Source organism: Mustela nivalis, assembly GCF_964662115.1.
Source record: "Mustela nivalis genome assembly, chromosome: 17".
Classification (NCBI taxonomy): Eukaryota; Metazoa; Chordata; class Mammalia; order Carnivora; family Mustelidae; genus Mustela; species Mustela nivalis.
Window position 1 is genome coordinate 31,731,567 of NC_139036.1, and position 71,078 is coordinate 31,802,644.

Sequence of the window (71,078 nt, forward strand, 5' to 3'; positions counted from 1 at the left end):
TCATCTGGTGGGCTTCCCATGTCCAGTCAGCCACAAGGGGGTGAATGATTACACGGTCCTTTGGTAGGGTCTTCGATTGGGAGCACTTCCCAGGGAATGGGGTGTGAGACACACATAGGTGTGCTGTTTGCCTGGGCTGCCCTAGGGTTGTGCCCTAGCAACTTCATTTGTTTGAAGACGATGCTGGGAATTGGAGGCTGAGAGTAATGTCTTCTTGTAGGGTAAGTGTTCTAGAACACATAGAACAGAATCTTCACAAGAGTTGTGCATATACTCGTTTATTTGAACGCAGAGATGAACAAGGTAAGCTCTCTGCCCTCAAGGGTTCTGAGCATACACAGCTTTCTCAGACTAATTAATGCTGTTTCTATTTCCTAGTTCCAAAACCCTACCCCCCCCCCCAAATTCAATTCTTATGGCCAATGTGTAATGCTTTCATCTCATCAAAATCTTGAAACTCCTACAAGTAATTAATCTTTAATATGCATGTGACCAATTTCCTTGTGTGGGGAGCCCCTTTGGGGGCTTAACCCTAGCATTCCCAGTGCCCAGCTCATGATGTGCCTGTTCACACCTCACATTGCTTTCTGTATGGTACACTGGTGGTGGTGGTGGGGGGGTTGTCCACGGTAAGAAAGCACTGCGGATGAGGACCTGGCATCATCTAGCTCTGAGTTACCAATCTGTAATATGGACTGCTTAAGGTTTACTCACAGCACTGCAGATTATAATGAGATGAAAGTAAGTAGAAACATCTAGCAGAACCAAAGGGCCAATAAATGTGTTAAAACTGCTAAGAAGTCCAAACATGGGCCTGTCTGGGGCTCTTTGGTTAGCAGAGTCTTCCTCGTGAACATGAGTGGGTGTGACTGCCAAGCGGGGTAATTCATGTTTAAACTGATCAAGAAAGGTATGCTAGGTTTGGCAGTGTCTGTTTAAAATAAAAAGTAGGCAAGTGAACAGTGGATTTGAAGTTATTTCAAAAAATTAGTAAAAATGGACATTTCGGTAAATATGACAATGAATGAATGTGCGTTCGGGTTCGTATACTCTGCCCCAGGCTACCAAAACCATGCGGTAGGAATCTTCTATTCTTTCTGTCCACAAGCACCTGACCCAGAGCTTTCCACACACTCTGTTGCTGTAGACCAAGGTCTATCATCTGTGAAACTAACCCAAAGCTGCTTATTTTCTCACGGTTGTGTCAAAAAACAATACAGGATCATGGTTTTTGGAGTGCTGTACTTTAAATTTTATTGAAAAACAAGCAAAATGTTTCCAATGTATCAAATGCCTTAATTCACATTTCTCTGTAGGCATCAGCCACGATACAGAGCGAACACAACGAAGCGGGGAACACAGGGTACTTAAGCGGTAGGTACCCGGCACTGTGGGCAGGAGTGGGGGTGGGTGTGTGAAGGCCAGCTGGGGCATAGTGTGGGCTCAGAGAGCCAGCTCAGCCAGCTCACCTGCCGAGTGATCAGGGCTGAGGATCCAGGCTGCTCTAAACGTGAATTAGATAGAACTACAAATCAGAGTGCCCATTGTCTGTGGGGCTCATTCAAGTAGACCACATTCCAGAGAAAGACTGCTGCCAGAGCCCAGAACCAGAGGAATGAGATCCAATGTTCTGATGAGCCACTGTCCTGGACTACAGTTTGGCTACCCTTCCGGCAGGAACGTTCTCTGGTGGCACAGTCTGTGAGTGTTGCCTGGACAGTGGGAGGGGAACAAGGGTGGCGACCTCACCTCCAGCTCTCCTTTCCAGCTTTCCACATTGGTCACCGAAAAGCATCACACAGTGGAAACTTCCTGTGGGTTATCTTGTGCAGTGTGTTCTGCATGGACGCTTCCCTTCGGGGGTGAGGCAGCCCAGGAAGTGAGCAGCAAAGACTGGGGAAGCGTCTAGGATCAGCAACATGTGTTCATCTGCAGCTTCTAGGGGACTTTCTTCAGATGTTTCTGCAGGTGAATAAGTTCAGTCATTATGTTTTGTTAACTTCTGTATGAGGGACATTTTTGGATTCTTTCTCCAGGTCCTTAGAATGTACCTTTTTGTTATCTGCAAGCCTCATGCACCAACTACAGTCAGGGCCGGGGAGGGTGTGGGGTAAATGTGTATGTGTGTGCGCGCGCGTGTGCATTTACAAAACTAAAATAATCAGGACCATTTCTACATTAAAATTAGAAACAGGAGGAACAGAGGTTAAGCCAGTGCTTTACTATTCAAGAAAATGGCTTTAAGCCTTGAGAAATAGCCAAATGGTCATATTTCAAGCAGCAACAGAGACCTCCGAAGTATTTTTCACCAAAACCCATGAAGTTTCTGAATACGTACAAATCAGCAGAAAATGAACCAGGTGACGAGTCATTAAAAGAGTGGCTTCCAAACCCTTAAAAAAAAAATAGCAGAATCCTTCCCCCCCCCGCCCAAAAGAGGAAGAATTTGATCTACTGCGATCTTGTCTGCAACAGCGTCCAAAGTGAGAAAGCAGGAGCCCCTGGGGGTCCACTCCACTGGCCCCCTGCACTGCTTGTTCTAAGACTCCATGAATCACAGTCCAAAAGCTATTTCCACGGAAGGAACGGAAGCTACCAATTTTTATGTAATTGAGTCTAGATGAACCCAGGAATTTGGAGAAGATAGGGAACGAACTGTTCACAGAATTCCTTCAGAAGAATGATTTGGGGGTTAGAAAGCAGTGAGTGGAGTGAAGGAGAAACCATTTTAAGAACCTCCAGTTCATTCCATTTTTCTGCAAGGTATCCATCCAGGAAAAGCCCTGAGTGAGCACATGAGGTGCGGACCAGCTGCTTGAGAAATGTCGTGTGTCGGGACGCCTGGGTGGCTCAGTTGGTTGGGCAGCTGCCTTTGGCTCAGGTCATGATCCCATCGTCCTGGGATCGAGTCCCACATCGGGCTCCTTGCTCAGCAGGGAGCCTGCTTCTCCCTCTGCCTCTGCCTGCCATTCTGTCTGCCTGTGCTCGCTCTCTCCCCCTCTCTCTCTCTGATAAATAAATAAAATCTTAAAAAAAAAAAAAAAAAAAGAAATGTCGTGTGTCGCGCAAGCACCCAAGGTGCCTGTGAGTAAAACTGCAGTCTCCCTTGGTCCCACTGCCAGAGACACTGATGCCTCAGGTCAGAGCCCTCACGCCCGGCGGTACTTCTGGTGCTGCAGACAATGTGTGGATCACACTTTGAGAAACAGGAGACAGGATTTAAAGGGAAAATCTGAGAAAGGCAGGGACATATTTTCAAAGCCAAAGCAAAACCAAAACCGCCGCTTCCGTCTTATCGCTGAGAACATACCTTCATTCACTCACACTGGGACAGAGTAACATTATTCTTTCCTCTTTCTAAATTCCTAGGTACTTCTAAAAATAAATCTACCTATATTCTATTGTTCCAAATTAGGAAGAATTAAAAAGAATTCTGAATAGAAAGTGCTGGTTCTTGCTTCAATATTATCATATCAGGGAAAAAAAACACACAAAACTATCACCTATTCTACTGACCCTTTTGGCCGAACAAGTAAAAATTATGTATTCGGATCCACATGAATCTGTAAATTAACATAACCTTTAAAGTTTCCTAGTTAGTGCAAATTTAAAATTCCGTAATATATAGTAAATACAATTTTGCTTTATATTACAAACGCAAACCATTTTTCTTTTGACATGCTGGTAGTATTCATTTTTACAACACAAAGGACTTGACAATTTGAGTCACAGAATACTTTACAACTCTAGGCAAACATATTGCAAAAAGCAAATACTACATGTTTTGACACACCCTACAAAAATAAAAATAATTCTGACTATAAAATTTTTATAAACATTAGCTACATTAAGGGTTCACAGCTGTTGCAGAAAACCTAAAAGTCCTTTAGGATCTTGTAATCTCACTATCAGACAACCTGCATTTTAAAACCCAAGCCGGTCTGATTTCTAATGAACATAACAAAGCACTGAACTTATCACCACCTACTTATGGGATCCATACACGCTGCCGGGTACTCAGTGTTTAGGCTGCTAAGCTTAAGGAGTTAGGAATGCACCCGGACAGCAAAGGATAGAACGAATCTAAAGACAGACATGGAGATAGGCTTTACTTCATATATTTCTTCCTGAGAATGTAGAATTTGTTATTATGCTTAAGTCTAAACGACTTAAAATGGAACAGGAAAATATTATGGCAAATTATCTTTGCAAAGTACAGAATGCCCGGTGCAGCTGACATTGCTACTCTAATGTATAATTTGCAAATGTGAGCCTTGTAAACTGACCTTATTTAAAACAAGACCTATGCCTAATGGTTTATTTAAAATGCTGGGTACATGTGCCTAAAAAGTAAATGGACTTTGCTAAAACGGTGTTTTATGATATGGCATTCAGAAATAACTTTCCTAAATGGAAGTGAAGCCTGAATGACTGAATAAGGCAACAGAAGAAACTTCGTGAAGAGTGAATGGGGGGAAAAAACCTCACTGGATTATGAAAATTAAAAAAACAATTTGTTTAAATACACGAGGGTGTTATCTAGACCTGTTCTAAATCCAATGTAACATTATGGTTAGGTTTTAACAAAAAAACCTAATCATTTTAATGCTGATATCCCAAACCATCTACTTTGATTCTACAATTAGCACTATGGAATTATATTACAGATAAATTACAGCCTAAAGCAAAGTGAATTTAACAGTATATTTATAAAATGTGACATCTGTAACAATGCTGACCATGAGTTAAGAAATCAAATTCATTATACTTAAAACATGATCAGTCCATAAATGAAAATCTGTAAGACTCTCCCTTCATCAACCTTGATGAAGGTGTATGAAAAAGGTGAAACAGATTTGTTTACAAAATCTTTCAATACTAGAATTCAGCATCTCCTCTTAGGAAACGGAAGAGGTTAATTTAAGCAGAAAAAAAAGTATTTTATATATATAAAATGCACTGACTACTGTATCACTACTAAGTTTTTCCTTCAAAACATGGCCTCAGCCTGACGAATGAAATTTAAGTTAATGGATCTGTCATCCCTGAATTGCCATAAACAGATCCTTCAAGGAAGCTAATGTTGTTTTGGAGGATGCATTCTATTCTTTCAGAGACTAACGTCATGAAAGACCACGAAGCCCACAAAATGCGCCATTTGTTAGGAAAACACCAGGCTGGAGGCCCAGTGCGGGAGCAGGCCAACAGACACCAGAAGGGCGCCCTCTAGTGGGGGAAATCATGAAACTAGCCCTTCAGTAAGTTCCTGGCAGAGAGGGTCAGTCAGATAAAGAATGAAATGAAACTTTCAGTTATGCAAAAGTTGTTGTTTGCCAGTGCTTTCATTTCCCTCTTTTTAAAAAATCTTGAGTAATATTTCTGAAGAAGGAAAACATCTAGATTATATATATGTCAGAATTAAATTATGGGTTTTAATTAGTCAATAGGCTACATTTCTGATTTTGACTAGCTGAATTTATGTGATAAACTTATTAAATAAAGCCATATATTGTAAACACTAAACACAAGTATACCACAATGAAGAAAATAAATAAATAAAAAAATATCTCTCTCATTTTAAAATAAATATGATAAAAGCATTTTAGCACAGGATTCTGTCTGTGATTCTTAACAGAATCCATGGATTCTTTTTTATTTTTTGAATCCATGGATTCTGTTAAGTACTTTGGATATAAAAGACTTCAAAATACTACAAGACCACTGAACTTTTAGAAGTTTTTGAGCAATTACTATGACTAATAAATTTTCTGCAGTACTTTTTTTGAATTGTTGATACTGTCTTCTTTTCAGGAGAAACACGTCAACCATCCAGCTTGAAAACCCTAACTTTCAATCCAAAGTGTTCTCAATGTTAACCTTCACCAATTCACCTATGTGGTTGTCTTCTGTCTACACGGGATCATAAACAAGATGCTGAATTCGAGTTCAACGTGGTCATTAATAGGGTTAAGCAAGCAACATTTGTGGGTCTGAAAATGCTCTCAAGATAAAAATTACAACAAAAATTTAAGTATTGTCTTTCTTTAACATTTCTCCTTGTAGGTTTTCTGGAAATAGATCCGCAGGGATCTGCTCTGCTGGGCTGCAGAAAGCTGTCAGAGGCAAGCTGCAGGAGGAAGGCCCGCATTACCCGAGCTGGCTGGACACATCATCTCCTCTCAAAAAAGCAGGTTCATTTTTAAAATGTTATTGTGTTACCCCTTAAGAATTAAGATGGCAATGATTTTTCCACCTACATCTTGCTGGACGTGTAATGGGCCCATCAATGTGTATTTGAGAATAAGGAATGAGGGGGGCAGGGCTCAGAGCGAGTCCCACTCTCAAACAAGAAGCCCTGAAAAACACCTCACCTTCGAGTAATTAATGTTCTGTGACTTTTTAAAGTTAGTACAATATGACTGGGGTGTTTTCCTGAAAAAGGAACAGGCATCTGTAAACAACCGGAAATTTGGCTGTTTCTGGAATGCTATTTACATAAATGTATCCCCATCATACTACTGGTGAAATTCAGACTAAACAGCTGATAAGGAATTTCTAACTTCTGGACGACCACGTATCTGCTTGCGTGTGGATTTTACTCTAAACTTGCATTTCCTCATCCGTCAACTCGGTTTCCTTTACGTCCTCTTGATCTGAAGTACTGGAGATGTCCTCATCCGTCTGGTCTCCAGAGAAATACAACATGAGTGCGTGCGTCTTGTGAGTTATGGTGACCGTGCAGGGCCCCTGGGCCCACGGCTCCCCATCCACCTGCATTGGCATCATGGAGCACTTCAAAATCAACTGGTTTTAGGGAACAAATAATTAGAACAAAGTCAATCCCCCAAAGTTTGGAAAGGTCTTCCTAAGTATTATTATCCACAGTCCTTTAATGCTAGTTCTTGAACCTATTCAGATTCCTCAGCAATTGTTTAAGAGATTGTTTCTTCCACAGCTCCAGCCTCTCCATCCCCACCCCCCAACGCCCCCTGGTCACTCCCAGGCCTTAGTGGAGGCTGAGCCACAGGGCGGTCTATCTATAAAGCACTGTTCAAGGGAAGCCATAGCGGGCAGATCGATCTTCTACAGATCAGTGGCTTAGAAACGGGACTTGGGGGGCGCCTGGGTGGCTCAGTGGGTTAAGCCGCTGCCTTGGGCTCAGGTCATGATCTCAGGGTCCTGGGATCGAGTCCCGCGTCGGGCTCTCTGCTCAGCAGGGAGCCTGCTTCCTCCTCTCTCTCTCTCTCTGCCTGCCTGTCTACTGTGATCTCTCTCTGTCAAATAAATAAATAAAATCTTAAAAAAAAAAAAAAAGAAACGGACTTAGACAAGTAGTCTCTGTACATATGAACCACAGAGCAACATCTCACCTACCCGCACTGTATGCGCCTGCCCTATTCGAAAAGGGTTTGCCAGCTTCACTTGGATCTGAGCACAGTGGAAAGAGCCATACACACCAACGACCTCCAGCAAACCATCGTCGTGTCTACAGGCGGGAAAAGGAAACATGGACTACATGAGGAAATGAAGGAAATCAGCCCGTGAGGACGACTACGTTTTCACCGAGGCAGACAATCAACTGGTTAAATATTCGTATTAATGAGCTATGCAAAAGAGAAAACGGTGAAGAGAAAATATGAACGGTCTACAGAGAAGAAGGGACAGGCTGCTTTAAAGGAAACATGACATGCCACAAGTGACCACAAGCGTACCTACCTGGCTAGAGGGTAAGTCTCGTCTCCCATCCCTTCCCACAGTCTGCAGCCACCGCCCCAGTAGCCGATGTTCAGAACTATAATACCTTCCAGGTTGGGCAGTTCGACTCGCTCGCCGTCCAGCTCTAGCTTTAAAGAAATCCGAGCAGTTAGTTACCACGAGGCATGTGATTTCCAGACAGAGCCACTCAGGATTCACGCCCACATCCGTCCACGCAGGATGGGAGATGCCCGTGTAAGAGACTACTGCCCACCCACTGACCCCAAGGAATCTGCCTTCCTGTTCAGTGACTATAATATGTTAATTATAGCTTTGGCCTCCGCTCTCACCACTTTCTGTCCCGCAAGCGATCCTCCAGCTTGAACTCACACAAATACACCGTGTTCTCTCTTACTTCTGGGTTGCTGCACATGCTCTTCTCAGCCGAGAACAATTCTCGATTCTCTTTTTTTGGGATGGGGCAGCAAAGCAACGTTTGCTGAGTGACAGTTAAGTTTATTGAATGATAGAGTAAAAGAATTCCCAAAGAGGGTGGGGACCCAAGAGGGTCACCCAGCCTAGAACAATTTTCACCTCCTTTCGCACTTAGCTATTTCTTATTGAATTTTCAGATTCTCCCTTGTCGTGTCTTCCAGAGAGACTGGTGACAGTCACTTTCCCTAGACAGTTTCCCCAGCCCTTGGGTTATGCATTGCTCTTACTTACTCTCCTAAGACCGAATACCTTCCTTACCATGTCGCCCCTCACACTGTACTGCAATGTGGCTTCAGCATCTTCTCACTGAGTTCACGGCACAGTGAACAGAGAACAGAGCGAGGGGTTTATCACGGCATTTCCAGCGCCTAAGATGGTGCCTGGCATTTGGTAGGTGGCTTCACAAATAATTTTTATATAAATAAAATATCAGACACACACAAAAATAAAGGGTTACACCATCTTTGCCTCACTCTACCAATGCTATCAGAGCCCAGGACAAAGGAAATATGATAAAGCGGAAGGGAACTGTTTTTATGGCAAACTGTGCTGTTCATCCCATGCCTCGGCTGCAGAGTCTGTGAGTTTGGTATTCGCCTGCAGGCCACGGCCCTCCCTGGCCTACGTATCCTCGCCTACGTATCCTCAAGCTCCTCACACTGCTTGCTCATTGTTCTCTCTTTTCCCAAGCTATCTGCCTGGCTCTTCCCCTCTGACTTAATTTACCAGTTCTAGGCTTCTCAGTATTGATATCTTTGTCAGTGCGGTCACTGTTATAGATTCTTTCTGGAAGCAAGCAAGGACTACACGCAAGACTCTGCCATCTCGGATACTGCAGCATGAGCACTTGTTAGTATCCTACTTTTACTGCTCCTGCATCTTCACTCTGTTTTAGTACGTAAGACAGACACACCTCACAGCCATAACAGAAATTACACTCTGTGTTTAAACCTCCTCTAGAGTTCCTGAAGAGTCAGGCCCTGTGTGAGACTGCTTCGAGTGTGCCATCAAGTATGAAAGGAAGCTGTTCAGCATTAAACAGACTGGAGGTGGATGAACTTGGGATCAAGTCCCGGTTATATGTAAATCTGGGCCAATTATCTAATTCCACGATTTTCTCCTCTGCAGGATGGGAATGTAACAGTACCTGCCTTACAGGGTAGTGGTGACGATTTAGGGAGGCAATGTGTAGAAAGCACTTAATAAACTGCCTGGCACACAATAAATACTCCATGTATGTCAACAAAATATGTTAACAGAAAATTCAGCATTTTTGTTAAAAAAAAGTTGACAATCCAGAGATCACCTAAAACTTTAAAAGCTTACCTCAACTTTTTTATTCAAATCTTTACATTCTTGCACCAAACAGTCTTTGGTTCCATAGAATAAGTAAACAGCCTATGAGAAATAGACAGAAAAGGGGATATTAAAGCAACCTAAGCAGCTCTGGCAGCAACACAAAGATACTGTTAGCAAAGTTTCCCGACATGACCGTTGAGCCACATTTCCTTAGAGTGGACCAGATTCTCATGGGAAGAACAGGCACTATTACTTTTGAGCTGAATTAGCCCATTTTTCAGGGGGAATGTGAGATAGGAGTGGTTCATGCCAAAATGGTATATTCTCCCAGTTTATCCAAAAAGTTGCATTTTATAAAGAAATATACTAAACTTAAAGTCTACTTTTTCCTAATAATTGGGATTACTTACTGAATACAGATCAATCTAGTGAACATTTTATAATTACTTTTGAGTACAGAAAGGTTGATGGAAGCACTGAGATGCTAATTACTAATCATACAAATAGCAATACTTCCTGCCTTAGTAGTAACTATATTAATAAGAGGGGACTCTGTTAATTTAAAATATCTGTAAAATAAGGGGCGCCTGGGTGGCTTAGTTGGTTAAGTGTCTGCCTTCAGCTCAGGTCATGATCCCAGGGTCCTGGGACTGAGCCCTGCATTGGGCTCCCTGGGAGCCTGCTTCACCCTCTCCTACTCCCTCCTGCTTGTGTTCCCTGACTGTGTCTCTGTCAAATAAGTAAATAAAACCTTAAAAAAAACCCTCTCTCTTTCTCTCTCTCTCTATATCCATTCATCCATCCATGAAATAAAACCAGGAGAAAAACTTTTGCATTTAATTTTCATATCCTGTTGCTCAATTATCAAAAGTCATTTAAAAAAAATCCCAGGGATGTCTGGGTGGCTCAGATGGTTAAGCATCTGCCTTTGGCTTAGGTCAGGATCCTAGGATCCTGGGATTGAGTCCCGGGTTGGGCTTCCTGCTCAGCCAGGAGTCTGTTCCTCCCTCTCTCTCTGCCTCTCCCACTGCTTGTGCTCTCTCTCTCAAATGATACAAGATCTTTGAAAAAAAAAAAAAAAATTCAAAATCAAACTTCCACCAAAGGAAATCACCTGTACTAGAAATCAGAGTCATGAACATAGTTAAAAGCCATGGTAAACAAACTGCTCCTTCTCTTACTTCATCTGCATTTTGAAGTTTTTTTGAAGGCAAAGGAATCTTTTTTTTCCACTAATGACTTCAACAAAACTTTCTCCTGCCTAAATCCTTCTAGTTTTAGTTGCTATTTAAGTAAGATAAGCACTGCCACCTAAACAAAATATGCTGTTAAATATTCTCTGAATTATAAAAAGTTTGTCAGAGTTCTAAAATACTCTGAGAAAATATATTTCAGGATCTAATTTGACAGTCTTATACGAAACAGAGGAGGTACATGCTTCTATAAGTCAGTTCTATCTGAATCTACTTTAAAGAGTGCTAGATAGAATTAAACTATTGATTTTTACTGTACCTTCGGTGATAAGCAGGAAATGTTATTTTATCCAACACACCTTATTAAGAATTCTGCTAGAAAACAGAGAGGGTGCCTTCTCACGATGAGCATGAAAATTGAGAGCCATGAGAGCATCAGGTCCAATGGAAAAATAGTTGTTCATGGTGAATTCCTGTGGAAGGGTTAAGAGCAAGTAACACGATATACTTGTCTAAGTCTGTGACAAATGTCAAATATGTAAATCTCAGTCTTTATGTTCTTTGTGAAAATTTAGTACTTTCTGCATTTTTCACTTATAGCTGATGCTATCCAGTGAAGTTTCCAGAAATAAAGCTTCAGTTCAAAAACCGCTAACAATCCATATGAATTTCACTTTGCTGTTCTGGTTAATATGCTACACCACCTCAGATCTTAGCATCATGTCCCCATCCCCCACCCCCCCGCCCACCGGCTCTACTATGGATCCAGGCTCTGCATGCCTGTGTTCCCCTCACATGTGCCTTGTACTTTCACTGCAACTTGCAGGGTCCCCACTTCATCTATTTCCCACCCTGCATGGACCCCCTGTCTCCATCTCCAGCTGTCTTGCTCCTAAGCACTAAGCCTGCATTTCCAACTCCTGTCCAATGTGCCACAGCCTCGAGGTCAAGATGCCCCAAATCAAACTCCTTTTCCTCTTAAACATGAAACGCTTTTTCTTATTTTAAAGTCATTTCCATATACCCAGACAAAACAACCAGAAATGTGGTATAACATGTATCTTCTCTCTTCCCCTAATACTGATCAGCTGCCAGGTCTCCCTCAATTCCACCTCTAGAATGTCTCCTGATGGGCCTCCTGCCGAGAGGCCCCTTGTTCTGCCCTTGTGCCAAGTTCCCAGGCTATTTTTGCTCCATCCCCAGAATATCTGCCAGAAAATACAGAGCTGCTGTCACTGCAGTAGTTGCTGCCCGGGATCTGCTTCCCCCAGGATCTACTTCCTCTGCTAGGAGTCTTCTGTTTCTTCTGTTGATCTAAATTATGTTTCCCTTGTAAGGACCACCTCACACGTCGCTTCCCCTTGAATCTCTCCTGCCTGATATGTTGGGGATGCACGGAGCACCCTTGCTGTTTCCCCCCACAAACCTCTTTTCAGGCTGACTTGGGGGCCAAGTGCTTGGGTTCCTCTTCTGCTCCATGACTGGCCCTTGAGGCAGTAAGCACCAGATCTCTGTACCCCAGCACCCTGCCAGCCCCATACAAAGGCCACTTCCTCATGGCTGAGAAGCTGCTTGCAACGGAGGCCTGAGACACATACCTTGGGTTTTCTTAAGTTGTAGTACCCTTTATTTGTTACTTGAACCTTCCATCTAAAAAAATGAAAAAAAAAAAAAAAAAAAAAAAAAAGGTAATTACTACCAAATTAACTGCCAGTTAACTATAATTATTACCAGTCAAGTCTGGATGCCTGGAGATGAGGTTCTTCTATGAAAAGAACATTTGAAAAATTAAGCACATCTGCTTAATTGCAAATTCTGAGGTAAGTCCTCAGCCTCACGGGTCCTTCAATCACAGCACAGTACAGCAACAAGATAAAAGGCCAGCACCCATGGATGAGTACAAGTAACACCATCTGTTTCCATTACACTGGAGAGCTACACAAGTCTTCATTTTAAACCAAACAATATTCCCAAAGCTCCAGAAATCCACCTTTTGGGGGATACCACTCACCTGTCTAGTTTAATTGTATCTGCTTCCATCACATTTCTTAAGACCTGTGCGACCGGTACCTCCCCGGCGTACCCCGTGCCCCAGCCCAGGGTGTTGGACAGATCGTTGCCTGTTCCCAGAGGCAAGATTGCGACCTGGGGAATGTACTTTTCTTGTCCCTAGAAAACAGGAGGTACAGGTTAGATTTTTCTCTTCAGACCACCTGTAGGCTCACAGTATTTGGTCACACACCTAGACTGAAGCAAAAAAGACAACAACGTAACAACTGCACGTTGTTTTGCTGAAGGTTACAGGAACTGTTTAATCATGAGATTCAAAATCAGCAATGTCTTCTAACATTCCTCTGCATAATACAAAACAGAACCCAAAGACCGCCTCTCAGAGCTGCTGCTGCGAGAGGCACATAGCCCTTCAAGACTGATACCTTAACCTTCATCTCGTCCACCGCGTCCAGGACCCAGCCCACCGTGCCGTCGCCTCCACAGACGAGCACCCGGGCTGAGTGATAGGGAAGAAGAGTGCAAAGCTGCAGGGCTTTGATGGGGGGTGTTTTAGTTACATCAAAAACCTAGAAATGAAAGAAAAGGAAAAATTATTTCTATCCAGCACCAACCTCCACTCATGAGATGAGTACAGACACAGCAGGAGGACAGCCCCTGTTACCATGCGTCTCACAAGGCGCCAGACTCTTGACGTTCCTTGTAGCGCAGCCTGCACTGACCCTGTTTACAACGCGTGAGCCTCGTTCTGGTGACCCGGAAGCGGAAGCGCGGGAAAGTTAAGTGACTTGCCCATGATTCCCCCAATAATTACGTGCTGACATACAAATTCAATCCTATAGTGTATCTATTATACAACACTGCCTTCTTCCTGTTCACAAGAAACCAGAATGTGCTAAATTCATCTTTAACCAGTACTTCCTACTTTATACTGGATTCTTCACATCCATTACTAGTGCAATTGAGCGCACATTTCTGGAAAACGGTTTTGCAATATGCATAAAATGACATAAAGGTGCAAAGATCCTTCATAACTGTAATTCTGTAAATGATCTAGGAAAATATTTCAAAAACTGAAAACGTCTGTTTATAAAGGTGTTCAATGTGGCCTTATTTACCGTTGCATAGTCTTAGAGACAGACTCAACCTCCAATAGCAGGAGACTGGGTAAACATATCTGTTCAATTAATTATCTGCATAATTATATTTATAATTATCACATGTAATGTGATAATAATGTAATGTGAATGTCCATCACACCATGGACAAATATCCTTTAAAATAAAAAATACAAATTTTTAATCTGGATTATTACTGTAATGTTAATATGGAGATGCAGAGACAATGAATGGAAAGAACACAGACAAATGAAAACAACAGATGTATTTGTGTGGGGAAACTACAGGTGATTTTCTTTCCTTTTTATTATTTTTATAGTTTCCTTAAGTTGTACAATGTTGAAGGGGAAAAATACAAATTGGAAGGGAAAAAGTGAATGCCTTTCTGATCATTGCATGGGTTATTTATAAACATTTCTCAAAGCAGAAGCTACTACCATGTAAACTCAATGGTATGATCCTTTATTCTTATTTTTTTAATTGAGGTATGAGTCACATGTAACAAAATGCTTATTTAAAATCAGCCCATTTAAAATGAACAATTAAATGATTTTTAGTAAGTTTACTGAGTCGTGCATCCACCGCCACAATCCAGGTTAGAACATTATCTGTGCTCCGAGAAGACCCCTTAGGGTCCGGGCGCCTCAGGCAGCCACTCCCCTCCTGTCTCTGGGCACCTGCCTTTTCTGGACAGGTCCTGTAAGTGAAGCCACACTCTCTAGGTCCTTGCACCTGGCCTCCTTCACCCAGCAGGTTTTTGAGGCTCACCCTTGGTAACATGTACGTATCAATACTATGTCCCTGCTTATCATGGAGTCATATTCCCTTGTGTGGGGACAAATTTGGTTTTATCAATTTGCTGGCCCATGGACAGCTGGGTTTTCTCCACTTTTTGGCTATTATAAATATTACTGCCATGAACGTTTGCATTAAAGTCTTTGTGGGACACATGCTTTCACTTCTCTTGGGTTGGTGGATAGAAATGGGATTGGCAGGTGGTATGGTGAATTTATGTTTAATTTTTCAAGAAATTACTGCACTGTTTTCTAAAGTGGCTACACCATTTTATATCCCCACCATCAGAGCACCTCTTTCTCCATATATTTGAATGGCTTGATATTTCTTAAATTCTTTCTATAATTGAAGGTCTACTGTTTTAAAACATTAACCACCATTACAATGAGGGAAAATGAAAAGCTAAACATGACAAAACTACCACAGAAGGAAACTTTTCTCTTTAGTTACCTGGACTGGGTTTAGGAGGATCCTAAATTCTCCCAGCAGCCCTTCTCCCATGTTAGTTCCACTACGAGAGTTGGCCAGGATGATTAATGGTGTCCAGTGCTTTCCAAGCTTAGAGGCTAGCTAAAAACATTAATGTGAGTGAAAAGGGTTTAATATCTCAAAGATGTTGAGGAATACCATTTTCATTTCCTGGTAACAATAGTGCTGTAAATTTGCTGGGAGAAGAACAATGATCCCAGTAAAATGAATACAATATGTAAATCAAAGAATTCCCGGAATGGAAAGTGAACTCAGAGATGAATGATTTAACTTGCACTTACTGTATTAATTCTCTTCTCCATTATTCTACATAAGTCACTTGGTGATTCCTGGATACTTATGTAGGAAGAACTAATAAGGTAGCCCATTCTACTAATAACTCAAATTGTTAGCAAGTTTTGACTTAAATGGCATTAAAAATGTCTTTCAGTAACTTTTCTTCATTGTTCTAATTTTGCTTCCTAAAGCTACCAGAAATAATTTTATTTGTTCTTCCATAGAATTTGTGCTCAAACACCTGAAGCATTAGATCTTTTATCAGTCTTATCTCCTAGGTGATCTATTTTAAGTTCTTTCAACTGTTCACAGAATGAACGCAGATTTTCTCTGCTCTCTTACCTTGACTGTCCTCCTCTGGATGTATTTTTTTTTTTTTAAGATTTTATTTATTTATTTGACAGAGAGAGACAGTGAGAGAGGAAACACAAGCAGGGGGAGGGAGAGAGGGAGAGAAAGAGCAGACTTCCCACCAAGCAGGGAGCCCAAAGCAGGACTCGATCCCAGGACCTAAGCCGAAGGCAGACACTTAACAATTGAGCCACCCAGGCGGCCGTCTGGATGTATTCTAATGTATTTCAGTTTTCAAGTTTTTTTAAAATTTTATTTTATTTATTTATTTGACAGAGATCATAAGTAGGCAGAGAGAGAGAGGAGGAAGCACGCTCCCTGCCCAGCAGAGAGCCCAATGTGGGGCTTGATCCCAGGACCCTGGGATCATGACCTGAGCCGAAGGCAGAGGCTTTAACCCACTGAACCACCCAGGCACCCAAGTTTTTTTTTCTTTTTTAATTAAAAAAATTTTAAAAGTGGGGTACTCAGATTCAAGAATCCAGATTTGCACAAAGGCCAAAGTCAAATGAAATTCATGTTCCTCTAACCTATCCATTTCTTTCTTTGCCCCTTCTCCTTGTGGATGTGAACATGAATGGAGATGTTTCACAGTCTTAGTGATTCTCATTCCTAAGGATCTCAGATTGAATTTAGATACATTAGGGGATTGTACATTTAAAAAATATGTATCATAGGGATGCCTGGGTGGCTCAGTGGGTTAAGCCTCTGCCTTTAGCTCAGGTCATGATCTCAGGGTCCTGGGATAAAGCCCCGCACTGGGCTCTCTGTTGGGCGGGGAGCCTGCTTCCCCCCCGACCTCTGCCTGTCTCTCTGCCTATTTCTGATCTCTCTGTCAATTAAATAAATAAAATCTTTAAAAAAAATATATGTATCATAACATTAAACATAATGCTTTAAAAATTTTTTTAAAGATTTTTATTTTGTGAGAGTGTGAGCGTGGATGAGCTGGGGGCAGGGTGGAAGGGGAAGGGGATAAGCAGACTCTGCGCTGAGTGAGGGGCCCGGGCTCGATCTCATAACCCTGAGATCATGACCTAAGCCAAAACCAAGACTCAGATACTCAACTGACTGAGTCATCCATGTGCCCCGATGTTTTTAAATTTTAAAATGTCTTTTTCAACAATTGACAGAATGGGAGAAGATATATGCAAATGACATATCAGATAAAGGGCTAGTATCCAAAATCTATAACTTATCAAACTCAACACCCAAAGAACAAATAATCCAATCAAGAAATGGGCAGAGGACATGAACAGACATTTTGGCAAAGAAGACATCCAAATGGGCAACAGACACATGACAAAGTGCTCAACATCACTCGGCATCAGGGAAATATGAATCAAAACCACAATGAGACACCAATTCATGCCAGTCAGAATGGCTAAAATAAACAAGTCAGGAAAACAACAGGTGTAGGTGAGGATGCGGAGAAAGGGGAACCCTCCTACACTGTTGGTGGGAATGCAAGCTGGTGCAGCCACTCTGGAAAACAGCATGGAGGTTCCTCAAAAAGTTGAAAATAGAGCTAACCTACAACCCAGCAACTGCACTACTGGGTATTTACCCGAAAGATACAAACGTAGTAATCCAAAGGGGCACCTGCACCCAGATGTTTACAACAGCAATGTCCACAATAGCCAAACTGTGGAAAGAACCTAAACGTCCATCAACAGATGAATGAATAAAGAAGATGTGATACACACACACACACACACACAGGAATATTATGTAGCCATAAAAACCCCAAAATCTTGCCATTTGCAACGATGTGAATGGAACTGGAGGGTATTATACTAAGTGAAATAAGTCAGTCAGAGAAAAACAACTATCACACGATCTCACTGATATGAGGAATTACAGAAACAAGACCAACGATCATAGGGGAAGGGAGGGAAAATGAAACAAGACAAAACCAGAGAGGGAGACAAAGACTCTTAATCTCAGGAAACAAACTGAGGGTTGCTGGTGGGGACGGGGGTAGGGGAATGGGATAGCTGGGTGATGGACCCTGGGGACGGTATGTGCTATGGTGAGTGCTATGAACTGTGTAGGACTTATGAATCACAGACTGTACCCCTGAAACAATACATATGTTAATTAAAAATAAAATAAAATGCCTTTTTCTGTAGAATACTGACAAAGATGACATTGAAGATTTAAAATCCTAATTTGGAAAAGACACAAAATTTAATTTCAAAATAAAATAGTTCAATTCGGGCACCTGGGTGGTTTTTCAGTTAAGTGTCTGCCCGTAGCTCAGGTCATGATCCTAGGGTCTGGCATTAAGCCCTGAGTCAAGGGTCCTTGCTCAGCAGGGAGTCTGCTTCTTCCTCTCCCCCTGGCCCTCTGCTTCCTCAGATGTTCTCTCAAATAAATAAAATCTTAAAAAAAATAGTTCAGTTATTTTGACATATTCAAGTAGGAAATACAGGCAAATTTTTATAGTTATTCCTTTTATAACAAAGACTGAGAGATGCATTTATATCAATTTCCAAATACACACATACTGCAAAGTGTAGCTGACACTTCAGTGTTCACAAATTGTTTGTAAGGAGTAGCTAATGCAAGGTAAACTTATCTCTGGGCACCCTTCATAAAGTTCCAAGTAGGAAAATTATGTTAGAACAGTGTGTGAGGAAAATCCATGTTTTCTTTTCATGGATAGTAATAATGAATTTCAAGGCTGGCTGTTTATGAGTCATCTGAAGACCTTAAAGGAATACAGATTCCCGGGACCTGCTCTAGACCCAATGACTCAAACCCAGTGAGGGAACCGCACTTGGGACTCTGCATTCTCAAAAAGCTCGCCAAGTGACTTAGATGCAGGCGGGGACTGGGAAACCGGTAAGAGGACATTTCCAATTTCCCTTTAGACTCTGAGGCACCTCCCTGAAAACTAAGCAGGGCTCTCCGGCCTGCTGTAAGGCTTCCTCCCTCAGTGCCCGGTACCTGTCGCACTCTGACTTAAACGGCTCTATGAAAACCAGTTACATAAGGAAAATAGAACTCTGATTACCAGTGCATAATCCGTTTTTTTGTCTTTACGCATCTGATTAATAGAGGTCAAATAACTTGGGGGGATGATGAGGTTTCTGAATTCTCCAAAATCACATTTTTCATTCTTCAGGCTACTTTTCATGCATTCATCATGTACTGTTTTCTGACACCAAATGCACCTGAGGGAAGGAAGAAACAAGGACAATAGTTAACTTTAAATCATAATTTTAATGATTTGTAAACAGATCATTCCTGTCAAAAAATTAATAGTAATCTCATCACCATTGGACATAAGATCTACCAAGTAAAAGATTTATAACTCTGCATAGTGAAAACAAACAATCAAGTCTGAACATACCTGGCACTGTAATCTAATAGTGGTTTTTAAAGTGTGCCCTAGGGCTCCCCAGAATCCTTTCAGGATGACTCTGAGGTTAAAATCACTTTAATAATAAGGGACTTCTGTTGTATCCCTTTTTTATTTTATTTTTTTAAAGATTTTAATCATTTGTCAGAGAGAGAGAATGCACACAAGCAGGGGAGCAACAGAGGCAGAGGGAGAAGCAGGTACCCAGCTGAGCAGGGGGATTGATGCGCAGCTTGATCCCAGAACCCTGGGATCATGACCTGACCCAAAGGGAGATGCTTAACTGACTGAGCCACCCAAAGGTCCCAAGCTGTCCAACTCTTCGTCTTAGCTCAGGTCTTGACCTCGGGGTTGTGAGTTCAAGTCCCACACTGGGCTCTGCATTGGACATGGAGCCTACTTAAAAAAAAAAAAAATCACTTTAACAATAATTCTGAAATGCTATTCCATCTTCCTTCTCTCAAGAGTGTGCAGATCCAATGCAGAAGCAGACAAGAAAATCTAGGTGGCCTCTAAACCAGAAAAGTCAAACTGTTGCTCCTCTCATTAAATTTTCATTACAGTATTTTGTTACATTACTTAAAAAAATATTAAAACAATTTCTCATTTTTTAAAAAAGATTTTATTTATTTATTTGACAGAGAGATCACAAGTAGGCAGAGAGGCAGGCAGAGAGAGAAAAGCAGGCTCTTGGCTTAGCAGAGAGCCCCATGCAGGGCTCGATCCCAGGACCCTGAGATCATGACCTAGGCTGAACTGAGCCAATTAAGCACCCCACAATTTCTCAGTTTAATGTGTAACATGGTAAATGCCAGTGGACATAATCCACATAAACAAAAGTGGGTCTAGAACACTGTTTCTGAATCTTAATTAAAAACCTCTATGACCATTTGTGAACACTCTATTAAATATAGCACAATAGTCCATTTCTTGTTGGCAGTTAATACAAAACTAGTCTATGCGTTTGCATTCGAAATACACACAGAAACATTTCCATTCAGATGTGCCTCTCTGGATGGGTGTGTGGGAGCAAATAGGAGTAGAGCTGGAAAAGGTCCTGGGTTTCCATTATTAATCTGCTAAGAATTTAATCCACTCACAGACAAGACAGAGCTGACCCTACAGACAAAAGCAGGCCAACAGAAAATAATGGTTATAATTAAATGAATTAAAAGAAAAAAAAAAGAGGATAAAAGTCTTTCGCCCAAGGTCAACCCTTTTGGACTTCTATTTTAAGGTTGTTTTTTCCGGTGGATGTTTAGATTTGCCAAGTGATTACTGCTATAGACTCAGGAGTCCTCTTTACTGCTGAAAGAAGTGTTATCTGCAGGATCTGTTAGAAAACTGTAAAATAACTTACGTACGTTTTGTTAGTACTCGCTTTCAAACCAAGCCTGAGAAACCACAGCAAACTGCTTACTGCACCCCGACGCTCCCACCCCCACCTACCACGTGCACCAGGCACTTGCAAACTGGGTACTGTTACTGAGAATAACCTGCAAGGGTCCCTCTGAATATTTCACACTGCTGTCCTCTGGGAAAAAAAAGTAGGGCTGAGGGATGAGAAGAACATTTTCCCTTTTATTCTATATTCTTCTGTATTGCTGTACTACTTGTTTCTAAAAACCAGAATATATTGATAAGCTCCCTGTATAAACTTTTAAAATTGTATTTTAAATAATATGAATATATCAAAAAGACATAAAATAAAAATCATCCAAAGACAGTTCCTCTTAACTTTTGGATGCACCTCTCAGTTTTATTGTGCATATACGCTTGTGTTTCAGGAGAGATATGATGTAGATGGAGCGGAACAATACTTTTCTTTCCATGTTATCAGGAATATTGTCCTATGTCATTAAATATTTTAAGAAAAAATATGGTTTGTAAAGAACATATATAGTACATCACATGGATGAACTATAATGTATTCAACCTTAAAATATAAGACATTTAGATAATTTATTTTTCTAAGTATAAACAACATGATTAACAACCATAAACATAAATGAGATTATTTCTCTGGAATCCTCTAGACCAAGTTACTGACTCAAAGGGCATGCATTTTCCCAAGATTCTTTTCTTCAATAATTTTTCTGAGTATAGTGGACACATAATATATACATTAATTTCAAAAATACAATAGTGACTGATATATGTCTGTCCAGTGTGCTTGTTGTCAATGGAGATGTTCATCATGGCTAATACTTGCTTATCCTGCACATTAGTATTTTAAATTTTTTGATAATTTGATAGAAAACTTTTTTTTGTTTTAATTTGGAGGTCTTTGATCACTAGGAGAAGCTGAATATTTTTCTGTCCCTGTGAATTGATTCAGGTCCTGTATTCATCTTTTACTAGCTTTTAACAACTGCATGCACTTTTTATTGATGTAGGATATCAACCTCTTTTCTGTCACATTTATTGCAAATTTGTTTCAGTTTTCTTTTAAGTTTACTTTTGAATGTCATTTTTTTTTTTTAAATTTTATTTATTTATTTGACAGAGAGAAATCACAAGTAGATGGAGAGGCAGGCAGAGAGAGAGAGAGGGAAGCAGGCTCCCTGCTGAGCAGAGAGCCCGATGCGGGACTCGATCCCAGGACCCTGAGATCATGACCTGAGCCGAAGGCAGTGGCTTAACCCACTGAGCCACCCAGGTGCCCCTTGAATGTCATTTTTTGATAGATCTCTATTTTCCCTTGTGGTTTATTTAAATGCTGTTATGCTCTGAAGTCCTTCACTATTTCCAAACTAGACACTCAGTTCTCATCTCTCTGTCATTAATTTGGTGCTTCTTCTGAGACAAGAGGTTCCACTGAGAATCTCATGAAAGTGTCCAGGTTTCTTGGAATCTTAGCCATCTGTGAACTAAGAGCCACTGCTTTAACCCACCTGCTGTTTATCTTGGTATATAGTGCAATATGAAGATTTCACTTTTCCCCCCAAAGAGGACCTGTCCTGGCATGATTCATAAAATAATCTTTTCTATCCCCAATGATTTGGGACACCTTTATCATTTACTACATTCTCATAAATTTCACAAAGATTCTGTTACCTAAAATGATGGCTATTATCAGCCTTTGCTCTGTAAAGGTAGAGCTAAAATGCTTGCTAGCTGTGCAACATTATACTTTTCCTTACAAATTTCATATTCAAAATTGCGACTGGTCTCTTTATGTATTTGTAATAACTGTTTAACCTGACCTAGATTTCAAACCTAATGGGAAAATAAGACATTACTAATAATGTCTTGATATTTTAGTTTCAACAATCATGTCATTTTGATTAATTGCTTATATTTTTACTTTGCAAAATTTTAAACCCACACAGAAGTCAAAAGTATAGGGGCGCCTGGAGGCTCAGTGGGTTAAGCCTCTGTCTTCGGCTCAGGTCATGATCGCAGGGTCCTGGGATCGAGTACCCCACGTTGGGATCTCTGCTTGGCGGGAGTGCCTGCTTCCCCTCTCTAACTACTTGTGATCTATCAAATAAATAAATAAAAATCTTAAAAAAATATATCTCAAAATTACCTTCACTCTGACTCTTAGTATTTTTCCCACAGTTGCTTTATCTTTCAATGTGAACTCATATATTGCTGAATCATTTGAAAGTATTACAGACATTATGAAATTTCACCTTTCAATACTTCAACAAGTATTTTCAAAATACAAGGATAGTCTCATTTTTAAAATGTTTTGCATTAGAATTTTTTTCCTACAGTAAACATAGGTAAGTCTACCACCTACATTTCAGCATTAATATCTTACTGTAATTGCTTTGTTACATTTCTATCCATCGATTAACCCACCTAATTTTTGGTATATTTCAAGTAAACTGTAGATATCAGGATACTTCCTAAATGCCTCACCAAGCAGGCATATCATTACCTAGAGTTCATCATTTATTTATAGCTTTTTTTCTTTTGCTATAAAATTTACATGTGATGAAATGCTAATTAGTACATTTGCTGAGTTTTGACAAATGAACACTTTCATGTAACTAAAACCTTTATCAACATACAGAACATCACCATACTATGTGCCATTCTTGTACAGGAGTATAACTGTTTTATTTTTTTAAAAAGAAGCTTTATAGGGACGCCTGGGTTGCTCAGTTAGGGTCTGCCTTCAGTTCAGGTCATCCCAGGGTCCAGGGATCGAGCCCTGCATCAGGCTCCCTGCTCTGCAGGTGTCTGCTTCTCCTTCTCCCTCTACTTAAGCTCTCTCTTGCTATCTCGGTCACTCTCTCTCTGAAATAAAAAAAAATCTTAAAAGAAAAATTTAAAAAAAAAAAGAAGGGGCGCCTGGGTGGCTCAGTAGTTAGGCATCTGCCTTCGGCTCAGGTCATGACCCTGAGGTCCTAGGATCCAGCCTCCTGTTCTGCTCCCTGCTCAGTGGGGAGCCTGCTTCTTACTCTCCCACTCCCCCTGCTTGTGTTCCCTTTCTCAGTGCCTCTGTCAAATAAATAAATAAAATCTTAAAAAAAAAAAAAAGAGCTCTACAAGGGGAAAAAAGAAACTACTGGCAACAATGTTTATTATTTTCTGTAAAGCTACTTGTTGGCAGCTCTCTTCTTTAGTTTGCTGGAGGAGGCCGCTGGAGGAGGCGGAAGAACTATATGTAGGGTTGAGATGGTCGTGTATATTTCCACAAAAACAGGGGTTAGCCAACTAGAAATAATATGTCTCTCACCTGATTTTATGAATAAAGTTTTATTAGACCACAGCTACCCCCTTTCATTTATGTACCGTCTAGGGCTGGTTTTGTACTATGATGGACAGTGAGTTAAGTGAGGATCTGCAAAGCCTAAAATACTTAGTTTTGGCTCTTTATAGAAAGTTTGCCCACCTCTACTCTAGAAGATGATCTGGTATCTTTCACTGTTTCAGATAATGAATAAAATGAATAAATACTTAACAAGAGAACACAGAAAGGTAAAGTTTAAGATCAAAGCCAAGACTAAAGTGGCCCAGATCAAAGTCAGAAGCTTTGTTTCATTACTCAGTGTGTCCGGGGGTGGGGTGGGGGTGGGGGTAGGGGGGTGGTTTGCAGTGAAGGGGAAGGGATAGGATGTAATGAAGAAAAGGTCTTATCAGTAAAAAGGCACCTTAAGTTTCTTTTTTTTTCTTTTTTAAGATTTAACTTATTTATTTGACAGAGAGCCAGAGAGGGAATGCAAGCAGGGGGGAGTGGGAGAGGGAGAAACAGGTTTCCTGTTTAACAGGGAGCCCAATGCAGGGCTGGATCCCAGGATCCTGGAATCAAGACATGAGCCAAAGGCAGACACCTAATGACTGACCTACTCAGGCACCCCGCACCTTAAGTTTTCTTAACAACAGTTGAGGTTTTCTTAATAATACTATGAGGAACTAGGTTTAAAGAATGTAATGAATACTTCTAATACAATTCTCTATTTTAGTTAGAAGAAAGATAGGAAGAAGAAAACGAAGACCATGGAAGGGGTGTTAAGATACTAGGTGCAGAAACACATTACAGAGATTGGGGGCGGATGCGGGAATATGTACGAGAGAGAAAAAAATCTACAGGGAATGCAGAATCTGGTACAGTGCCTGGGCACAAAATAAATGTTAACTATGTAAAAATAATGACCAAATGAGTATAAGTTAAAGGGCCTTTGTCACTTATTCTGCAGAGCTTAACTGAGCTGCAGGCTTTAAAATCAGTTATCACATGAATCTTAACAGTTCTCTTAAGTCTTGTACTTAGATCGTGATATAGACATGGAAGAAGCCCTTGCCAGGGCTGGATAAAATCCAGAGAGGGACAGTCTGGCTTGTGTTTAAAGGTTCTAAATAGGTATTTATTTATTTTTCTGAAATATGTCATTCCTACAAAAGGTCATAGCAGACAGCAATCCTGCATAACATTATTGGCTAAAATAAATCAGAACACTGCAGAACATTCAGGACACTGTGCTCTTTTCTCCTGGGAATAATAAACACTTCCTAAATTATACAGAGATAATTTCTACCATGGGTGAGGGGTTCTAGTATGCTGGGAAGAAACTGCTCATTAACTGGTAAGAACAAGGAAAAGATCATCACATTCACTGTACACAAAGGGGAGGATACAACATTAAGGATGAAGGCTGATGTTGTAAAAAGTACATAAAAATAGCAGTCATCCCCCTACTTTAGAATTATCTGCAGGGCCTGCTAAAGAAACAACTGCTGGTTTCCAGACCAAGTTTCTGATTTAGTGGGTCTGGGGTGGAAGTAGGGTTGCCAGGAAAATAGAAGATGCTTGATTAAATTTCAATTTCAGATAAACAAATAATTTTTTGGCATAAGTCTGTCCCAAATATTGCAAATGATTTATTTTGTTCACTAATCTGGCAAACTAGAATTTGCATTTCTAACAAGTTTCCAAATGACGCTAATGCTGCTGGTCTAGGGAACCTCTTTGAGAACCACTGAAATACAAACCGTTATGTCATCATCGAGAAGGAAAAATTGGGGCCTGGGGGTGAGTAGAAGATCAGGTAAGGGTTCCTGGAGGAAAGGGCACCAGACCAGTCTCTAAGGATGCCTAGCAGCTAGCCAGGCGAGGAAAGTCTTGAGAAAGAGAAGGACAGAAGAAAGAGCCTGGTATTTTAAGGAAGGCATAGCCAGCTCGGCATTGCGGGCACATCAAGTTTAATGCCATTGGTAGCAGGTAAACCTGGAAGGGCAAGCAAGGTCTGGAGAGTGCATAATACCCTGGGTACCATGGAAAGCACTTGAAGTTTACACCGGAAGACCATCAGGGTAAGTGATGGGAGCAAGTGAAGGGGTTTACTCAGAACAGGGACTAGGTCAGATATGCTTTTCTATTATTACTCAGGCAGAGGATCAGAGCACTAGGATTATCTGTTAAGGAGTATATGAAGCAGTTAAGATATTTATGGAAGCCATTTTTTTTTTTTTTTTAAAGATTTTATTTATTTATTTGACAGAGAGAGATCACAAGTAGGCAGAGAGGCAGGCAGAGAGAGAGAGAGAGGAGGAAGCAGGCTCCCTGCTGAGCAGAGAGCCCGATGTGGGACTCAATCCCAGGACCCCGAGATCATGACCTGAGCTGAAGGCAGCGGCTTAACCCACTGAGCCACCCAGGCGCCCCTATGGAAGCCATTTTTATCTAATTCTGCAGACACAAAGAAGGGAAGGGAATAAGATGCAAGTATTGTCTCTTTCCAACTAATCCCAGTTTTTGAAGACTAAAGCTTACCTATAGAGAGAATTATGAAATTTACCTAAAGACACTGGTAACCTAGCTCTCACTGATGCCAAAAGAACAACATCTAAATTCAAAAGATACCAAATAAAAATCAATGGTTATAAAACTCTGTAGTTGTTCAATATTTTTGAGTCTAAAGCTGATGTGTAAAACTGTTAAAAATAAGATTTAAAAATAGGTGTTGACCTAACAGTGCTCATGCTAAGTTAAAAAAAAAAAAAAAAAAAAAAGATGGGGGGGATTTTTGAAGTAAAATAAAAAATAAAGATAAAAAAGTAACTTGTCATCCAGTGTCAGCCTGCTATTTTAGTTTCTAAACACACTTAGGGGCCTTTCTGCTTGTCAGAAATAAAACTCATGACAATGAAGATGTCCAGACCTAAGGCTGAGCCAAGGGTAGGATGTCGGTACGCCTAACCCTATACTGGGGGTTAGAAATTCCAGACACAGGTCTATCTTACCACCAAGTAAAATTCTCTCAACTGTAAAATGAGAGCAGATGATCGCAGAAGCAGCTTCTCCTAATTACCAATCTTTAACAACAGCCAAAGGCGTCTTCCCCTATTTTCAGATAGTATTTAAGAACGTTAATGTTTCGTCTGGTGTCTGTTATTTAGAAGCCACTAAAATATTCTTAGCTTAACCAAAGACTCTGGTCTGAGATGCTACATGTCCTGGAAGGCCATCTGGCAAAAGCAGAGTCCCTCTAAGTGCTGTCTTTCACTACAGCACCAATACCTATATTCGAAAACAATGCCCCCAACGCCTCTAGGGAACCGCACTCCCTTTCACTGCCCATTCATAATACCGCTGATCCTAAGGAGGATCAGTTTCCTGAGTCTGGGGGAAAGCTAATTTGTCCATACTTCCATTCTCCTTACTTAAAATGGAGATAATCAACAGGAACGAAAGCCAACACATAACACACAGTGGCTATGAAGTGTGTAGCACTTAGAGACCTTGGGATCTAAGTGCCAAGTTTCATTACCCAAAAGGGCAGCCTGGCTGAGGAGTGGGGGCTGGATGTATCATCTGAGCAAATGACTACTGCAAAGCTGCCCTGCCTGTCCAATTCCAGGGACATTTATGGGCTTGCTTCCTTGAAGTGGGCAGTTTAGGCCATTTGCAGAGATCAAGGCAGGCCTCTCCGCCCACTCCACGACATCCTGACTCCAACGCCGCCATCTAGGGCACAAAGGGCTTACCTGGAATCGCAGAGCTTGGGCTGGCTGCCGCACTGCTGCTTGCAGACCACGCAGTAGCTGCACAGGGGCACGTTGCCCCGGATCCAGTGGTGGGGCATGGCGTCCAGGGCCCTGCCGTCACTCTTGAGCATGATCTCCTTGCACGGGAAGCGCTTGTCGGCCTTCTTGAGGCAGCCCTCGTCCACGCGCAGCCCGCAGCAGTCGCAGAAGGCGCCCAGCAGAATGTGCTGCGCGCACACGCAGCAGTAGGTGGGCTGGCTGAACAGGTCCGTGTCGCGCCAGCCGTGCTTGCTCTTGCGGAAGATGTCCCTGCGATGCAGCTGGCGGCGCGACCGCTGGAGGCTGCACCAGAAGGTGATGAACACCGGCAGCAGCACCGAGCACAGCGTCCACAGGACCAGGTGCCCGTCGGCAAACAGGCCCTCGTAGGGCGCCGGCCGCTTCTCCGCTTCCATCTCGTCCGAGGCCGATTTCTAACAGAGAAACAGGCGAGGTCCACCCGGGGCTCGCGGTTCCCCACCGCCCTCCGCCTTTCAGGGGACCCCGAGGGAGCCGTCCGCGCGGGTGGCCCCGCTGTCTCCCGGGAGACGCGCGCGCCGCGTCTCCCCGGCCGCTCGACCCCGGAGGCTCCCAACGAGCCGCGCCGAGGGGGCGGCACCCAGCGCGGTCACGCTCCGCCGAGCGCCCGGCACGGGAGAAACGAACTGGCGGCCCTCGGCGGGGAGACGACCGCGAAGCTCGGCGCCCTGAGCTCTGCGCGCGGTGGCGCACGTGGGCCGCGCGGCGCCGGCGGCGTCCGTGACCGTTAGCCCGGGGCCCGCACTCCGCGGCCGAGCGCAGCCGCTCGGGCCGGGCGCGGCCTCCCGCAGGCCCCCACCCGCTCACCCCTCTCCCGAGGCCTCGCGACCGGCCTCCGCCCTCCCCTCGAGCCCTACCTGGCGCGGGCGGCGGCGCTGCTGCGGGGCCCAGGGCTGGGGCCGCCCTCGCGCCGCCGCGCTCACAAGCGCTTCTCCGGTGCCTGCCGGGGCGCCGACGCCAGCGAAGGGCGCCGCGAGCCGCACGCACGCCGAGCCCGGCGGCGCGACCGCGGGCGGGGGCGGGGCCTGCCGCGCGAGCCCCGGGGCGGGGCGGAGGTGTGAGGTGGGACGCGGGGGCTGATGGACCTCGGGGGGCTGGCCTTGGGGGGAAAGGGTGGAGCCGGGAGGAAGGAGCTGGGGAAGTGGGTGTGGCTTAGGGAGAACAGTGGGCGGAGTAACAGTAAGGTGGGGGCGGTAGAGAGGACGCGAGGTTGAACCGCGCTAGGCTGTAGCCTTGGAAGTTCTAGCATGAGTGATTTACAGCGAGCTTGTCTAGGACCTTCACCTTCCCCCACCTCCCTCATTGGCAGAGGTGGGAGCCCGCCCGGTTTCGAATGATGGAAGAGAGAAAACCGAAAGTTTTGAGAGTGTTACATGCTAAAAGAATGGGACAATCCAGGTAAAAAAAATAGATGTCACCTGAGTGCTTGCCAGTTTATTAAACGCGTTGGCTTATTGTGGTCCACGCACTCTGCCAGGAGTCCCAGCCCTCGCAGAGTGCCGGGCGTGTTGTAACAAGCCTGACAAGAAGCGTTTATTTAGACCTATTAATAATGGCTTACTGCATCCCTGGTGCTAGGCACCAGGCTGAGTTTAGCATCCCCATTTTCCAGATGAGGAAAACCAAGGCATAGACCCGTAGAGAAACATGTCTGATGCTCCAAAGTCAATGTTGGGACTGAGATCCCTTTTAGCTGGTCATCCAGGGACACCTGAGTGGCTCTGTGGATTAAAGCCTCTGCCTTCGGCTCTGCTCAGCTGCAAGCCTACTCCCCTCCACCCCCCACCCCCCACCGTCTGCCTCTCTGTCTACTTGTGATCTCTGTCTGTCAAATAAATTTAAAAAAAAATTTTAAGTTGGTCATCCAAATTAGCTTTAATCCTAATTAAACCATCAGAGTGTCTCCTATTTCATTTCGAAGAACCTTGCCCCCCGGGGATCTTGTTAAAAATGCAGATTCTAATTCCATTTCTTGGAGAAGAGGCATGAGGGTCTGCATTTCTGACACATGTCCAGAGATGTTGATGCTGAGGGTTCCCGGGACACACTTGGAGCGGTGAGCGTTAAGTATTTAACCATTTGGATTGTGAAGACTGGGGCTGGCTGTATTGGAGGTGGGATCAATGTCAGGTGGTGTGGTGAGGCTTGGACAAGGCACATCGATCCTGGCCACACACGTCTGTGGATCCTAGTTGAAGTAGAGCCCTTAATGTAGCTTCTATTTGGAACCATGACAAAGAATATACTTTTAAAAATTGAGGGTTTAAAAAAAATTCTCATTATAGAACATTTGGAAAATAGAGAAAAGATATTTTCTTTATTATTTCTTTATTATTTTTTTATTATTATAAAAAGGGAAGAAGGATCATCTCTCTCTCACCCCTAAGACAACCTGTGTTTGCACATCTTGGCACGTTTTTTCCATTAATTTCTATGAAAACTGTGGTTTTCTTTTTTCTTTTTTTAAAATTTGTTATTTTTTATAAACATATAATATATTTTTATCCCCAGGGGTACAGGTCTGTGAATCGCCAGGTTTACACACTTCACAGCACTCACCATAGCACATACCCTTCCCAATGTCCATAACCCCACCCCCTCCCCCAACCCCCCTCCCCCCCGAAACCCTCAGTTTGTTTGGTGAGATTAAGAGTCACTTATGGTTTGTCTCCCTCCCAATCCCATCTTGTTTCATTTATTCTTCTCCTACCCCCTTAACACCCCCATGTTGCATCTCCACTTCCTCATATCAGGGAGATCATATGATAGTGGTCTTTCTCTGCTTGACTTATTTCGCTAAGCATGATACCCTCTAGTTCCATCCACGTCGTCACAAATGGCAAGATTTCATTTCTTTTGATGGCTGCATAGTATTCCATTGTGTATATATATATATATATACCACATCTTCTTTATCCATTCATCTGTTGATGGACATCTAGGTTCTTTCCATAGTTTGGCTATTGTAGACATTGCTGCTATAAACATTTGGGTGCATGTGCCCTTTCAGATCACTACGTTTGTATCTTTAGGGTAAATACCCAGTAGTGCAATTGCTGGGTCATAGGGTAGTTCTATTTTCAGCATTTTGAGGAACCTCCATGTTGTTTTCCAGAGTGGCTGCACCAGCTTGCATTCCCACCAACAGTGTAGGAGGGTTCCCCTTTCTCCGCATCCTCGCCAGCATCTGTCATTTCCTGACTTGTTGATTTTAGCCATTCTGACTGGTGTGAGGTGATATCTCATTGTGGTTTTGATTTGTATTTCCCTGATGCCTAGTGATATGGAACACTTTTTCATGTGTCTGTTGGCCATCTGCATGTCTTCTTTGCAGAAATGTCTGTTTATGTCTTCTGCCCATTTTTGATTGGATTATTTGTTCTTCGGGTGTTGAGTTTGCTAAGTTCTTTATAGATTTTGGACACTAGCCATTTATCTGATATGTCGTTTGCAAATAGGTTTGATTTTTTCTACATGTAATTTTGATTATATGGTAGATATAATCTCTGTCCGACTATTTTTTTCATTTACAAAGTAACTTTTACACGTTTTTATGCATTTATATCTAATAGTTGCATAATGTTCCATTCTAGGAAGACAGTTCACAGTTCACTTACCTCTGTTTTTGGTTCTTTGTCTCTAATATTTTGCTATGATATATTGTTCCTCTGTTTAGGTTTATCTCCTTAGATTCTCACATTTAGGAAAAGAATATGAACAGTTTAAGTCTTATGGAAGTTTTTTTTTTTTTAAACAATCGTAGTCTCTCTTTCCTAAGTGAAAATCATCTGGGAAATTTATCTCTGTAAGGGCAGATTAATAGAGATTATCACATCTGAGGAAGACACTCTTTTTTTTTTAAAGATTTTATTTATTTATGTATTTGAGAAAGAGAGAGAGCGCATGTGCCCATGAGTGGGGGAGGAGGGGCAGAGGGAGAGGGAGGGGAAAGAATCTTAAGCAGACTTCCTGCTGATCCCTGGGGCTCCATCTCAGGACCCTGAGATCATGACCTGAGCCTAAAATAAGAATTGGATGTTTAACCTACTGAGCCACCCAGGGGCCCCAATAGCTCATTTCTTTTTAGTGCCATATACTATTCCATTGTCTGGAATATTATCACAGTTTTTTGATCCATTTGCATATTGAAGGACATCTTGTTTGCTTCCAAGAACTGGTAATTATGAATAAGGTGACTACAGACATCTGTGTGTGGGTTTTTGTATGGACATAAGTTTTCAACTCACCTGGAGAAATGTCCTCTCTTTAAAAATACTTTTTCGGTGCCTGGGTGGGTTAAGCCTCTGCCTTCAGCTCAGGTCATGATTCCAGTGGACCTGGGATCGAGCCTCACATCAGTCTCTCTGCTCAGCAGGGAGCCTGCTTTGCCCTCTCTCTCTGCCTGTCTCTCTGCCTACTTGTGATCTCTCTCTCTCTCTGTTAAATAAATAAATAAAATCATTAAAAATACTTTTTCTATCTTGCTTTTTTTTAACCCTTTCCCCTCCCCCTTTCTCTCTCTCATTCTCTCTCTCTCTCAATTTTACTCTATTTTTCTAAAACATTTCCATTGCTCTATCTTTGGATCTTTTCATTGATTTTTTTTAATTTCTAAGAGCTTTTGTTGATTTGATTTTGGAATATTCCTTTTTTTTTTTCCAGCAGTATCCCGTTCACATTTCATGGGAGCAGAAATATTCTCTTGCCTCGCAGAGGATAGTGTTGGATAGTTTTTTCCCCCCTTCTCTCCTCACACAGTCTCTGTATTGCTGCACGTTGCTTTTCCTTCTGGTTTCCTTTGTCTTCATCTTCCAGTAAGAGATTTTCACAGATGTCTCATGAACCTCTGGGGGATTCTAACGCAGCTTAAGTGTAGAGAATCACTGCCAGAGGGTCTCTTCACCTCTCTGAAACTGATGATCCCAACTGAAATCCCACAGAGAAAAACAACACAGGTTTCAGTATCTTTTCCCCAGAAGAATTGAGCTCTTTTCTCCCAGTTGAAGGCTTAGCACTTTTCCTGAATGAAGTGTAATATGACAACAGCCTTTAGAAGTGGTTTCACAAATTATTTGGTCCGTGCTCCACTCCCCCAGTGTATTGATTTGTACCACCGTACGTTCCTACACTTTGCCAGTGCCCCTGTCATTCCTGTTTAGCTTAGAGGGCAGCCTGGCACTGGCCATCAGGAATCCGATGCTGACCTTGGCTGTCCTTACCTGTTGGGCAGATGTAAATTGGAGCCAGTGTCCTGGACCCAGGGCAGAAATTACAGCCCACTTGTGGCAGCAAGCAGCAGGCCAGCAAGGCTCCTGTCCAAGGCCAAACCATCTTACCATTGTATTACTGCTCCAAACAGGAAGGTGTGTGTTTGTGTAGAAGTACAGAGGATATGAAAAGGGAAGCCAAGGGCATGGGGTGTGGAGACAGAGCGGGGACATCAACTCCTGTTGAAAAGAGGCCGTATTTTCTTTTCTAATAAAGATGGATTTTTATTTCAACAATATACAGTATTATGTAACTTAATATGTGTTTGATTAATCTCTGTATCATTCGGTCACTGAGGACAGTTTTATAGACCTTCTGTTACGGGTCTTAGAATGGAATGGGTATGAAAATATAAGAAAGGTGATTAACAAAGAGAAGGAGGAATAATAATAATTACGCTGCTAGTAACAACAATAACAGGGATTTCCAAATATTAGATCCTTCCTGTATCTGTCAAGTACTTTACAAATATATTCTCTTTTTCAATTAATTTGTTTTTAGAATGAACTTTTCTATTTATGATTATTATTTTTAATTTTCTTTATTTAAGTTTTCAAAACAACAGTGAGAGGTAAGTCATATTATAATTATCATTCTTTTCTTATAAATGAGGAGACAGTAATCTCGATAGTCAAGAAAACTGCCTGATTACAGCTTCACTATAACCCAGGTGCTAATCTTGGAGCCCGGATTCATCAATGACTCTGTGTTCCACAATCTTGGCCATGGTACCATGTGGCCTACACAGTAGATACTCCTTAACTTTTAGAATTTTTTAAAAAAAATTTATTTGACAGAGATCACAAGTAGGCAGAGAGGCAGGCAGAGAGAGAGGAAGGGAAGCAAGCTCCCTGCTGAGCAGAGAGCCTGACTTGGGGCTCAATCCCAGGACCCCAGGACCATGACACGAGCCGAAGACAGAGGCTCTAACCCACTGAGCCACCCAGGCCCCCCAATACTCCTTTACTTTTGAGTGAAGCTTCTGTCAGGACCCTGTCGTTAACTTACATCCAAGAGCACCCAGGTTTGGACACACTACCCATCTTCTGAGAACCCTCGTAGTGGTTAGCTATTGTCAGAGTGAGGCTGTGTAACAAAGCACTCCTAGACCCCGTGGCTTAAAGTAACAGTCACGTCATCCTAAGGACCCACAGGTTATGGGCGGCTGGGCTTCCTGCTGTGGTGGCTGGAGATCAGGCAAGGTGAGTGGGCCTGGGTTGGGCGAGTCCATTGCTCGGTAGGCTCAGCTCCTTGCTCAGATCCCTTCCATCTGAGTTAATTCTGAAACTCAGCTTGGTTGCGGTGGTGGTGGGGGGGTGGGGGCAGCTGTTTGGGGGAAGCTCTTCTTGCAGCAATGGCAGAAATGTGAGCGGACGTGCCTGGGGGCACACACATGTGGCATGTACCCTTGTTTGTGTTGTGTCTGATACCATCCCATTGTGTGAAGCAAGGCCCTTGGTTGAGTCCACGGTCAAAGGGCAGGACTGCAAAGTCATACAGCAAAGACATGTATGTGGTGGTGGAGATGGGTCGATGTGGGCACTCTCATCCACCACACTTGCCCACACCTCATACCTGTCTACACAGCATACCTATCAAGGAACCTGTGTATGGTTCATGGGCAGCTTATGCAGGGACTATAATAAAAATTACAAGAGAATTGTGTGTATACTGTAAAAATACAGAGTTTATAGTCTAGTGGGAAAGATAGTAAAAAAAAAATGAAAACAACTATAAAAAGGAATATTAGAAGTTATTTAATTGACTCTGGGCCTAAAGAATGTGGGCACATTATAATTCTCTTGGGACAGATTCAGCATCTTTCCATCATTTTGTTTTTGTTTTTAAAGATGTTTCCCTGTTCTCTGAAGTTTCGCTAGCTGACTGAATTAGAAATCACTGTCTTGGGGCACCTGGGTACCTCAGTCATATGGGCATCTGACCCTCGGTTTCAGCTTGGGTCCTGATCTCATGGCTCATAGGATTAAACCCCTCATTGGGTTTCATGCTCAGTGGGAGTCTGCTTGGATATTCTTTCCTTCTGCCCCTGCCCCTGCTTATTTACAAATAAATAAATCTTAAAATAAAGACATCACTATCATATCCTTTTTTTAAAAAAAAAGATTTTATTTATTTATTTGAGAGACAGAGCATGAGGGGGAGGGGATGAAGGAGCAGGAGAAGCAGAGTCCCCACCGAGCAGGGAGCCTGACCCCAGGACCCTGGGATCATAACAGGAGCTGAAGGCCGATGCTTAACTGGCTGATCCAACCAGGTGCCCCCATGTGATGATGTCAGGAGCTTGATGGTGTCAGGTTTATCCTTGATCCTTAAACATCACTGTGATCTGAGAATTCCTTTTATTTATTTTTTATTTTTAAAATATTTTATTTTATTTATTTATTTTTTTTTAAAAATTTTTATTTATTTATTTGTCAGAGAGAGAGAGCGAGTACAGGCAGACAGAGTAGAAGGCAGAGTCAGAGGGAGAAGCAGGCTCCCTGGGGAGCAAGGAGCCCAATGCGGGACTCGATCCCAGGACGCTGGGATCATGACCTGAGCCGAAGGCAGCTGCTTAACCAACTGAGCCACCCAGGCGTCCCAAAAGATTTTATTTTTGAGTGATCTCTACCCACAACGTGGGGCTCAAACTCCAAACCCCAAGATCAAGAGTTGCATGCTCCACTGACTGAGCCAGCTAGGCACCCCAGGAATTCCTTTTACAAAGAGATGGGAAACCCACTCAAATGGAAATATCAGTTATGTTAGGACGCCGAGAACGTGGGTATTAGCATTTGTTCTGTGGATAACTGGTAATGCAGCTTTCCTAACTCTTAGCATCTAATGAAAACCTTGAGATTGATTAAGATCCTAAGAAAACAGTCTGAGGCACAGCAGTGCCATCTCTCCATCTCCAGCGGATTCTCTGGTAGTCCTGGCAACTTTTAGAAGAGCTAACCTCGGTGGCCTTGAGTTTCTTTCCCCATGACCTTGGTTGTCCCTGGTTCTGTTCTCTAGGCTGCCACCTTGTGGACCTTTTGGGAATTGCATGTTCAACGGAGAGCCCTGCAGATTCATCTAATTGATCTGCCAGAGGCTTTCCCTGAGAATCAGGGGTGGGGGGTAGGAAAGAATTCTCCTCACCGGAGTGACACTCATTACAAAGCGACCTTGCTCTTTCATTTTTCCTATAGTTACCCCTTAAGGACAATATTGGCAGAGGGACATTTGAATGGCCCAGCCATCACATCTGGAGAACCCTCTGCCCCTTCCCCTGAGACCTTGAGCCAGGATCCCAGGATGAGATACAGTTGCCTGACTGTCTCTAGCAGCACCTCTCCAGTTCTCCAGAGGTTACTTTTTCCCTTTTCTTAATTACAAAGGTAGTATATGGTTCACTAGGCTTATAGTCCAATGGAAGAGACAGATTTTAAAAAGTAAACAAAACCAATATTTACACATTCTGGTAAGTGCTATGAAATGGAGTGGAATGGTGGGATGGGGGTGTGGTCAGGGAGCTTTTATTAGGTTGGTAAAGGGAGGCTTGCTTGAACAAGAGAACTTTCAGATCAAAACCTGAAGGATGAGAAGGATCCAGCCATTAAAAGAGTGAGGAAGATCATATGCAAAAGTACTGAAGCGGGAAAGAGTTTGTTAAGCTGAAAATAACTGAGTGTGTCTAGATTGCAGTGAGCTAGAGGGGAGTGGTCAGAGTGGGGCTGGAAAGCCCAGCAAGTGGAGATACCACAGGGTCCTGGGGTGCATGGTAAAGATTCTGATTTCATTCTGAGTCCAGTGAGAAGAAAGGATACTTTTTAAAAAAGATTTTATTTATTTATCTGAGAGAGACAGAACAGAGTAAGGGGAGGGGTAGAGGGAGAGGGAGAAGCAGACTCCCCACTGAGCAGGGAGCCCCATGATGATGATACAGGACTTGATCCCGGAACCCCGGCCGGGATCACAACCTGAACCAAAGATAGACACTTAACTGATGGTGCCACCCAGGTGCCTCAAGAAAGAATTCTTAATCAGGGAAGTGATGAGGCCCATTTTCTATTTTAAGTAGGTCATCTTTTCTGCTACATGTAGAATGGATCGAAGTGAACAGCAAGGGAAGTTGGGAGACCAGTTGGGAGCCTGGTGCCAGAAGCTGGGTGAGGAGTAACAGTAGACTGTGGCCACAGAGATGGAAGGATCTAGACCCATGCTGTTGAATATGGTAGCCACCAGCCGTATGTGGCTACTGAGCACTTGAAATGCATGAGTGTAAAAACACATACCAGATTTTGAGGGCTTGGTACAAAACAACTCACAAAATGTCTCATTAATAATTTGCTTAGCTTCCTTACATATTGACATAATCATATTTTGGAAATTTCATGATACATAAAATAGAATATAAAAAATTTCACCTACTTCTTGCTTTAAAAAATGGGGCTGCTAGAAAAATTTAAATTACATATGTGGCTTGCATCGTAGCTCACATTATTTATTTATTTTATAACACTGCTGATATGGACAAAAGTTACTGAATTTAAAAAATATTTTTCTAGCAAATTTACATTGGATACATTAGAAATTTCTACCTAGGTATAAATTTCTTCCTTCTGGCTCACTGAATGTATTTATTTGATGTAACAAAACAATACAGTTAGTGTTCGATTCCAACCACGAAGAACAAAAGCAATGAAAAATTTGCCAATGCACATTAAAAAACTCCATGATGTTTAACACGACAAATATCTCGTCCTAAAATAGTGTTCCTAAAATTCCTCAGTTATTGAAAACTATATAAAAACAGAAGGATGGTTAACAGTGACAGAGACATAAAACCAAAGATCTAACTCTGAGCAACTTCGCTGACAAGGCATGATTTTTCTGCCTTGTTTACAATCTGTTCAAACTGTCTTTATACCAACAGAGTGAGCAGAGCATTTAGGTTCAATATCAGTTACACAACATTAGCATTAATGCGGACAACTACAGAGAGGGCATTGTTTTCCTTTGAGCTGCCCAAGCGAGAACAGAAACAGCAGAAGATTTCTCTGAATTGAGGATTTCGTCCCCATAAATGCCACATGACTTCCAGACATATTTTTTAGAATATATTTAATCATTTTTTAGGTAATATTTACAGATGAGTTGAACTAAAAAGGATGTCAGCTTACCGAGATTCTCTTGTCTTTACAAAATCAATCTAAAGTCTGCACTGGGAGCTGCTTACCCCTCTTATTGTCAGCATGTTGCGGGAGGCCTCTTAGGGTGTAACAAACGGGGAAGAGCAGTGGCCTTTAAAGACTGAAGAGATTGGCTCGACTTCCGCATCCGTGATGTGTGGACTTGATCATGGTCTGGTATCTCTGAACCTCACATCCGTCCTTGTAAAATGGAGATGGTGCTCGCTGCCATTTAACCCTCATCTCTAATCACACCCACGAGATAGGCAGGAAACTGAATTTCAGAAAGGGTAAGGATTTACTGAAGTTTGCGTTGCTAGAAAAAGGTGAAGCCAGGACATGAACCCTGGTCTTTTTGGCTCCACAGTCAGCTGAAAAAAAAAAATTCCCCCTTTACGATGCCCCTTGCCAATTTCCCTGCCTACCTTTGAAACTCTCAGGAAGGTCAAATGGAATGAAACGCTTTGGAGAAACGCCACACCGTGGGCATATGAAAGAGCTGATTAACAAAAGAGGTGCAAACAGTTGGAGCATACTCTGAAGCTACAGACACAGAACACCTACCATAGGTGTGTGTAGGGTGTGGCTATGTCTGTTTAAATGAAGGGAATATCAGTGTTGTTTTCTCAAATTCATGCTCTGAACGTCCCATCGCAGAGGGGGTAATTTCCTTGCTCAGGATGAAAACGGACAGGGATTCAGAGGAAAATAGTTTAGTGGTCATACTAAAAACTTGGAGTCAGATGCATTTAGCATCATACCGTAAGTGGAGTTAGTCACAGCATAAACAAGCTTGGGGCCGGACGTGGCTTCCTTCAAGTAGGCTGGCCCACTGGGGGCGGCATTCATTCTGCAAGGAGCTGAGACAGGAGCTAAGGCAGCATGGAGAAACTACTTGCGCTCATCATCTCCCTTACCTTACTGACTTGCTTCGCAGGTGAGCATTCACTCTGAAAATGGCCTATTACTCTGCTGACACGATAAACTGGAATAAGTCTATTTCATATTAAATTTTTTTTCATGTCAAAGAATATGTAATGTATAATAATGCAATGCTGGCCCTGCCAAGAGCAGGCTCCCAGAGTTGCTATCATTAGAGGTAAATTATTTTTTTAGTCTTTAAATGTATTTGAATATTAATTCCTAGAAATGCTGATAAATCTTTAACTATACCATCTTTTATTTTTTGTAAAGATTTTGTTTATTTATTTATTTGAGAGAGAGGCCATGAGAGGAGGGTAGTGGAAGAGGCAGAAGCAGACCCCCCACTGAGCAGGGAGCCTGATGTGGGACTTGATCCCAGGACCCTGGGATCATGACCTGAGCCAAAGGCAGACACTTGACCTTCTGAGCCACCCAGGCGCCCCAACTATATCATTGTTTAGAGTTCATATGAGATCATCAAGACCTGACAGACTTTTATTGGATGATATCATTTAGCATTTATGTATGATTATTAAAACAATATTAACTTTATTATCATAATATTCTCTTTGAGGGGTCAAGTGTGATTATCAAGTTTAACACAATCCTATTCTCATGAAGAATTGCCCAATAACAACTTGTAGTCGATTTAGTGTTTTGGGGATTTAAAGAAAAAAAAAAGTCAAAGCAAACCTAAGGGACAAGAAACACATTGACCATAGAACTGAGGAAAATATGTTTTAAAAAACTTATCCAGGGGCAATTGGCTGGCTCAGTTGGTAGAGCATGCGACTCTGGTCTTGGAGTCATGAGTTCAAGCTCCACATGAGGTATAGAGATGACTTAAAAAAGAAAGAAAAGGGGAAAAAAATCTGATGTTCATGAAACTAGCTCCTACTTTTAAGAAATGCCCCCCTTGCCATGGGTAAGTCTGTTCCAGCCATGCGGCTTCTGCTCTGGGCTTCCCAAGTTAGAAACAATTCAGAATTCTTCCCAGAGCCCTCTGTTACACGGCATCCTTTGGGACAGGTCCCTGTGAAAGAACTTTTGTGTTTGACCGTAATTGAACTTGCAAATCCCTGGTGTCGGCGGGTGAGCCGGGGCACGCGCGGGTGTGCCCAGAGTCCCTCAGGCCCCTTCCTGACTTTTTCAGGGTCCTCCCCGATTCTGACGGAAAAGCAGGCCAAGCAGCTCCTCAGGTCCCGACGCCAGGACAGGCCCAGCAAACCCGGTTTCCCCGATGAACCCATGAGGGTGAGTGCTGGCCTCCAGCTGCCTGAAGGGAAGGTGCCGTCCTTTCCACGCTCCCCTGCATTCTGAAACTGATCCGGGTGCAGGTGTCAGCTCAGGGCCAGCAGCCCCGTGGAGGTTCTGCAGGGTCTCTGGTGGAAGGGGCTCTCAGCCTATCGCCCGCACCTCGGGAGGGGCCAGCCCCACTCGCCTACTCTGCACACAGTGTTTACAATGCACACAGTGGGGCTGACAGCCAGAGTCCCAGGATCTCCCATGTCACCCCTGAATGGGATGCTTGGGGCTGTGTGTTGTATCTAGTGCCGACCGCATCTTCCCCCGCTTCCTCTGGGCATCGAGCAAGCTGGACCCGCATTCTTAGCCGGCGATACTCTGGACAGGCAGACTCCTTGCCCTGCTGCCTGTAGGCTTCTGCCCCCACCTCGCACCTCTGATTTTGGTCTTTAGCCCCAGGCCTGCCCTCTGGGTTTGTGGTGGCCATCTGCCTCATCTTTCTGAACCAGGACACCACCCCTGCCTTTACTTTGTGACTTGTGGGTGCTATCAGACCCTGCTGACCCTGGCCTGGCTTGTCGCCTGCCTCCCATGGCAGAAGTACTGACATTTCTGGTATTTTTACCAGGATTAGTTCATTTAAAAGTCTCTTATTCAGATGTAGTATTAAAAAGAAAAAAAAAAAAAGATGCAGTGTTGCAGGGTGGGGAAGAGTGCTGGCCCTTGGTCAGACTGTGTGGGCGTGGCTCCCCATTTTATACCCTGCTGAATTTGGGCACCTCTCGTTGTGCTCCTGTGCCTCTGTACTCTCGTCTATAAAATGAGGGTAACAATAAATATTACTTACATTCCTACATAATATTATTGTTCTAAATAATAATATAAATAACTGCTTTATGAAGATAAAATAAAGGAATACCTAGTAAGACACTTAGAATAATACCCAGCACTATTGTGACTGTTACATTATTGTTACTGTTACATTGTTGTAACAGTAATGACTCCTTTGAGTATTAAGTACCAGGGACCAGGCAAAGGTGTAGAGACTGGGAGCAGAAGTTGCTGGAATGCTGCTCAGAGTTGGTGACAGACACAGAGAAGGCAGTGAATGGCTGTTACACCGAGTGGCTTAGAAATGAATCAGGGACACCAGGCTGTCAGGAGTGGACGTGGCCTTTCTTTCTTGACGTCACATGTGGCTTGGACTGTCTAAGTGCAGGGTAGAAGGGGACTGGGAGGGCGGCAGATGCGAGATCAGAAAGGGCCGGAGTACCTCGGACTTCCTCTTATGTTCAGTGGAAGACGATGGGAGTTTTTACGTGGGGGAGAGCACACTGGAGCTTTAGACAGACGGTCTGAGATGTGATTAGAAGAGACGAGGTCCAGGACTGAAGTCTGGGGACGCCGATGCTCAGAGGTGAGCAAAAGAGGAGGAGCTCGAAGGGGCTGCGAAGGAATGCGGGTAGATACTGGGGAGACCGAGAGAGTGTGGAGAGAAGGATGCCTGCCTTCAGGCTCCCTGGGGGCTCTAACTGGCTTGATGTGTGGAGGGGCCATTCCAGAGGTTCTTCCTCAGGAGCCCTAGGAGGCTGGGAGGATTGAAGAAGCTGCTCCCCTCCAGGTGCTAGGGGAGAGGCTCTCAGGTGACAGAGGCATTTTCTCTGTCACCATCTGCCCCTGGCTCCTCTGAGCTCTGGCATCACTGGGACTGAAGGCATCTTAAGCATCAGGTAGCAGGTGAGTCTGGAGTGTTGCAGCAGATGGGACTGAACCATGGCAGATCAGCTCTCTGCCTCTGGTGACCCTCGTGTGTCAGCCTCCATGCCATTCTAGACTTGTGTCACCAACCATGGCTTGGTATGGTTCTTCCCTGTCTAGAACTTCTGAGAGCTCCTTCTTTGACCATTTCCCTCCTCCTGGCTTCTAGTTACCACTGCCCTTCACTGGCGACAACCTTCGGCTTGCTTCCAGCTCTGTGATTTTACTGAATGTCTGGCTTTTTGGGTTTTGTTCTATTTTTTGTTTTGTTTTGTTTTTATTAACATATAAGGTATTACTTGCCCCAGAGGTACAGGCCTGTGAATCATCAGGTTTAAACATTTCATAGCACTCACCATAGCACATAACCTCCCTAATGTCCATAACCCAACCACCCTCTCCACACACCCCTCCCCCAGCAACCCTCAGTTTGTTTCATGAGATTGTCTCTCTCCCGATCCCAGAGGATGCGGAGAAAGGGGAACCCTCCTACACAGTGCAGCCACTGTATGGAGGTTCCTCAAAAAGTTGAAAATAGAGCTACCCTATGACCCAGCAATCACACTAATGGGTATTTACCTCAAAGATACAAATGTACTGATCCGAAGGGGCACGTGCACCTGAATGTTTATAGCAGCAATGTCCACAATAGCCAAACTATGGAAAGAACCTAGATGTCCATCCACAGATGAATGGATAAAGAAGATGTGGTGTATATATATACGATGGAATACTATGCAGCCATCACAAGAAACGAAATCTTGCCATTTGCAATGATGTGGATGGAACTAGAGGGTATTATGCTTAGGGAAATAAGTCAGTCAGAGAAAGATAATTATCATATGATCTCTGTGATTAAGGAATTTGAGAGGTAGGGCGGGGGTTGTGGGGGGGAGGGCAGGGAAGGTTTTGTTCTGTTTTTGATCATCCCATTATAGGCCGATCACCAATGACTTCTTTTACCTGCCTTGCATCTACCTTCTCTGGCTTCTGTGTGATCCTATATTGCCTCTCAGAACCATTTTCCATCCAGCCTGCATCCAGCCCAGCCCTGCATGTCCCTCACTGAGACACGGACCCCAGTGTCCAGAACCCTCTGCCACTTGGCCAAATTTGGAAAAGTGCTCATGTGACCTACAGTTGACATGGGAAATAAAGATGCAATAAGCTATTTGGCAGCTAGCCTTCCTCAGTAGCTCTCATCCAGGGGTGATTTTTCTCCCCCATCCTCATGGACACCTGGCAGTGTCTGGAGACGTTTTGGTTGTCCCAACCATGGGAGTGGGAGGAGAGAGGGTTTGCTATTGGCGTCTAATTGGATAAGGCCCGGAATGCTGCTGGACGTTCTCCAATGCACAGGGCAGCTCCCATAACAAAGAATGATCTTGCCTAAAATGTCCACAGTGTTAAGGGTGAGGAACCCTGGCTACAAGTGCTGAACAACCTCTTTCTCTTTTATTCTGCATGTCTCTTACGCTATTGTTCACTATTATATTGTATTCTATTTTATTTATTATATTATATTACCTGCAAGCAGAACTGGCTGAATCAACAAGCAATTTCTGGTATCACATTTTTCTAGAAATGTTTCTTTTTTCTTTCTTTTTTAAAAAAGATTTTATTTATTTATTTGACTGAGACAGAGAGAGAAGGAATACAAGCAGGGGGAGTGGAAGCGGGAGAGGGAGAAGCAGGCTTCCCGCTGAGCAGAGCGTCCGCTCAATCCCAAGACCCCAGGATCATGACCTGAGCCGAAGGCAGACGCTTAACGACTGAGCCACCCAGGCGCCCCTCTAGGAATGTGTTTCTTAACCTTGGCCGCGTGCTGGAACCAGCTGGGGAAGTTAAAAATCTGATGCCTGTGTCCTGCACCCAAGGTGGGGGGGTGGGTGGCCTGGGGTGTGGCTTGGGGCACTGGGTGGGTGTCACAGCTGCCCAGGTGGTATCACCATGCAGCCAAGGCTGAGAACCCCCAGGGACAGGCCTTCTAGGACAGACCTGCCAGCTGTTATACCTGCTTGTAGTCCAGTCAGGACCACGAACACTAAGAGCATGAATCCTTTAGGAAACAGTTCAAGGTTGAACTGAGTGGTATGGAGAGTAAATGCCCCAGTTTGCGTTCAGGTCAGACAGCGAGAATGAGAGGGTCACGTGGTGCATGCCCAGAGTGCTCCTTGCTGACCCAGATGTGCACTTCATTATGCTTTCCATTGACTGGGCCTTGCCAGGGGCCGGGTACTGGGACGGAAAAATGAGCCAGATTTTCTTCCTTTGTTCTAGGAGCCCGTGTCTGTTGTGTGGGTACATGCAGAGTCAGAGTGTTCTCTGATGAGGTTGCGGGGAGAGGATGCCTAGCTCTAACTGGAAGGAGGGGGGAGGCTGGGAAGGCTTCCCAGAGGAGGTGTTCACCCAGTTGAGGCTTGAAGGATGAGGAGTTTTCAGGCCCTGCAAGGCATGGAGGCAAGGCAGAAAGAATATAGTCCCCCTGGGGTGATTTCAGTCCGTATCCTGCCACTACGTAGTCATGGACTTTGGGCTTTGGGCTCCGGATGAGTCAATTTCCTTTCTCTGGAGCTCTCAAGTGCAAATTTGCTGAGAATCTAGCTAAGAGGTCTGTTCCTGGTCTTGTATTTTGGGGATCTGGATAGAGCTTCGGGGGACAACCCAGGTTTCCCAGTAGCCAGGCTGCAGCTCAAGGAGAAGCCTTAGGCAGCAGGACACGGCCCTAGGAGAGGAGGCGGGGGTGGGGGGGTTTGCAGGGTTTCTTTAAACAGAGACTCCTCCCCTCATGCCAGCCCTGTTGCCCCTGTGTCCCGCATCCTAGACTTATATTTTGACCTCTCCCCCCATGTCGGGTGAGGTCTTGTTATTGGTGAGGTCTCCTTCTTACGGATTCACTGAGAGCAAAATAAATACCAATCACCTGTCATGGAAAAGGAGCCATGTACTCATTCTCGCTGAGCAGCTGACATCACGGTGATCCTGGTCCTATGTCACTGAGCATTGGACACAGTGACCCCACATTTGTTCATGAGGAAGCCACAGGGTGGGACCTCTGGCCGCAGGGGAGGTCAGGGTGGTGGATGGAACAGCCATACAGCCTACAGCCTGGGGACAGGCGGGCTAAGTCCCTTTCATTTGTGGGCAACCGTACTTCCTTGCTCTCGACCTTTTGCCCAGATCTCCTGCTAGCCTCCTCGTTTCTCTGCAAACCATCTGCTAGGGAAAAGGGTAGAGTGGGTGCCCCGTCCTGGGTATTCAGTGCACACATATCGTGCGTGTTGTGTATGTGAAGGTGTGTGTGTCTGTGAGGGTGTGTATGAGTGTGTGTTGTATATGTGAGGGTGTGTCCGTGTGTGAGTGTGTGTATGTGTGAGGGTGTATATATGTGAGTGTGTGTTGTGTATGTGAAGCTGTGTGTGTGAGAGGACAGGAGTACATGAGAGGCTGTGTGTGTGAGAGAGCATGTGTGTAGGGTTTGTATATGACTGTGTGTGTCTGTGTATGTGTCCTCACACATATGTGTGTGTGTGTGTGTAAGGGCATGAGGATATATGAGGGTGTGTGTGTGAGAGAGAGAGTGTGTGTAAGGTTTGTGTATGGCTGTGTGTGTCTGTGTCTGTGTGAGAATGTGTGCATGTATGTTTTGGAAAAGACCTTGCAGAATAATTTCTCAGAAGGTCTGGATTCCAGTTCTCTCTCCTCCATTTCTGACTTTGAGTTGAGTCCCTGGAATATATGAAAGGACAGGCGATGGCAATGGAAGGTCCTGGGGGGCCGGGCTGGAAGGCCACGCCTATCACAGCAGAGGTGACTTCCATTCTGCACTCAGTAGGAGCCACCGGGGATTTTAAGTGGGGGAGTGACAAGACTGGAGCCAGGTGACAGGAACCATGCAGAGGTGTGAGACACAGCTCTTCAACGCTGCCCTTTAACTCCCACTACACATGGGTGAGGGGAAGTGACATTTTTGGACAGGCTACTGCTATTCTTTGCCATGGGACCCAGCAGACTGACAGGTGGATGGGGACAAATGAACAGAGGGAGTGATTTCTGGGGAATGTGTGTGCCTTTGGGAGCTGAGCCTTGAAACTTGCGCTCACTCCGGAGCTAAAATCACTGGGAGATGCCTGATGGGGTTATTTTGTCATGCTTGTCCCTTCTGAGGGGCTTGCAAAAGCAAACAGATTCGGAGAGAAGAGAGGCCAGTGATCGGGGTGAGTGAATGGAGCTTTGGGGAGGTATTAGGAATTCCAAATGCAAACCAGTACGAAGATTTGCAGTAGCCCTCTCTACATCAGTATTTACTAAGCAATGTTAACGATCTTGACTCGTGGCTCAAGTATTGGCAGATGTTGGCTTTCGCGGACATACAGGCTTTTCAGAGACAGGTTCAGACCAGCTGTGCCTTTGTATCCCAGGGGCTGGACTGTTTCGACTGCGCAAATCCTGCCGATACACCGCAAATTCTGTTCTTTTCTGACCACGTGGCGGGGAGGACACATGCTCTTAGGAAGGTGTGGTTCTGCATCGTGGGGAGGGCTGGTTTCCGCCCCGGAGGAGCGTAAGCATCGTGCAGGGATCCTTGATAGAAGAAGGTAGAACCCGGTGGGGATGGGGACAGACACCAAGAGGAGATGTGGTTCTGGGGAAGAAAACAGGAGGGATGTTGACTCTATGGAGGCAGCCGGGCAGAAAGCGCTGGGAGATGTGAAGAGAGGTTGAACAGAGAGAGAAGCAGGTGGGAAGGTGGGGGCTCAGGAGAAAAGTCCTCCCTAAGAAATAGCCAATAGCAGACACTTGTTCTGACAGTAGTGCCTGGCGTTAAATATGCTGCTATTCTGTGCCCTGCGCTGTCCTTACCCTCTGCGACCTCCAGACCTTGGGAGAAGTCTGCTAAGATGGCAACGTTGTATTAGTGGTTCTTTCTGGGGGATGGCCGGTGGTGGGAGATGTGCTGTGTGGTAGACAAAAGAGATGGTATCTCTCCAATCTGGAAGCCACTGTCGTGGTGAGAAAGGCCACAAGAGTGATTTGGGGGAAACATGGCTCCCAAATCTTCAGGGATTTGGGGGGAATGGGTTCTAGACCTCACAGGAATTTGATGGGCTCTCGCGGAAGGCTGGAATTTGAAGGGGGACAGGCCATCTGGGTTCGGTGTCAGCTGAATCACTTTGGGGGTCAACATTAGGACCCCAAGGACAGTTCACAAAGACATTGTGTTAGAAGAGCTCTGGTATCATGAAGCCTCAAAATCCTCAGGGAGGAAAAAACAAACCCACCTGGGGAGAAATTGATGCATGGAAAGAAAGGTCGGGTTTATGTGTAGAGGGAAGAGAGGGGAAAAAATGTTCTGAGATTTCCCTGAATATTTCCTCAGTTGTGATTGTGCGTGTATGTGGATTTTCGAGGCTTGGGGCTAAACTCAAAATGTGATCCCCAGCCCTGGCTGGTGGGCTTCTTGGAACCTCAGACTCCTCCTCGCACCTCCTGCAGACCAGTCTGCTCCTCGGCCAAGCCCCAGAGGCCCTGGGAACGCTTCAGTCTGAGAGACTAAGTGCCATCCTGCAGAGCTCTCTGGGAGGGGAACTCAGCCTCTGTTCTCGGCATCCTACGGCCCAGGGCCAGCCCACGTTTATTTTGTATGACATAACCCATCTTTCCCCCTTCCTTCTGGGCACTCTCCTCATCTGGATTCCAGTCTTCCGGGACACCTTGCCTGACTTCTCTTCCTGCTTGGCAGTTTCTGTTCCTCCATCCGTTTTGCGGGATCCTTAGTCCTTTAAATGTCGGACAGGCCCAGGGCCTGCCTTCCCACCTCGTCCAGAGTCCCGTGACTATATGGTGATGGCTGCATGCTGTCTCTCCCGGGAGCTCCGGACTCATTTACGTGACAGTCTGCTCGCTTGGCGACCTTTCCCAGACAGCTGAGACCCAACAGCCCTAAGTTGGGTCTGACACCAGCTCCTGCTCGTGCCTTCCAAAACGGGGTAAATGGTACCAACCCCTCGCGTAGTTTTGTGTGCCCCCAATCTCGACTCTGACCACTCCTCGCCCTCCACCGCCACCACAGGGGTCCCTAGAGGAGATGGAGGAATTCTTTCTTGTCCGCTTCTGTGCCTTCTCTCCGGATCCCTCCGTGTCTGTTCTCGACACCGCAGCGAGTCAGATGTTAAAAATGCGAACCAGATCTTGTCCCTCCCTGGCTCAAAAACCTTCCAGTGGTTCCCTGCTTTATACCCAATAAAATCCATAGTCCTACTGCGGTGAGCCAGACGCTCAAAGCCTGCAGGCGCCCCCCCCTGCTCCCACCACAGCCTCCCCTTGGCACATAGGCTTCCTCCTTGTGCCTTTACCCCACCAGCCTTACCTATTATCCGTTCACGGCCGACATAAGGATGTGTGGTAAGCGGGGTTGGGTTTGTTCTGCAACTTGCTTTTTTTTTTTTTTTTCCATTCAACCATATATCTTGTCCCCACCCCCACCCCACCGTCCTATTCATATGTCGACCTCCTAACCCCCTGTCGGGGTCCAGCGAGCTCCCTACCCCTCTCTGCCAAGTGGAGAGACAGCGAGAAATCCGTGACCCAAAAAGGGGCTTGGGGACTCTCACCTGGCCACACTGGCCACACTGGGCCCCTACCCTTGGACTTGTGCCTCCAAACCGTGAGAAAAGAATTGCTGTTGTAGTAAGCGACCCAGTCTGTGGTGTTTTGTTAGAGCAGCCCAAATGGACAAAGGCGCATTTCAACTCAACTTACTTAGCCCTTCCTGGAACAATGGTCATTTCCAGTGTGTGATGAAGATCCTTATACACATGTGTTTGGCCAAGTTCAATGATAACAAATGGGATTGCTGAGACAGAAGGTTTAGGTACTTTTAACTGAATTAAATCAGGGCACATTGTCTGATCCACTGTATCAACCCCCCCCCCCGAACCTTGAGCATGTGTAAGAATCCTGGGGTCCCTACGCTCTTGCCAGGACTTTCAAAATGGAAAGAAATGAAGTTTTAAGAGATAATGTCACCTTCCGACACGTCTCTCTGTATGCATGTATGGAAACAGGTTGCCAAATGATAGTGACAGTATTCTCTCAGTGATAAGATTTGGGGCAAATTTTTTACTTTCATCTTTACGTCCTTTTTGCGATTCCTCAGTGTATTCATTTCCCGTGGCCGCAACTACAAAGTGCCCCAGATGGGGCAGCTTCTGACAGCAGACACTGATCCCCCTCTCATTAGTTCTCCAGATTTAGGGACTAGAAGTTCAAAATAAAATCTTGGCAGGTTTGGTTCCTTCTGGGGAGCTCCGAGGGAGAATCTGTTCTGGTTTTCTCTCCCAGCTTCTGATGGTTGCTTTAGTCTTTGGTGTTTTTTGGCGGGTCTCCGTGTCCACCATCCCATGGCCTTGTGTGCTCTGTGTCCCAACATCCAAATTGCACTCATTTCACAAGGACACCTGGATGTAGGGCCCACCTTTGTCCAGTGTGACTTCATCTTAGCGTGGTTACATCTGCAAAGACCCTAATTCCAAAGAAGGTCACATGGGCAGGTTCTGGATGAACATATATTTTGGGGGGAATGCATTCAATCCACTCATATGTACACTCATATGTATACATCTCCCAAACACAACACAGGAGAGGGATAAAAGGCGGCCGCAGGTGCTGGGTCTGAAGCCCAGACTTGCAGGGGTCTGCATGGACACCTTGGAGCCATCCATTGGCATTAGAAACCGATGAGGAGAAGCAGGTGTCTGCAATAATGTTTGAATTTGAAGCTCTCTGATCGCACGTGCCTTCTGCTCTTGTCCGCCTGGTTAACTCTTACTCATAGAGATTCCCTGTAAATGATGTCTTTTTCAGGAAGCCTCCCTGATGCTCCAAGGCTTCTCACTATGAATTAGAGCATTGCTCAGGCATAACACAAGACAGCTACTTCTTTCTTCCTTCCTCCCTTCCTCCTTTCCCTTCCTTCTTTTGATTTTTATTTATTTGTTTGACAGAGAGAGAGAGAGAGAGAGAGACAGAGCACAAGCAGGGGAAAGTGCAGAGGGGGAAGCAGAAACAGGCTCCCCGCCGAGCAGGGAGCCTGATGCAGGACTTGATCCCAGGACCTCAGGATCACAACCTGAGCTGAAGGTAGATGCTTAACTGACCGATCCACCAATGTACCCCAAGATAGAGATTTCTGACTTTTTTTTTTTTTTTTTAAGATTTTATTTATTTGGGACACCTGGGTGGCTCAGTTGGTTAAGCGGCTGCCTTCGGCTCAGGTCATGATCCCAGCGTCCTGGGATCGAGTCCCACATCAGGCTCCTTGCTCAGCAGGGAGCCTGCTTCTCCCTCTGCGTCTGCCTGCCATTCTGTCTGCCTGTGCTCGCTCTCTCTCCCTCTCTCTCTCTGATAAATAAATAAAATCTTAAAAAAAAAGATTTTATTTATTTTTGACAGAGAGTGAGATTACAAGTAGGCAGAGAGGCAGGCAGAGAGAATGAGGAGGAAGCAGGCTTCCTGCTGAGCAGAGAGCCTGACGTGGGGCTCGATCCCAGGACCCTGGGATCATGACCCGAGCCGAAAGCAGAGGCTTTATTTAACCCACTGAGCCACCCAGGTGCCCTGTGACTTTTTTTTTTTTTAATGTGTCTCTCCTACTAGGCTGTTCTAAACTGCTAGAACAGATGGACTTTTTGTTGGACTTCTGGGTCCCCAGCACCAAGCACAGTATATGACATTTACTAGATGCTCATAATACTTACTTCCATTCCCCTCCACCTTTTTTTTTTTTTTTTGCTACTCTGCAGGGGAGAAATTTTGTAGGACATTATTCTACCCTATAAACTGGGAGGTTATTTCAAAGAAATCTTTTAGATGGCCTCACTTAAATTCATTAAATTTTTCCTAATCATCCCAGAATTTAGGGAAGAAATTATCTGCCAATAGCTGGGATGGGCCATGGAAATTCTTTAGGAAAAATGACATTGGAGCTAAAATTATGTCTTTTGTGAGTATGTTTGTAAGTGCTCATGTGCCCTGGGAATATGTTTTCCACTCTACTCTGGCCTGTGTTCCTTTAAGGAATGTTCTCGTTGGGCAAGTATAAATCATATTAGCTTTATTGTATGTAGTCTTTCTAAAATATGCTTTCATGTTTAGCCCCTTGACAAATAGATGTAGTAACTTTACTACCCTTTCGTTCCCCACCATCTCAAAGGCCAGTTTGGAGTGACTGTGATGTAAATTGCACACATCAGTGATCTGCCTTTTTTTTAGGGCTAAGCCCTCTGGGGTCCCCATGTAGCTAAATTCCCATCCACCTTTCTGCCTTGAGAATTACCTTGTTTGCCCTAATGAGCAAAATGATTCATCCTCATGCTGATGGACTTCTAATTGCATGCAAATGTCAGAGGAAGGATTTGCCTCCTTGGAAAAAGTTGCTGCCTTGATAGATTAACTGTCCCCTCTATAACTCTCAGCTTAGATAGGGTCGAGCAAGTGTTTCACTTCATTATCATACCACTGCCATCCTAAAGGATCACTTCCAATTTCCTCTCTAATTACTGAGAGATTATTTACTTAATTCCTTACAGCTGGGATGAGACATGGAATGCAGATATTGGTTTTTGTTTTGCTTTAATTTTTTTTCCTCTTAAAAGAAAGGAATCTCAAAAAAACAAAATTAAAACTTATTTTCCATCTATCCTCTCTTTCTCGATCCAGGAACATTTGAGTTTATCGTTAATGCTGGGTCATTTCTAACGCAGCCAATGCAATTGTTGAATTTGTGGTTTTCAGCAGATTTGCCTTTGGGCTTTTCATCTTTGACTAATGATTGCTTCTAAGCCTTTGTGGCATATCCCTTTTCCTAACATTTTAAATAAATAGGGAAATGTCATGGAAACCAGCGCTCGTTTCTTTTTCTCTCTATGTGTGTGTCTGCTCTGGTTGTTTTTCTTCAACGCTCATTTCTGCTGCTGTTCAGGAGTGTGAAATACATATTATTCTTCAAGGCTTTTAATGTACATTTGGCGTGGGTCATTACAATGAGAAAATGACACAGATGTCGAGGAAACTTCCAAGGGGGATTTAGAAGGATTACAGAAAAAGAACGGTCATGTCATCTATTTATTCACTCGTTTGCAGATTTCTCCAGTGGGTTCTATTGAGGTCCTACTCTGTGCCAGCACTAAGCCCTATACTAGGCATACCTTGGTCACTGCCATTGAAAAACCAGTTTGGAGGTTTGTCTGAGTGGGACAGGGATTACATGAGTGAGGATGCAAATGAGCATATAATTAAAAGAGGCGTGCAAATGCGGGGTGCCTGGGTGACTGTGTGTTAAATGGCTCAGGTCATGATCTCAGGGTCTGGGGATTGAACCCCTTGGTGGCCTCCCTGCTCAGCGGGAGCCTGCGTTTCCCTCTCCCTCTGCCCCTCTCTCACATGCATGCTCTCTCTTTCTCTCAAATGAATACATAAAAAAAATTTTTTTTTTTTTAAAGAGGCATGCAAATGCTGTATGCCAGTGGCGACATTTGTTAATATCCCCACTGATCTCATCAGAAAAGTCTCTTAAGTATTGGGAAGCTGTCAGGCTCATGGGAATAAATACAAGTTTTCCAAAATTCTAATTTCCCTTTTAAAGCTTGAAGCTTATTGTTCAGTAACTAGTACAATCTATTGTTTTCCTTGAAGTGACAGGCTCACTTTATTCGTTTTTGAAAAGATGCCTGGCACACATAGCTAGTTCAGTCCCTGACACCAGCAATCCCTCAAGGACTCTTTTTAGAGAAAAGCGCTGGACCTGGTGCTGCCTGAAGGCTTCCCGTGGGGTCACTTTCTTCTGTTTCACGGGGGTGTTCTTCAGCGAAAAGGGCATTTTTGGAATATTCCCTATTTACTTATGCATTTTCACTGTGAGTGCACGATGGTCAGACATACAAGGACAGGGACCCTTGGGTGGCTCAGTCAGTGAAGTGTCTGCCTTTGGCTCAGGTTCTGATCCCAAGGTCCTGGGATCGAGCCCCGCATCAGGCTCCCTGCTTAGTGGGGAGCCTGCTTCTCCCTTTCCTTCTGCCGCTCCCCCTGCTTGTGCTCTCTCTCTCTGTCAAACGGATAAATAAAATCTTAAAAAAAAAAAAAGATACAAGGACAGTGATAGTGGTTGTCACTGCCTTGACTCTGGTTAAGATTTGACCTTGTGGAGCTCCTAGGGAAGCACAGACCCCACTTTGAGGATGCTGCTTTTGTCTCCCATTCCACAAGCATTTACTCTCAGTTTCCTATGGACCCATTCCTGGGAGGGAGGCTCCATCTACCACCTTAATGTCTATCAGATCTTTCTTATCTAGTAATAACCCCAAGGAATCACGCAGAGCTTAAGGAAGAGACTTCTTGCAAAGGCGAGCCAGAATTCAGGTCAACTAGCGAGAGATGATAAAGGATCCCAGGCTAACAGCCCCTGGGCGTGAAGGGGAAAGGCAGGCTCCCAGAACAGGAGAGGATAGCCCCCTAGGAGCTGTGGTCCTCAGGAGTGGATGCCACCAGCAGACCCTCTGGGTCTCCTCCAGTGGCCTCCCTCTCCCCTGCTGGTGTGCCTACAGCACACCCATCTGGAAGCCCCAGGTCAGGGGAGTGTGGGCTGCACTTCTAAGCCCGCTTCTCATCGTACAGGGCCACGTGAGGGAGGACAGGAAAGAATTTAGACGAGTGGAGGGAGACTCCAGGTGTGGCGCGGAACTTGTATCATTTCATTTAATCCTGATAACCCTTTGGAATAAGTGCCCGCGCCATCCCCGTCTTGCAGATGGACATAAGGAAACCGGAGAGGGGAAACTCTGTGGGCAGGGTCTGGGTTTGAACAGACCCTGAACCGGGCTCATACCCTGACCTCTAAGCCTTTCTACCACGTACCGTCTGGCACACAGGCGGGCAAGAAGATGGCCACGTGGGCTTCCTTCCCTCAACTGCTTGCCTGGACCAGTAGAATAAGGAAGGCTGTGTGCTGGAAAGACTTGGTTCTTTTTTTTACAAGACCCCACACTGCTTTCTTGTCCCCCCCAGTTCTTCTTTTTCTGCCCAAAGACTCCCCAGATGGGCCAGGACAGGGTAGGATTCAACCCAAAAATCACAAATGGGTCCTGAGAGCTGGTGGGGAGTCTTTGTCCCACAGGGGGGTCCTGCAGGAGCCTCTAACCTTTTGCTTCCTCCTCGGTTGCCCCAGCGACTCCCTTGCCTGGGACAAGGAGTGCTTTTGATAGGTCAGATGAAAACAACAACGATAAACAAAACAGATTCAAACTGCATGGGTCCTGAGGGAAAGGGAAAAAAAAATCAGGAAAACTGGGCACTTTGGAATTAATTCTTTTGCACCATCACTAAAGAAGGTTTTTTTTTTTTTTTTTCATGCTATGTTTAATACAGGGTACAGACTTCCTAGAGGGTTTCATAGAAACTTAAAGTCCTCAACTGGATTCCTCTCTTAAAGCTTTATCAATGCCATAGGAGGGAGTTCAGGATTTAGGATTTTTATGATATTTAAACACACCAAAACCATTTACTCCTGTATCGATATTACTGACTACGATTGCTCTCTCCCAAAATGAAATGCCACGTCTCTGATTACTGCCCTGCTGTTCTGGGTTACCCGAATGCGTTTATAACAAGATCTGTTTTCTACTTTGCAATGGTTCACATCCCATCATTACGGCACCCCGACTGCATTCAGGGCAGTGTCCACAGCATAGCTTCACGTTGAAAATCATTCCCATCTTCAGGTACTCTCTTTTGGGGAGAAGATGCCTGCTGGGTCCTGTGATGTTATCCAGAGGCGCAGGCCAGCCCTGAGGGCACAGTGAGTTGTTACCCTCTCCTCCTTTCAGGGGGGCAGGGCTGGCGACGGCCCGAGGGCAGCTGTGACCATCTTTGGGCAGCATTTTGGACAGGTCACGGTCGGGGGCGGGGCGGGGAACCGAGATGTGGGGGGCAGGTGTGGTGTTGGGGTGGACAGGTGGGGGCGCTACGGGAGGGGGGAGGGGTGAAGAGGCTGTCACGGCCTGGGTGGGAAGCCCGGAGGACCCGACCTACCGATGTGGCATGGATGGAGGAGTGCGCATCCAGGACTCTCAGGAGTTGACTCGCAGTCCCACTGTTCCGTGTCAGGTTGAGGCTGAGGGTGAGGGAGGTGATGCTGTCTTGCTTCCCAGTAGAAGGTTTCGGAGGCGGGAGGCACCCCGCGGCGAGCTGCTTTCCACTGTGAACATGTCCCTCCGTGGGGCGGGCCCCGTTTCATGGGAAGGGCATCCTACAGAATGTGGCTTTTTTGTGACTGGCTTCTTGCCCATAGGGGAATGTTTTCAAGGTTCCTCCACGTTGCAGCATGTGTCTGTGCTTTCTTCCTTTTTACGGCCGAAGGAGTAATAGTCCGTCATATGCATCTACCACATCGGATCTCTCCATGCATCAGCTGGTGATGTTCAGGTTGTTTCTACTTTTGGGCTGCGGAGTGTGATGCTGCCCCGAACGTCGGTGCCCAGGGTCTGTGTGGGCTCACGTCTGCGTTTCTCTGGGGCGTGCACCTGGGAGCAAAACTGCCAGGTCACATCCGGCCCTCCATGCTTGACATGTCAAGGAACTGCTAGGTTGTATTTGGTCCCCATCTCCCTAGTAACATTTTGTTGGCTTTAAAGACTTTTAAATTTGATAATAATAGAGCAACTTCAGCTTTCTTTCTTTCTTTTTAAGATTTTATTTATTTATTTGACGGAGAGACAGAGAGCACGAGCAAGGGGAGCGGCGGGCGGAGGGAGAGGGAGGAGCCGTCTCCCTGCTCAGCTGAGCAGGATCCCACCCAGACCCACTGAATCAGAAACTCTTGGGGGGGGGGGGGACGGAACGGGCCCAGCCTTCTGTGTTTTGAGAAAAACCCTCCAGGTGATTCTGAGGCCGGATCACAGTTGAGGACCCCTGCTTGGGGTATAACGAGGAGCAGGATTTCCGGATTGCAGCAAACAATCGTTTTTCAAAGTGGTGGTTGCACGTTCCTGCCAGGAGCTGTGTGTGTGAGTTCCCGTAGATACACACCCTTAAGCACTTTGGGTTGTCCAATTTCTTTCTTTTGTGTCTGACGGCTTTTCCCTGCAGAGAGGCGTGGGTGTGGCGGGTTCCCCTCCGGTCCTGCCTGCCAGCCTCCCTCCCCTGTCTCAGAAGCACAGCCTGGTCGCTCCGCAGCGGCTCAGCTGTCACTGTCTCCGCTGTGTGGGTTTGTCTGGACAGGAACACATGCACCATCTGCTTCGCCTGGAGCATCGTGCCGAGGAGCAGTTCCTGGAGCACTGGCTGAACCCTCACTGCAAGCCCCACTGTGACAGGAACATGGTCCACCCCGTGTGAGGGGCTCCAGCCCAGCCTCCGGTATGTCTCTTCGCCCACGGGCCTTCCGGGTTAGGGAGGTGGCAGTGGACAGCACGTGCATGGGCTCAGAGGCTTTGGAGGCCATGGCTTAGGGGAGCCGGCTAACCAGCTGGCTGAGGGCTAGGGAGGGAGTGGCAGGAGTTGGGCAGGGGAGAGAGGTGGCAGCCAGGTCGAGGGGTTGCTGGGGACAGAGAGGGAGCCTGACCCCTTCTGACTCACTGAGAGATCCCAGAGAGAAGAGGTATGGGAGCCTGTTTGCTGTCCAGAAGAGGTCGCTCTGGAATACAAAGCTGGAGAAGGTGGCTTGTGGAGACTTGGGTTTTGACAGGTGGGGTCAGCAACTACGGCCCTGACCAGTGATACCCATCGTAACCATCTCCAGTGTCACCAGGACCAGCAGCTTCTTTCCTGCCTTCCCGTAGCCTTCTGACCTGGGGGATTGCCCGGCCCACCCATTCCTCCCCCCTCTTGCTCTGGCTTTGCTCTTTCAGGCCACCCGAGCTGGCATGTCAGCATTGCCAGGGTGCCTGCGCACCCCGCCTGCTCCCACGCCAGGCGGCTTGCCTCTTCCCGCGCTGGCTCCTCCTTCCCAGATCCTCTTAGATAAAGGAACAAATCCCTTCAGAGGGTAAGCCTAGTGGACGTCAGGCCTCCTCTGTCATTTTTATGGATGAAGCAGGACAGGATACAATTGGGTCGTTTATCATCTGTGATTAAGAGACATCTTACATCTGCGTTGCCGTTGATTCTGTGCTACTGTGAGTCAGCAGAGGAGCACTCCCTCTAGGGTGACGCTCTTGAGAACTTCCAGAGGGCTCGCTCTCCCACAAAGTCTCCTGTTTGATCCTCTTAACACCCCGGTGCCATTTGAGGGCATGTGTTTAACCCCATGTGATGGAGGAGCTAAGTGAGCGTGATTTAGTACTAACTCCTGCCAGGCACTGGCTGGGATGTCAGTCTTCTGCCAACGCCGAATCCCACACTCTTCCTGTAGACGGCACTGCCTGGTCCTCTGTGTGTGGGGAGGGGTGGAACAGAAGTTCCCTCTTTCAGGGGTGTGGGTTGGGCTGATTTCTCTCCGGAAAGGGAGGACTTGGTGCTATTGTGTGGGCAGGGGAGAGAGGTGTGGTTTCTGGGTTGAGCGAGCCCCACCCACAGTGGCACCCTCCATGGGCAGACGGACAGATGGAGGCCTCTGCCTCTGGGTGGGATGGGCCCTGTGGGTGAGCCCCGGGTGGGGACCACTGGCTTCTGCAAAACAGATTCCCCCCCGAGGCCTTAGGGCAGGCAGCTCGCACTTACACAGAAACAGGGAAGCCGAGGCGGGGGTGGGGTGGGGTGGTGGTGGTGTGTGTGGGGGGGTGTGCACCGACTTGGAATGTGGATTCAGAGAGCATTCAGATTGTGAAGAAAAACCGTCATGGGGGGAAAATGCCCAATTTCTCTCTGTTGCCTCATCGACAAAATGGGGGTAGTAAAGGCTCTTCCCTCATACGGTTGTTCCGAGCATGAAAAAAGTCAGTGTCTGGAAGACAGAGCTGCCTGGTACATCCAGGGAGGTGCTAGGAGCTGACGGCTTCGCTTAGCGGCTTCTTCCTTCCCCTCCTCCACTCCCCTTTATATCAACTTGATCATCCCATGATCGTTCTTTCCTTGTTCTTTTCCAGCAAGCTGTCTGAGAAGCCACGACCCGGCTACCATCAAAACGGGAGGAGGCGCCCTCTTGCACATGTGTTTCAGCTATGGGGACGCCTGTGTTCAGACTTCGGGCGTGGCAAAGGCTGCCTTGGGGATTAACGGCAAATATGTATATATAGATGCTGCTTCGTTTTACTAACCTGAGTCACTCATTAAAGCCAATAGCTTCAAGTATAACCCCCCCTCCCCGTATGGCCTTCCTACAGGTTTGATGGGGGCAGGGCGGGAGGGGAAGCTCAGGCCCGGAGAATGTAAGGGCACCTCAGGCTCAGCCGACTGGCAGGCTGCCCGCTCTCAGGGCTCTGGGGAGTCTTGCAGGCCTGCCCTGGGGGCTGTGGAGGCCTCTGGTCGTCCATTCCCCTCCCCACCTTGTCTGCTCTAATAAACGGTGGTGTTCAATCTGCTTTCTGTGACATCTCCTTTCTTTCTCCTCCAAGAAAATCTGAGATTTCCCTCCCTGTTTCCTTTGTGAATCCAGCATCAGAAAGCTTGCAGCTCGGGGGCACCTGGGTGGCTCAGTGGGTTAAACCTCTGCCTTCGGCTCAGGTCGTGATCTCAGGGTCCTGGGATCGAGCCCCGCGTCGGGCTCTCTGCTCAGTGGGGAGCCTGCTTCCTCCTCTCTCTCTCTCTCTCTCTCTCTCTGCCTGCCTCTCCACCGACTTGAGATCTCTGTCAAATAAATAAATAATATCTTAAAAAAAAAAAAAAAGAAAGAAAGCTTGCAGTTCTTTGAGTAAGTAGATGGAGGAAACGAAAACTCCTAGCAGTTTTTCACAAGGGCCATCTTTATTGGCAAAGAGATGACTTGCCTGAGGCCTGCCCTGGACTGAGAGCCATCACTGACTGCCAGGCGCACAGCCTGGTCTTCTAGCCAAGGATAAAACTTTTCGGTGGAAAGTGGGTTGTAGCTTCTCTATCCCTCAAGTGCCCACAACTCTCCAAATCAGAGGTTGCAGGGTCAGAGACCAACGACAGCAGGAATTAGGAGGGCCAGGGAAAGTGGGCTGAAGGGTCCTAGGGAGAATCGGGCATCCTCAAAAAGAGGTACCCTGGGCTACAGAGTGGGGGGAGCCCCGTCCCCTGTCCCAAGGGAGCCTGGGCGGGCTTGTCTAGGGAGCCATCAGAGAGTGTCTCAGGGCCAAACCCTGAGCTAGAATTTTTCCACACTAGGATTTTCGTTGAATCATCACACCCACTCCATGCCCAAAGTAGATGTGGTTATTATTCCCATTTTATAGGTGAGAACACTGAGGTTTACAGAATGTTGATAGTGTATTTGTTCTAGGTCTTGGCTGTCACAAATTACCAGAAACTTCGTGGCTTAAAACAACGGGAATTCATCACCTTACATTCCGAGGACAGAAGTCCAACCCGAGTCTCACGCCTCAGGGCTGCGTTGCTCTCTGGAGGCTCTACCGGTGAATCTGTTTCCTCACCTTTTCCGGCTTCTTGAGGCTCCTGCATGTCTCTTCCCCCTCCTCCATTGTCAAAGCCAGCAGTGACAAGTTGCACCTTTCTCACACGTTCCATTTCTCCTGCCTCTCTCTTCCACTGTTAAGGACCCTCGTGATGACATTGGGCCCTCCCAGGGAAATCATGGCAACCTCACTCGCTTCAGGCCAGTTGTTAAGTGCCTTTAATTACATCTGTGACCTCACCTCTCCATTGTCATGTAAGGTAATGTACTTACAGGGTCCTGATATCTTGCAGGAGTGGCAGAGCATTAGTCTGCCTCCCACAGGCAGTGTATTGAAGTTCACACAACTGGTAGGTCAGGTAGGAAGCCCCTGACTGCCCTGGGCCACCCAAATGCTCTGTCCCTTTGTCCTAACCCTGAAATCCTTCTGCCTTGGATTCAGTAGTTTTCTCAACTGAGCTCCTTGAGGGCTCAGGATGTGTCTTTATTGGGACACCACCATACTGCTTACCTGGTAGGGGGCCCTCCATTGAGTGTCAGACCCATTTCATGGACTCTGACCTTGAACTCACGGACCCTGACATTGAACATGTGGACTCTTGATGTTGACTTGCCCAGGGCATGTGGAATGGTGGCATACAGAACGCTCCTGCCGAGGGCCCCATGCCGCCTGCCTCTTGGGGGCTGAGAAGTAGGAGCTCAGTATGTGTGTGTGGCCCAGAATGCAGGGGGCTGAGACTAATAGGTCAGAAGGGAGAAAAGGACTGGAGAAGAAGTGAAAATGCAGCGGACCCACAGAGAACCAGGGTCTTATGTCTGAGCAGAGGAGGGTCCTGGTTGAGCTTCTAGGAACATTTCTCAGGGGCAAAAGCTCTCCTTATGAACGGAGGAGATGCTTCATCTGTCATATAGAGCCTGGCTTCCAACCTCCTCCCCTTGACACATGGATATGCTTTCCCAGAACACACTCCCCTGACACAGACACAGGGGTTAGAGCATTGTAGTTGACCGTGAGCTTGCGGCAGCCTCACCTTCCCCCTGCTCATGACAGTGTTTTGGAGGGCACGTGAATGAGAGCAACAGCTTGACAGGACAATCTTGACAGCAGTAGACATCCATGCTTCAGACTACAGGCTTGGAGCCAGACTGCCTGCATTCCACTCTTGGCTCCACCACTGACAAGCTGTGTGTCCTCAGGCAAGTGGACTGACCTCTCTGGACCTCAGCTCCCTTCTCTGTAAACTGGGAATAATAAGAGTACTTCTCTTGGGGCGCCTGGGTGGATCAGTGGGTTAAAGCCTCTGCCTTCGGCTCAGGTCATGATCCCAGGACCCTGGGATCCTGCATCGGGCTCTCTGCTCAGCGGGGAGCCTGCTTCCCCTCTCTCTCTGCCTCTCTGCCTACTTGTGATCTCTGTCTGTCAAATAAATAAATAAAATCTTAAAAAAAAAAAAAAAGAGTACTTCTCTCCAAATGTTATTGTGATAATTCTTTTACTGAGGACACACTTCATAAAAGTAGCTATTATTGCTTAAAAAGATTCAAAGATTATTGGGCATTACTTCATTAACCAAGATAAAGTGTCTCTCACTCTCTCCCCCTTTATTTATTTATTTTTGACTTTTTATTTAGGGAAAAGATAGAGAGTGTTTTGGGGGTCCCAGAGTAGAGAAGGGCTGCCTCTCCACTTAGAAAGAGTTGCACTGTTTACATTATTGAATCTTCTTATCTGTAAGCATGGTCTATCTCTCCATTTGTTCAGGCTAGTTTTAAATGTTTGTTATAAAAATTTTATGATTTTCTTTGCAAAGACTGTGTGTATCTTTGGTCAGTATTGTCTCTAGATACCATGCAGGACTTTCAAAATTATAACCAGAATTACAATTACATTTTCTAGTTGGTTATCCTGGTGCATATAGGAATAAAATTGATATTTATATATTGATTATATATAGCCACCTCTCTGATATCTCTAACCAATTTTTACATTTTTTTTTCAATTCTTACAGTTTTGAGACAATTACTGTATATGACCTTGGCTTCTCTTTCAGGTTTAGAACAAATTGAGAAGTAGATATAGGAGCATGTTAGAATAAGAATGATCACCTTTATTACCAGTGCAGTTCTTTGGAAAATATGGATTAGATCTGTAGCTACAATAGGCTCTTTAATACTCTATTCTATGATTAATGTACTCAGTCACAGACAAGGCTAGAAAACTGCAGGCATCTCCTATGGCCACTGCCCTTGTAAAAATCCTGGAATGGAGGAGCAGAGAATAAGTACTTTCTAGGGGCGGACTTGTTCCCCAGGACAATGGAGAGAAAGGTACTGAGCTATCCAGGTCTAGCTCCTTCTGCAGGCTCAACAAATTACTCTCTTGAGGGTGAATGGGAGAGCAAAGAGAGGACAGCAGTGTTACTCTAATGCAGTTACAAACATGAAGAAACATGAAGTAAATGCCCTTCTCATATTATAGATTTATAAAAACATAATTGTCCATGACAATACTGTTTCTTGTACAATCCTTACACCTTTCATTAGTTTTTCCTGTCTTATTACTGTTGCTAGGACATCTAGAATAGTGTCAAACAGATGTCGTTATAGTGTGTCTCTTTTTTCCCCCCTCATTCCTGTCTTTAAAGGGAATCTATATGATTGCTGTACTCTTTTGGTAGAAAGCTATTATCAAGTTAGGAAAGTCCCCTTCCATTCCTGATTTGAAAAAAACCTTTTAAGTGGGTATTTAATTTTTTGAATTCTCTTTTGTGTTATTGAAATGACAATTTTAAAAAAAAGATTTTATTTATTTATTTGACAGAGAGAGATCACAAGTAGGCAGAGAGGCAGGCAGAGAGAGAGAGAGAGAGGAGGAAGCAGGCCCCCCACTGAGCAGAGAGCCCAATACGGGACTCGATCCCAGGACCCTGAGATCATGACCTGAGCCAAAGGCAGAGGCTTTAACCCACTGAGCCACCCAGGCGCCCTGAAATGACAATATTAATTGTAATAACATGAATGTGATTTCCCTAATGTTAAGCCGTCCTTAAATTCCTGAGCTCATTGTGGCTTGTCAGGGAAGACTTCTTAGAGGTGGGGTGCCATCAATGATTGCGAAGGAATTAGCTGGATAAAAAAGATACACTGGGGATGAGAGGTAGGGCAAGGTGAGGGTGCAGGTGGGGAGTGTTGTTGCAGGAAGAGACAACAACAAGTGCAAAGGTCCTGAGGTGGGGAAGGAGCCAGTTTGTTCAAGGAACTTCCACAGAGCCAGGATGGCTTCACCTCTGAAGAGAGAGGGAGAGTGTTGGCCCCAAGGAGGCAGCCAGTAAATCTCATACAGCCCAGTTAACGTTCTCCTCAAACCTGCAAACTCATCTATCTGATGGGAAACAAGTCTCTGCTTCAGAGATTTTTCATCGGATTAAAATGGACTACTCAATTTTGTGTAGCTCAGGTTTCAGGTGGTTCAAATCTCTCTCTCTTTTAATTAAATGTGGGCCCTGCCTTTCCTCTCTCTGGGTCATGTCAAGGTTCTTCTTCTCTTGCAGTTTTATGGTAGCAGAGAGCAATTGTTCTTAAAGTATGGTCCCCACGGGCCAGCAGGAAATTGTCAGACATGCAAACTCTCAGACCCCGCTTAGACTTTCTGAATCAGATACTCGGGGGCTGAGGCCCAGCAAGTGATCTGGGTTTTAGTGAGCCCTCCAGGTGATTCTGACATACTCAGGACTTTGCAAACCATTGGATTAGAAATTCCTGGAGCTTCCTGAAGCTTCCCAATGTTGTGGAAAGAACCCTAGACTGAGAGATGGCAGGCCTGAGTTCTGGTCCCCTTTACTCATTTCTCCAACAAATATGTTTTGAGTGCCTACTGTGTGTGCCTTGCACTATTTTAGGTCCTGCAGACCCAGGGATGAACAAGACAGAGAAAGGCTGATTCTAAAAAAAAAAAAAAAGTTATGTAACTCATACACATAAAATTCACCATCTTAACTAATTTAAAGCATACAAGCTAGTGGTAGTTAGTACATTGACAATATTGTGCAACCATCACCACTGTCTAGTTCCAGAACATTTTATGACCACCAAATTTGACCCTGTACCCATGAAGCAGTCACTTCCATTTGTCTTTCTCTCTGGCCCCTGGCAACCACCAGTCTGCTTTCTGTCTCTCTGGATTTACCTATTCTGGACATTTCATATAAGTTGAACTATACAATATATGGCCTTGGTGTCTGACTTTTCACTTCTTATATGTCTTAAGAGTCGTCTGTGCCATGACATGCATCATTCCTTGATATGGCTGAGTCATACCCATTGTATAGACAGACTACATTTTGCTCACCTGCCATTAGCTGATGAACATTGGGGTTGCTTCCATATTTTAACTATTGTCAATAGTGCTGCTGTGAACATTTGTTTGCAAGGTTTTTTTTTTTTTTAAGATTTATTTATTTATTTGAGAGAGAGAGAGAGAGAGAAAGAGCAAGCAGAGGGAGGGGTAGAGGGAGAGGGAGACAAGTAGACCCCTTGATGAGCAGGGAGCCTAATGTGGGGCTTGCACCCATGACCCTGAGATCATGACCTGAGCCCAAATCAAGAGTGGGATGCTTAACTGACTGAGCCACCCAGGTGCCAGTTTTGGTTTGAATACCTGTTTACCTTTCTTTTGGGAATATACCTAGGGGTAGAGCTGCAGTGTCATACGGTCACTCTATCTTGAACTTCTGGAAAGTCACCCAACTTTACCATAGGGGCTGCACCATTTTACATTCTCTTCAGCAGTGCTCAAAGGTCCCAATGTCTTCATGTCCTTGCCAACACTTGTTATTTTCCTTTTTTTTTTTTTTTTTGGTGATAGCCACCCTAGAAGGTGTGAAGTGGTATCTTATTGTGGTTTTGATGTGCATTTCCCTACCGGCTACTAATGGTGAGTGTCTGTTCCTGTGTCTATTGGCCATTTGTATATCTTCTTTGGAGGAATGTCCAAGTCTTTTGCCCATTTAAAACCTTGGTTGCTGAAGGGCTGGTGTTTTTGAGGTGCTAGGAGCAGAGCTTACTAAGGGTAGATAGAATCTGGGACACGTTTCTGAGCCTCTCCTGCCTCAGTTTCCTCTTCTAAACAGTGGGGATTGTAACAGAACCTGGGGTAAAGGATGGCCACGAAGACTGAGGAGCCTGAGGTGTGTACAGCTCCTAGGACTCTGCGTGGCACGTGGTGGCTCTGTGCTGTGTAACCGATGGTCCTTCCTATTCACCTGAGATGAGACTAACAATAGTAACGGAGCAAGAAGTTACCAGAGATTAATGACTGCTGGGAAGAAAATAAAACCGTGATGCAACAGAGAGTGACTGGAAGGCTATTTTAGGTTGGATGGACAAGGAAGGCTTTTTGGAGGAGGTGACACTTGAGCTGACACCGGAATGACAGGAAGGAGCCAACTGCCTGAGGATTCATATACCGGAAGAGCTGAGGGAACAGCCAGGGCAGAGTCTTAAGACAGGAACAAGCCGGCCAGTTCAAGGAGCCTCTTGGGAGAAGGACAGGGCTGCTGGGGTGGGGGCTGGGAGCCTGGGCTTTCCCTGCGTGCAGTCTTGGGGGCAGCCCAGAATGAGAGGATGAGGGCTCTGGCATCAGGAAGCCTGGGTGTCCAGGTCTCTATGTGTTAGTTAGGAAACAGAGGATGAGTGACTTAGCCTATTTGGAAAAGTCCTCTGTTTTCTTATGGTAAAAGAGGGGCTGGTTATTCCTACTTCATGGGCCTGCTCTGAAGCTCAAATGAGATAAAGTACAGACAGACACATACATCTGACATGGTATTAATCACAGGAGGGAGACACTGCTAAGCCCCATGCCCTGCCCAGCAGAGTGTGGGTGCATTTGAAAATACTTTATCATGGGGGTCGTCGTGATTCATAAGCCCTCCTTGCCTCCTGCCTGGCTTCCCACCTTCCTTGAAGCTTCCTTCAAGGTCCAGTCCAGTTAGACTTTTACTGAGCAACCCCCCTCCCCTCCGCCACACACCCCATCCATGTGCCCGGCAAGAGACTGTGGAGGTGGGCGCCTGGGTGGCTCAGTGGGTTAAGCTGCGGCCTTCGGCTCAGGTCATGATCTCAGGGTCCTGGGATCGAGTCCTGCATCGGGCTCTCTGCTCAGCAGGGAGCCTGCTTCCTCCTCTCTCTCTGCCTGCCTCTCTGCCTGCTTGTCATCTCTCTTGTCATCTCTCTCTGTCAAATAAATAAATAAAATCTTCAAAAAAAAAAAAAGAGAGAGAGAGAGAGACAGACTGTGGAGGTGAACGACAAGGTCTGTGACTTCAAGGAGCCTCAACCCCTTCATCCATGAGGCATCTTCCTTCGGAGGCAGTTAGAATGATGGCCCCTCCTGTGTGGCAGCAGCACACAGGGGATGTGGAAGTCCTTAGGGGTTGAAGGAAGTATGGGGAAGGGCTGGGGCTTGGAATCTTGGTCTCCTTCTTACCAGGCAGCATCCCGGCTGCAGGCAACCCAGTGTCGGGGCTGAGAGCACTCCGAGGCCAGACTGCCTGTGCCTCATGCTGGAGCCCCCACTCACTGGTTACTTCACCTCTCTGTGCCTCAGTTTCCTCATCTGTGAAATGGAGGCAGTAGTAGTCCTTACCTCACAGGGCTGTGATATCCGTGGGATAATTTGAATCCGGGTAAAGCACTGGAAGAATACCTGGCAGGAAAGTGCTGTATATATATCTGCTTGTTAAAACAAATAACATCACATTAGCTTTGTGGCCTGGGCAAGCCACTGCCGACCAGAGCCCTGCTTTGCAAATCTGTACATTAGAGCTCCTGTGAGGCTCCTCGAGTAAGGTGGAATAAGGTGTGCATAGTGCCCGGGCCTGGTGAGTCTGCACAGACTCCAGCTCCCTTCTTCCCTCTCACCCCTGAGTCTTGCTGGGACTCTATCTGTCTTTCCCTCAACTCCTCAAGACCAGAGATGCAGGCCTTATCTGCAGCCCAAGGCCGGTACCCGGACAGTTCTCAGAAAATCGCTGTTTTATGGAGCTGGAAAAGGAGGAGAAATTGGACATGAGGCGGGGTGTGTGAGTGTGTGTATGTCTGCATGTGGGTTTGTAGGTCCCTGTGTCTATGTGTGTGTTTGTGTGCAGGTCTATCTCTGTGTGAATGTCTGTGTGTATCTGTGTATGTGTGTGTACGTCTGTCTGTGTGTGTATGTGCATATGTCTCTGTGTCTACGTGTGTCTGTATGCATGTCTGTGCATGTGTGTGTGTGTGTGTGTGTGCGCGTGTGCGTGTGCGTGGGTGTTGGGGCACCAGCCAACCCCAACCCGCGCAGAGCTGCCCGCGATCTGACCCAGCCCATAGTTGGGGCTGGGGGCGGGGCTGGGGGCTGCGAGGGCCGGCCCGGCCACTAGGGGTCAGTGTGCCTCCGCCGCAGGCGCCGCGGGCTGCGTACCTGATTGGGGAGGGCGCCCACTGACAGTTCCTGACAGTTTTGCAACATCTCCTGCCTAAGGTTAAAAAAAAAAAATTAATTAATGTATCTTTCTCCGTAGCAGAGAAGGGAGCCCAGACAACCGAAATAACAAGCCGACTCTCTTTGCAGGAGAATGCAGAAGGTGGTTAACCCGCCCCGTCCTTTGCATTCCTGGGCTGAAGGACTAAGAATCCAGTTGTGGTTTCTGCTCTGGCTATCTTGGTGCCGCCGAGGGTGCCACGGGGGAAAATCTGCTGAATTCTTCCTTTTCTATTTTCTGCTTGGGCGAGGAGGAGGGCGTTAATGCCGGCTGGCAGTTACATGAAACTGAGATGGATGGTAATGGGGTGTGTTAACAAACAAGGGCAGGAAATAAAGTGTCATATTTTCTGGAGGGTGAACCGCTCCCCGGAGACAGAGCAGCAGGATTCTACAGAGGAGACACTTTGAAGAGAAAAAAAAAAAACAAAAAAAAAACACAAAAAAAACCACCCTGCGTAATCTCCCCCTCCCCTCTCTTCTCTTCCCTTTCTGGTGCCTCTTTGGTGAGACATAAATTCAGTCCCATCCTGGGGCTGGCTAACAGGCAAATAATTGGGCACCAAAAAGGAAAAAAAAAACAAAACAAAACCAAAAAACCCCTCACTTAGATTGCTGCTGAGATATTTAGTTATTCCTTTGTCTCGGGCTGAATCTGGAGAAACAGAGGACTTCAGGACTTAGAGGGAGACTGTGACATCAAAGTAACCTGCCTGCAACCCAGTTCCTGTTTGGGAGCAGTAGCACCTATCCCCAAGCCCCCTGACTTGCAGATGGGGTACCCTGGAGGGGCTCCTTTTGCAATGCAGGGAACAACCTCACCCCGTTTCCTGCGTCCTTGCCACCTTCCACCACGGCACCTTCTCTTATTCTTTCTGCAAGGACCCAGGCCCCCTACCCTCCCTGCCTCGTCCCTGCTGTCCCTGCACCACACGGCCTCTCTGGACAAAGCGCCCTTTGAAGGCCTGGCTGCTATCTGGTTCCTGGTATGCCTAGCACCCAGCGCCACGCCTGCCACATTTGTGGGTGCTTGATATATGTTTGTGAGGGGATGCGTGGTGGTGTCCCGAAGCTCTCTGCTAGAAACTAAAATGGCCAATGTTGATGGAACACATTCCCGGTCCTGAACGCTTCGTGTGTTTTTTCTCATTTAATCCTTGCACCATCCTTGTGAGCTGGGAGTGAGCGGACCATCATCACCCTTATCATCATCTCCATTTTACAGATTTGGGAGTTGAGCCTCAGAAGAAGAAACTGACCTGCCCACAGCCACAGAACTTGGCAACCAGAGCAGGGTGGCTCTGGCGAAGTGGGGGGGGGGGGAGTGGGAGGATCCCCCTGCTACCTGAGAGGTCCCTGCCTCAGTGTGCCGCGTGGGACCCTTGCGTGGCACTGCGTGCTTGCTAACTTGTGCTGTTGTCAAGCGGTGTGCTCCTTGAGGCCCGGGCTGTGCTTCCAGCTTCTCTGTGGCCTTCTGGAGAGAAAAGACCAAAGCGGGATGGGGTCTGAGTCTTCTGGAAGTAGGTCCCTGGGCTTGGCTTTGCTTTGTACTGAATGTGTCTCCAGGGGGCCCCCACTACTTCTAGACATTGGAGCCAGGCTCCCTGGGTTCCAGTTCCACCTCTGCTGCTTACTACCTGGGACGGCCCCTTAACCTCCCCGAACCCTGGTTTTCTCATTTGCAAAATGGGGACAGTGGTAGCTCCCACATCATCGAGCTGTGGCAAGGATTCTGTGAGTTCATGTAACGGTATTTGGTGCCAACGCTGACCGCCTGTCTGACGCATGGATCTGGAATCTGCATTCTTTGCTGCCACCTCTGAGCTGGAGGTTTGTCCCTGTGGCGTTCCCCCAGTGTCTCTGGGCCTCACAACCGCCTCTTTTTCATTTAAAAAGTAGTCATTCCATTATAAGCAAACAATATGCCAAGCCAACAGCCAACATGCGCCTTTGAGATGACAGGGGAGAGAGGAACATTTGGCATTCTGCCTTAGCCATCCTCTTCACGTCACTTCGGAACAACATAGAAAGCAACAAGGGATGCCCATATAAGGCCTGGTATTCAATACATTCAGCGTATGGCTGCTTTGGGTGGACATACGCTTACAATTAATGAAGCCAGCCGGCTTCTCCGGATGGCTATAAATACTCTAGGAAGAGAAACCCAAGACCAGGGTCTCAGGACACCCCGTGCGGCGGCACCAGCTCAGGCTCTTCCTGTGTACGATGCCGCATGACTCGGTCCTTGCTCCTTCCTGAGAGCTGGGTGAATCCGCCACAGCCACATTTTTGTCACTGTTCCCAGTGTTCCCAGTGCCGTCACCAGATACCATGTTCTCTAAGACCAGAATGTGTGCCATTGAGTTTTCTTCAAAAGGTGCCCCAAGAGGATTGTGGGTCGGGGTGCTCAGACCGCTTGGAGGGTGATCCTTCTTGTTATCATCCGGTCTCCCCCTATCTAGGGAGCAGGTGTTCTACTGTTGGGCGGTATACCAGGTGTGGGGATATTGGTGGGTCCTTGTCTCCATGGAAGGGCCACCTGATGGGGGGCAGCTAAAAGACAAGAGGTACTGTGACACCGAGTACGGTACAGGGGAAGGCCAGGCTGCTGTGGAGTTTCTGTGGGGGTGAGGGAGATCTAGGTGGACTTCCCATGGTGGCACTGACCAAGCTGAGGGATGAGGAAAGTGCAGGAGGAAGCTAGGCAGAAAGGGAAGAGGGTCTTGTTCCAAGGTCGTGCAAGCCCCTAAAGGGGAGGAGAAGAGAAGGAAGCCCTGTAGGGCTGCGGGAGAAGAGGGCAGGGTTCGTGAGTTGAGGTAGGGGGGATGGGTCATCCAGAGCCTCGGGGGCCAGGTTAAGGATTTGAGAATTCATGACAAAATAATAGGATACAGGTAAAGGAAAATAAAGTAGTAGAATTTATATATATTTTGAAAAGTTGCTTGTACTGCAGTGTGGATTGGAGAAGATTAGAGAGAAGCAAAGATGACCGTGGAAAACCAGTTAGGAGGCTTTGTCGTAGGGCTGGTGAGAGCTGTGGGCTTGTCTGCAGAGGGCGGGAGGGCTGGTGGTGGAGAAGGCAGACGGATTCTAGGAACACTTAGGAGATAAAGTTGATAGGATCGGACGTGCGGGGCAGGGGCAAGGGGGAGAGAGGAATGATGGATGACTCCCAGGCTATGAATTTGAGTAAAGGAGTGGATGGGAGGGGGAATAGGTTTGGGGGCAGAGTAGACTGTATGTCCGATTTTGGGCATATTGAGTTTGAGGTCCTGGTGAGACATCCAAGTGGGGGTCTGGGTAGGGTCTGCTAGTGACACAGCTTGGGAGCCATTGGCCGTGGTTGGCATTTAAAGGCCCTGAGTGGATGAGGTGGTCCAGTTGAGTGAGCAGGTCGGTCCTGGGATGGAGAAAGTGAATGGCACTTGGGGCACTGGAGAGGTGGCTAAGGCGAGTGTCGGTAGTGGGTTGGGTTCCCCTGCACCCGGTGTGGCTTTTGTCTGGGTAAGCCAGCTTAGGGGGTGAACCAGATTTTGTACTCTTTGGCTTCGGAAGAAATAGAAGTGACATGGGCCCCTGGAATTTCAGCCAGGGATGAGAACTTATGGTCATTTCTGAGTCTGTTTGGGGGAGCTGCCTATACCTTGTTGGGATCTGAAAGTCACAGGTCCTTTGCTGCTACTTTTTTGTGTTCTGCTGAAATTCTTGCCACCTGATCTTGCCAGAGCAAGGACCTCTCTTGGGCACACTTCCTGTTTCTTGGTCCGTTCTAGGCAGCCGCTGGGGTAAGGGAGGGATTCTTGATAAAGGAAAGGCTTGTGTGTGTGGGCAGGGGGTGGGGGGCTTCTGCTCTCAGCCGGTAGGCTGTCTGATTTCCTGATTTGGTGTTGACCAGGAGTCAGCTGCTTTGGAGGGAAGGGTGCATGCCACTCACAGATTTGAGAGTTTAGCTGTGTGACCTGACCTTTGCCCTCTTACCTTTACACTCTGATTCTCTTTCCCAGGAGAGGTGATGTCCTCTGCTAGTGGTGTGGGGGATGATTTTAACTGGTAAAGGG

General features: G+C 45.7%; 2 protein-coding genes and 1 long non-coding RNA gene across 3 annotated transcripts; 2 read left to right on the top strand and 1 right to left on the bottom strand.

The window, feature by feature from the left end:
- Positions 1 to 1,228: 1,228 nt before the first annotated feature.
- LOC309851163 lies at positions 1,229 to 4,332 on the top strand. The gene is made up of 2 exons (XR_014304666.1): positions 1,229 to 2,827; positions 3,050 to 4,332. It is a non-coding gene; the product is annotated as an uncharacterized lncRNA (long non-coding RNA).
- DGKE (diacylglycerol kinase epsilon) lies at positions 3,666 to 28,654 on the bottom strand. Its single transcript, XM_082706033.1, has 12 exons — positions 28,466 to 28,654; positions 27,531 to 28,003; positions 18,741 to 18,900; positions 15,056 to 15,175; positions 13,118 to 13,261; positions 12,694 to 12,851; positions 12,281 to 12,332; positions 11,042 to 11,155; positions 9,517 to 9,588; positions 7,717 to 7,844; positions 7,375 to 7,486; positions 3,666 to 6,804 (listed from the first exon to the last, which is right to left on the bottom strand). The coding sequence occupies exons 2-12, from the start codon at positions 27,983 to 27,985 to the stop codon at positions 6,601 to 6,603; spliced, it is 1,719 nt and encodes a 572-aa protein (XP_082562159.1). The 5' UTR covers positions 27,986 to 28,003; positions 28,466 to 28,654; the 3' UTR covers positions 3,666 to 6,600.
- Positions 28,655 to 38,913: 10,259 nt separating this feature from the next.
- LOC309851869 (uncharacterized protein C17orf67) lies at positions 38,914 to 58,494 on the top strand. The gene is made up of 4 exons (XM_082707692.1): positions 38,914 to 38,990; positions 40,131 to 40,231; positions 56,255 to 56,392; positions 58,060 to 58,494. The coding sequence occupies exons 1-3, from the start codon at positions 38,936 to 38,938 to the stop codon at positions 56,369 to 56,371; spliced, it is 273 nt and encodes a 90-aa protein (XP_082563818.1). The 5' UTR covers positions 38,914 to 38,935; the 3' UTR covers positions 56,372 to 56,392; positions 58,060 to 58,494.
- Positions 58,495 to 71,078: the final 12,584 nt, after the last annotated feature.

Excerpts from the sequence above, each read along its gene's own strand:
- DGKE (XM_082706033.1), bottom strand. The coding sequence starts at position 27,985 with ATGGAAGCGGAGAAGCGGCCGGCGCCCTACGAGGGCCTGTTTGCCGAC. Across the intron at positions 12,333-12,693 it reads GATACAATTAAACTAGACAG|ATGGAAGGTTCAAGTAACAA; the intron begins GTGAGTGGTATC and ends TCATTTTTTTAG. Across the intron at positions 11,156-12,280 it reads ACAACTTAAGAAAACCCAAG|GAATTCACCATGAACAACTA; the intron begins GTATGTGTCTCA and ends ACCCTTCCACAG.
- LOC309851869 (XM_082707692.1), top strand. The coding sequence starts at position 38,936 with ATGGAGAAACTACTTGCGCTCATCATCTCCCTTACCTTACTGACTTGC. Across the intron at positions 38,991-40,130 it reads CTTACTGACTTGCTTCGCAG|GGTCCTCCCCGATTCTGACG; the intron begins GTGAGCATTCAC and ends TGACTTTTTCAG. Across the intron at positions 40,232-56,254 it reads TCCCCGATGAACCCATGAGG|GAACACATGCACCATCTGCT; the intron begins GTGAGTGCTGGC and ends TTGTCTGGACAG.